Raw genomic sequence first — 72,089 nt, 5'->3', positions numbered from 1 at the left:
CTAGTTAAGCATAGGCCCTGAATTACTAATCCGGCCTCAGCAGCCGAGTATATATGTGATCAGCCAAGCTCAAGCATTATCAGCTGTGTGCTCCTCTAGAGACTGTCTGCAGAACCTTTGTGACACTCTGTATAAACGCTCTGAAGATTTTGACACCTGCCTTCATGCCAGTAAAGCCTTCGTTGTTTTACCCCTGTTGTGGACTGTGTTATTACCATCCTAACTAGCGGGGATACGGAGGCCCCCGGAGCTGTAGTTTCCCGGGGTATTCCAAGACTACAGTGGCGTCACGTGACAGAGAGGGTTAATACCATCTGGCCCTCACTAAGGGTTAATACCACCTGACCCTGGGCTCCTAGCCCCAAGAACCAAGTAGCTAACCATCAAGCGCATGTGTGTGGCCGTGGGGCTCACCCTCCTCGGTCACCACATCGTTTTCTGGCGTCACAAACAGGATACGGGTGTACGCCTTAACCATTCAGCCACTAAAGCAAGTCCCCCCCCCCCCCAGAATCTGAACTGTGTCATTGAAAGTAATTTACTCAGCGAGGCGCATATACAAGTGGTGGGGGAGGTGAAGGAAAGACTGTTAGCTGCCATTGTTAAGTGGAGAAAGTCTGTACCTGAAGGGGTTAAATTGTTTCCAGCATTTCCCGCGCGCGGGAGCGGTCGCAGCTCCGCCTAGTCAAGCCCCGGCGGTGACGCCTCTTCAGTGTACAAGCCGGAACTAGAGAATCCACTCTGTGTTGCACGGAGGAAACAATTGCTGACCTGAAAGAAAAAAAAAGGAAGTTGCTGGGCGCAGCCATAGCAACGTGTCCGGCAATAAAAGACAGCGCACTCAAAGACGTCGCACTCAAAGACAGCGCACTCAACGACATCGCACTCAAAGACAGCGCTCTCAAAGTTTCTTAAAGTGACAGCGCACTCAAAGTTTCTTAAAGTGACAGCGCACTCAAACAAGGCTACAACATGTCAGCCCCAAGATCACCAGATGCAGGTGATATACCAGATCCTCTTGCGGCTCCTGCACAAGATACCCCTCCGGGATCACCTCCAGTACGACGTCATGACAGTGGGGCCCCCCCATTCTACCTGGGGAAGCCTGTGTTGCCTAACTACAGAGGGGATCCCTTTTCCCTCAAGGATTTCCAGGAGAGCTTCCAAAGCATTTTCTCTCTCTACTCTCTCCCCCCCTAACCAACAGGTGCTGTTGCTCATGGGACAGTTGCAGGGACCTGCACGTGAGGAAGTCCGTACCTGGCCCACTTCTGAGAAGACTACAGTAGATCAGATCTTCGAGGGATTACATCAGGTATTTGAGTCCCACTCACCCTCAGAGGTCCGCCTCAGGCTGTACGAGAGGCGACAAAAGCCGGGGGAAACACTAAGGGCATATGCAGTAGCCTTGCAGAATGCCCTGGAGGCAGTCCAGAAACTGGACAATATCACCCCTGACCAGGGTAACAAACTATTGATGGATAGATTCATAGAAGGGGTCCAAAATAAATGGGACAAGGCGCAATTAAAGATGTTAGCTGTACAGAACCCCAATATGTCTTTTTCTGCCTTTAAGCGCCTAGCCCTTCAAGTTATAGAGCAGGGGGCAAGCCCCGAGGAGCATCCTGACCCTAAAACGGAACCCATGGGTGCGGCGGCGTGCCCTGCACCACTGTTGCCACCAGCCCCCGCACCCGTGGCTGTCCCCCCGGCCTCCACTACAATTACTGAGATTCGAGGTTAGACAAGATATTGCCCAGCTTACCCAAGTGGTAAAGGAGTTGGCTAATCACACCACTCGGGTACTTAGAGAGCCTCCAGAGACTAGGAGACCTACTCCTGCCCCTCCTCCCCGTTCTAGCGGGCCTCGCTCGGGACCCTCTAGTAGGCCTTACTGTGATTTCTGTGACAAACCCGGTCATTGGAAGATGCAATGCTCGGCTTTAAACGGGCGTCCCCTGAGGTCGAGGACCGGCCCTCAGGAAAACGAATCACAGGTCCAGCAGAAGAGCCAATATACTCAGGACAGTCCTTATACATTGCATCCTGCCCCTATGTAAATGTTACCATAGACGGTGTCCAACTGCAGGCCCCGATTTATACAGGCTCGCAGGTGTCTACCATCTCTAAGGGCCTGTGACGATATCGGTGAAAATCACCCCAATATTCCACGAGGAGGGATATCCCTGGAATCGCCCAGAAAGCCACACATGCCAAGCTTACTGCTAGAACAAGACACTTTATTGACACAAAAACTCAGCTTATATGTGGTTACAACCTGTTAGGAACGCCCCCCCTCACACAGTGGGGTTTCCCATACAGATTATAGGAGACAAGTCGGAGCCGACCATGCAGACACATTTCTTTAGATAAAGACATCAGGGGAGTTAATTAATACACTGAAGCAATCAGAATAATTAACATCCCACTTCTCTAATCATTTAGCCTGAGGATACAATACACATCTTTTAAGGGTAAACACAGATCTTCTTCACACAACACAATAGATCAATTAACGTTTAGAATAGTGAGGGGACATTAGCACGTCAATAACCTGTCAGAGGAATGAATCACACATGAAATTCCTTTCTACCTCTACCCATGGCTAGCAGGGAGCAGTAAACTGAGACATATAGGCAAATGTATCACAATGGCCCCCCTTTTGCTCCCTGCTCTGGCAAACCCGGTTGGACCTTCCCTGGTCCAGTAGGGTTGACGGGTTCAGAGCTTTTAGTCCGAGGTTAACTCCATTGGCATGACTGACCTCCCTTGACAACTGCTTCAGACTCAGGTATGTCACCGGGTCGTCAGATCACACGCCGTTCAGTCCCCAAGTCTTTGTGCGATCTGCAAAGTCACCAGAAGTCAGTGTGAAGACAGCGAATGGGTCTGTGCGCCACCATCTAGGTGTCCCGCTATGGGAGGGGGCAGGTTATGGCTCTGAAGTGACAATCACAGGAGATTCATAAAAAGAAAAAGTTATATTTGTTGAAATGCTGTAGCACTGGTGCTCAGAGTCCGGGGGGGGGGGAGGGGAATCAGAGCCCCATAAGATCAGCCACCCCCTGCTCCCTCCGCAGCCGCCGGTTCTCCTCTTGGAGCTTCTCCAGCTCCATCTCCAGTTCATTGAGCCTGGGGGGGTCAGCCTGCTGTGACCTCAGGTGGTTGTTCTCCTCCTCCATGCGGCTTATGCATTCCTCCAGCTCTATGTACTCACGGATCAGCTCCTGCTTGCTCATGTCCTGCAGGCTCTCCACGTGGTCCTTCATCATCAGGAACTGGGTGGTGGTGTAAGGGGCCACCGGTGGGCCCTTGGTGAACATCTCGGCCCGCATCTGGGATGCCCGCTGCGACTCCCTCTCCTCCAGTCGCTTCTTCTCCTCCCAGGTCAGCTTGTTATACGGCTTCCAGGACCTCTTCTTCTTGAAGGGTGGCTGGCGGTGCCTCTTTCTGCCCAGCTCCCTCCAGGGCCCCTCCGTCTCATGGCTGTCGCCCATGACCAGCTGACAATGGTGTTCCCTGTTGTCCGTAATACCAGATTGTACCGTGAGGACTTCGTAAACGGTGTCCGATGGTTCTTCCGGACCCAGCTCCTGGAGATCCCAAGCCGAGTCTACACAATGGGCTGCTGCTGGTGGGCGGTACCCAGGTTGAGACCAATTTGACCTGGTGTTGTCAATCATGGGGCAATTCTGCTTGAAGTGACCCAGCTGTTTGCACCGGAATCAGCGTTGTTCGTTGTCCTCCTGGCGTGGATAGCGAGGGCTAGATGTCATCGGTCTGTTAGGAGGTTGGTATCTAGCGGCTGGTGGGTGTGAGGGCACCGTTTGTGGTGGAGGTTGTACCCGTGGTGTGACCTGGTTTGTCTTGCGAGTATCCGCATATTCATCCGCCAACTTCGCGGCCTCTGGTAGAGTCATGGGCCTGCGATCTCTCACCCAGTCTTTGACGTCCGTCTGGATGTGATTGTAAAATTGCTCCAGGAGCATTAGTTGCAAAATGTCCTCTGCGGTGGTGGCCTGGCTGCTGTTAGCCCAGTTAGAGGCCGACCGGGACAACTGGCATGCCCATTCCGCATAAGAGTCTTTCGTGGTTTTGCGTGAGTCCCTGAACTTCTGTCGGTGGGACACTGGGGTTACTGCATAACGAGCCAGGAGCGCTTCTTTAACCCGGGCGTAGCTATGCATATCTTGATCTGGCACGGTCCGGAAAGCATCAGAAGCTTTGCCTGACAGTTTGCCTGACAATATTGCGACCCACTCTCCTCTAGCTATTCGGTGCAGGTTACATTGTCGCTCAAAATCCGCCAGGAAGTTATCAATCTCACAGTCCTTTTCATCAAAAGCTTTAAAAGCGCTAAACGGAATCTTCCTTGCGTCTGCTGTGCTGTACTCACTGTTTGGAGAATGTGCGGCTGCTGGTTGGACTGCTGCCAGTTTTAACTGTAGCTCTGCGTCTCTTATTTGTTTAGCCTCCTCCGCTAACAGGTCCATCACTTTCAGCACCACATCCGGCGTTGGGTTCGGGCCGAACCAAGCTAGCTTCTCTCTCATTAGCTTGTTGGCTGGTGATTCCTCTTCCTGAATCACTGGTGTCTCCATCTCTTGTACTGCTGGCGTTGCTGCAATCACGTTCTCCTGGTCTAGCTCCATTAATTCTGCTATGATGACCCGCTTGGTTTTGTTGCTAGCAATCCTTCCACGAACTTCCAGTAGTTCTTCCAGTAGTTCTTCCAGTGTCTGCTTGGAATCCGGGTGTAAAGGGGAATAGAAGGGAAGATCCCGCTGCTACCAACCAATTGTGACGATATCGGTATGATATCCCCGTCAACGTTCCCTTCTTCCCATAACGAAAATCACCCCAATATTCCACGAGGAGGGATATCCCTGGAATCGCCCAGAAAGCCACACATGCCAAGCTTACTGCTAGAACAAGACACTTTATTGACACAAAAACTCAGCTTATATGTGGTTACAACCTGTTAGGAACGCCCCCCCTCACACAGTGGGGTTTCCCATACAGATTATAGGAGACAAGTCGGAGCCGACCATGCAGACACATTTCTTTAGATAAAGACATCAGGGGAGTTAATTAATACACTGAAGCAATCAGAATAATTAACATCCCACTTCTCTAATCATTTAGCCTGAGGATACAATACACATCTTTTAAGGGTAAACACAGATCTTCTTCACACAACACAATAGATCAATTAACGTTTAGAATAGTGAGGGGACATTAGCACGTCAATAACCTGTCAGAGGAATGAATCACACATGAAATTCCTTTCTACCTCTACCCATGGCTAGCAGGGAGCAGTAAACTGAGACATATAGGCAAATGTATCACAGGGCCTATTCTATAGGCACTGGAATGTCGATTCATTGTGTGAACCAGATGATATGGATTTTAGTGTCCTGGCAGGGGACGGGAAACCAATTCCCAGACATGGGTACTGGGAGCCCACTATTCAGCTGAGAGGTCACACACTTAGAGGTCAAGGTATAATTGTCACTAATGTCACGGTACCAGGGGCCACAGAGTTTATATTGGGGATGAATATAATAAGACATTGCTTCAGTGATATTTTGGATGCCTTGCATGCCTCTCTCCCCCACATGTCTTCCTCAGGTCAGAGGACTGCGCAACACCATCTCAAAATTCTGAAAGCAGAACAGAAGTTCGCAAACCGGAGAGGAGAAATAGGTAAAGTTCGGATCCAAGTGATGAGGCCCGTGACCCTGCAGCCGAATACAGAGACAATTTTGTGGTGTCGGGTGCGCCCTGGTGTAAGGAATCAGGACTATCAGGCCTTACTGGAGCCCATACAATCTGAAGATTTTCCTTTGGTCCGAGCTGCAAGGAGCCTAGTGACGGTGGTGAATGGACGGGTCCCAGTCCGCCTAGTTAATTTGTCCGGCGTAGCCACCACCCTACCAAAGTACACTCCAGTGGCCCAACTTGTTTTCTTGGACTCCAGTGACATACTCTCTTCACGGAAGGCGGCCCAACAGCTGAGTGCCCAAACCGTGTCAGGGGCTACCGAAAATTCTCCAGAACCTTGGTGGCGCCAACTGCAAATAGGAGGATCTCTCACCCCACCAGAACAAGTCGAAGGGGTCATCGAGGTGGTGAAGGAGTGCCAGAGTGCCTTCAGCAAACACCCAACCGATTTTGGAAAAACCTCCATGATTAAGCATCGAATCCTGACCAGCGATAAACCCCCCATCAAGGAAAGGCATCGGCCTGTGGCACCAGGCATGTACCAAACCGTCAAGAAACTGTTAACCGACATGAAGGAGGCAGATGTAATACAAGAGAGCCAGAGTCCCTGGGCAGCACCCATGGTGTTAGTTAAGAAGAAGGATGGGGAACAGGGATAGACGTGCTCCAGAGGAGCTCTGCCAAGCCTGGCACTAATCTGATGCCATCCCGGGTCAATTCGGCTCTTTTGGCCCAAAAAACACCCCATCCTGACTCCTGGACTTACCGTGCTCTTCCCGGCTGCTGAATTGGGCCTCACGCCCTGCGATACGGGCCGATACAGGCTGCGCTCCACTCCCGGGGTCCGCCGCCATCTTGAGGCCTGTGCTGCCTGAAAAGCCTCGGAGCGCACCGGACTCGAGTGAGGCGGCCGCGGAACGGGCATCCACCCCTACCCGACCTGGTTTCCACTACTCACCGGCAGTCGAGGCCCCGGATCAGCCGACCACCCAGGGATTTGGGCCCCTCCCGGAGGTTCCGCCGCCATCTTGAGGCCTGTGAGGCCTCCGGAGTCGCCGCGCTGGAGTGCCGCGATTGCGGGAGGAACAGTGCCCCGCTCTGTGCATAAACGCCGCTGCCCCCCGGACCGAGGGATCACCGAGGAGGTCCCACGGCCAGGACACCCAGAGGAGAGCTTCACTGTACAGAGGTGAGCGGCGGCCATCTTTGGACACCCACTGCCCTTCCAGCGGCCCTGATCCCCCCCTCCTCCCCAGACTCAGGCCCTGCACCCTACAGACAATCCCCCACCCGCTAGTGGGGAGACCTGGGTACCAGACCAGGGGGTCTCCCTGTCCACAACGCTACCAGCGGCCATCTTGCTACTCCCATACTGGAGGGGGCTGCCATCTTCCCTCCCTGTCCCCCTGGGGCCCTCCTAGATGCTCGGCCCAGCCACAACATAGTGACACCCTCTGCCCCCTAGGCCGCCTGACGGTCAGGCCGTGGCCACGGCTCCAACGCAAGGCACGGTGGCCATCTTGCTACTCCCGAACTTGGCTGACACTCGCCCCCTGACCTGGCCTTGACGCACCTCATCTTTGGCCGCAGGCCCTACCTGGTCTACCACGTCACTGCCTAGACTGTTTACACAGGCAGTCTCCTACCCGTCAAATGTCTGGGTGGTGCAACTGCGTCACCGTTTCACCTATGGGGGCGTGCGGCTGAGGATGGTCGGCTGACAACATGCACCGCTGAGCTCTGTGCTCTCCCGACAACTGCAGGCTGTGCTCATATCAACTCGCACCCGATCCTCTGATGGCGGCTTCCAGTTTTGCATCCAAAGACCATACTGAACTGCAACAGGGCACTATCCAACGGTACATGCTGCGCACAACATCACAAGACCCTCGTACGGGAAAAGACAAACTCTCGGCAAGCCGAACGCCGGGTAAAACTAAGCCACCTACCCCGCCTGCAGCGACTTCATCGGCCAGTGGGGACGGCTTGGGCCCACAACCGTCTCATCTGATGGACCCTTTGGATCCACTCTCTGGACCCGCGCTGCCCCCTTCCACTAACGTTGGCCCTGCCCCAGAGGAGATGCCTTTCCCGGCCTCGGGGGGCCCTCCGGTCTCCACAACCACTGCCCTGCTCTCTGCCTTCCGGTCTGATTTTGACGCCTGGGCCTCTAAATTGGAGGCTTCTCTACACGTTGAAATGACTGCCCTTAAACGACGGGTCTCGGCATCGGAGGTCACAGTCTCTGCAATGGCTACCACCCAGGACGATCACTCGGCCCGTATAACGGCGCTTGAACATGCTTCTACAGTCCACCTTTCCCGTTTACGACAGCACCAGCTCCGAATTGAAGACGGTGAAAACCGGAGCCGCAGGAACAACATCCGGTTGCAGGGGGTCCCGGAGGCCACCTCGGGTACTGATCTCAAACCCACTGTCATCGCTATCCTCAATCAAGTCCTGGGCAGGGAGGTTATATCCCCTATCGAATTGGACAGAGTGCATAGGGTGGGGGGCATGGGGGGCGACCGCAGGGACCGTCCTCGGGACGTCCTCTGCCGGGTGCACTACTATACCCTGAAAGAGGAGATCCTACGCAAGGCCTGGCGCTTGGGCTCGTTAGACTTTCACGGATCCTCCATTCACCTATACCCAGATCTCTCCCGTAACACGCTATACATGCGACGAGTGGTCCGCCCACTACTAGAAGTGATTCGCCAAGTTGGTGCTTCATACTCCTGGGGCCACCCCTTCAGCATCAAAGTGACCCGAGATGATAATCACAAATTTGTCCTGTCAGATCCGGAACAACTTCCTGCCTTCTTCCTCTTTCTGGACCAGGACCCTATCACCGTCCCGAACTGGTTGGACCCTCCAGATGACCGCCAGCGGCTACCGGGCCCTCCTCTTCAGCGTCGAAGGTACCCACAATCTAAATCGGCGCCTTCCAGCACTCGAGAGCGGCGAGCCACGTCACCTGAGGACTGATCCGAACTCTTCCAGTCGAACCCTGCACTGACTTCTCCTCCTTATCCCCCCCCCTTTTTTTTTTTTTTTTTTATATGACTTTTATCCACTAGGAGGGTACAGCTCCTATCCAGGACTTCGACCAGGTTTGCCTTGAATATGTCTCCATTGCTATGTTTTACGAACTTATTATTATTATTATTTTATTATTATTTTTTTTTTTCCTTTCCTCTTCCTCCCCCCCCCCCTTTTTTTTTTTTTTTTTATATATATATATATACTTTTTTATATATGACTTTTATCCACTAGGAAGGTACAGCTCCTATCCAGGACTTCGATCAGGTTCGCCTTGAATATGTCTCCATTGCTATGTTTTACGAACTTATTATTATTATTATTTTTTTTTTTTTTTTTTTTTACCTTTACCCTTTTTTTTTTTTTTTATTTACCTCTGGTCCCCTCCCGTGATATATTGATCGTTGCCCACTGTGAATGCTATCACTGGTTTGACTGTATTGCTTGTCTTGAAGATCCTCCTGCGGCCCCAGACTGGTGCAGTTGTGCTGGCTGGGGCCCCGGTGGGACAGATAGTAACGCTAATGTTGCCTTTTGGTCAGTGATGGGCCTGCTCCCCTGATCTAATTATACACTCCCGGGGCCGTGGGCCTGCAGGTGGGCTCGGGGTTCCTGGACGCAGTCCGCTGGATCGCCAGGGGGCTCCCGGGGGTCCCCTTTTTACCGGTCTCATGGGCTCCGGTGGCTCGGGACTCATGGACCATGTCAGGTGCGGCTAGCGTGCGTCCGCATCGCTGTCTGGGCTCAGCCGGGACGGTGATCGGGGGCTACGCTGTCGTAGATATTGCGGTTGGCCTGTTGGTCCTTGAGGGACCCCCTGGGACCACCTGTGCCTCTATTTTGTTAACTAGTTTTCACCTTGTTGTTCCTCTACATATACTTCTTTATTGCTTAGGATGGCCAAAAATGCCAATGATATTAGCTATATAATCTGTTCTTTAATAACTGGAAGTTGTGCATTAATTGTCATGGTTATTGGGTGTGTTACATTTATGTTTTGTATGCCTGCTAAGTTGCCGGGATCACAACTCGGCTGTTCTAACCCTGTTCTCTCTCCCTAAATAGGATTGGCACAGTTCGTGCCTAACACGTGATTTTTCACGAGGTGTCCCGCTCTCTCGGGCACTAGTAGTTTTTTTTGAGACACTATTCCAAGGTGCTCTCTTTGATCACTCTCTCCCTCATCTCTTTTCTTTTCGTCTCTCCCTTCCTTACTGTATTCCTTTTCCCTCCTTTCTCTCCCGCTCCCTATTCCTCCACTCTAACCCTCCTCTCTCTCCACCCCCTCCCTCCCTCTTTGTCACTCCATCATGGCCCACACAATGGTTGCTCACCCCAGGCTGCAATTCTGCTCCTACAACGTTAACGGCCTCAATGTTGCCTCTAAAAGAGGCCAAATCCTTTATCAAATGCACAAACGCCAGGTCAATGTGCTTCTTCTCCAAGAGACGCATTTTCACTCTGCCTCCACCCCTTCCTGCTCCAACAGATATTTCAATAGGTGGTTCCACAGCACTAACCCAACACAGAAGGCTAAGGGAGTGTCTGTTGCCTTTCATAAAACGCTCCCCATAGAGGTGCTTGACCAGCTTTCTGACCCTCATGGACGGTATGTTTTCGTGAAATTCCTGCTGTGGGGCACCAAATTTACGGTAGCTAACATCTATCTTCCCAATGTCAATCAAGTATCGGCCGCGCTGAAATACTTGAAGATTCTGTCCGGATTCATGGAGGGTAAGCTCGTATTGGGAGGTGATTTTAACACCCCTCTAGAGCCACTTTTAGATTCCTCCACCTCGCGATCGAGTGTCTCTTACTCTAAGCTGAGGGCTCTGAAGCGGGCATTTTTCGATATGCGTCTTGTTGACGTTTGGAGAGTGCTACACCCTACCTCCCGTGATTATACCCACTTCTCTCATGTACACCACACTTATAGTCGCATAGACTTTCTGATGAGTGACCACAGCTGTCTAGATTGGTCTCCTGAATGTAGCATAGACCCGATGGTCTGGTCTGATCACTCTCCTATCCACATGACGTTCTCAATCCCCTCCACTCCGGTTAGGGAGTGGACGTGGCGCTTGAATGATTCGTTACTCATAACTCCGGAGTGTATGCAGAGGGTCTCTGATACAGTTTCTAACTTTCTTGCTGATCACGCCTCAGATACGACTGCTGTGCCCTTCCAATGGGAGGCACTAAAGGCCGTACTTCGCGGAACCTTTATCCAAATAGGTGCGCGTCTGAAAAGGGAACGCTCGGCCGCCATAGAGGCAGCAGTCCGAACACTTAGAGACCTAGAAATTGAACACAAACAATCCCCGACGGTGTCGACCCTATCGGATGTGTCTAGGGCGCGATCACAACTCAGGGAACTGTATGAGACCTCCGCACGCACGTATGCGGATAAGCTAGCTTTCCATCAATACAAGTTCCAAGATAAATGCGGTCGTTCGCTGGCACGCTCCCTACACCCAAAGGGATCTTCCGCCTTTGTGCCCCACATTCGGGGGGCGCGGGGAGAGTTGATCTCCTCACCGACCAAGATGGCTGAGGAATTCAGGTACTTTTATCAATCCCTGTACAATATTCCTGTGACCCGGCCGACAGATTCCCCTTGTGCTGGGGAGACTGAGCAATTGTCCTACATCTCGGATACGGCACTTCCTACATTAAATGCTGACACCATTGCTGATCTAGAAACCCCTATTACGGAAGATGAAGTCGCCAACGCCATAGCAGGTACGCCAAGTGGAAAAAGCCCGGGCCCAGATGGCTTCACTCCCAAGTTCTATAAACTATTTTCGGCCCTCCTCGCGCCCTTTCTTACTAAGGTCTTCAACTCTCTGACAGGGGGCTCAGTGTTTCCTCCCCAAACACTTGAGGCCCACATCTCCCTCATTCCAAAACCGGACAAAGATCCAACTCTTTGCGCTAACTATAGGCCGATCTCCTTGATTGGAGTCGACCTGAAAGTCTTTGCTAAAATACTGGCCAATAGGCTACAGCCACTGTTGCCAGGGATAATACACCTAGATCAGGTTGGCTTTGTGAGTGGCCGTGAAGCTAGGGACAATACCCTAAAGACCCTTCTCTTAACCGACTATGCCCGGTCTCATGATGTCCCATTATGCCTCTTAACGGTCGATGCTGAAAAGGCATTCGACCGAGTAGACTGGCAGTTCCTTCGACTATCCCTGCAACAAATAGGCTTGGGACCTAATATGATAGCGAGGATAATGTCCCTTTACTCTTCCCCATCTGCTAGGGTTAGGCTGAATGGCTCGCTATCTCCGACCTTCTCTATATCTAACGGGACTAGACAGGGGTGCCCACTGTCCCCCCTCCTCTACGTTCTCACAATGGAACATCTAGCCATTGCTATACGCAATAATCCCTCGATACAGGGCATTACAATCGGGCCCACCCATACTAAACTCGCCCTTTTCGCGGATGATCTGCTCCTGTTTGTGACGCACCCACATACATCCTTGCCCTCAGTGCTTCAGGAGTTTCGGAAATTCGGAGCAGTTAGCAATTTTAAGGTAAACTACACTAAATCGGAACTCCTTAACATATCTTTGTCCAAGTCAGACCTATGGAGACTGTCAAATGCCTTTTCATTCAAAACTGGCTCTACCTCCATCAGATATCTCGGAATTCAAATTCCGACAGACCCATCCCAACTCTTTTCTCTGAATTTTACCCCCCTGCTTCTTAGGACCCAAGTAGATTTAACCACCTATGCATCCAAACGGCTCTCATGGTTGGGTAGAGTGAATGCCCTGAAAATGGATGTTCTCCCCAGGTTCCTATATCTGTTCCAAACCATCCCTATCCATATCCCTAATTCGTACTTCAAAAAGTTGCGCCGGATGTTCTCCAAATTCATTTGGAATGCTGCCCGTCCCAGGATACGATATGAAACATTATCTCTTCCGAAGGTTAGGGGGGGAGCTGGAGCCCCAGACGCCTCCTTGTACCATAAGGCTGCGGTGCTCACTCGTATATTAGACTGGTTCCATCACTCTTCAACCAAACTCTGGGTTCAGTTGGAAAGCCACATGAACACTGTTGATCTCTCCGCTCTCCCGTGGACCTCACCCATGGTTCGGGGGAGTTCGGGCCCTTTCGGCGACCTTACCCTTCAAACGCTCCGGATTTGGGATCGCCTACGATCTAGGAGGGGCCTATCGGACCACATGGGGCCCATGACTCCCTTCTTCGGGACCCCTGCCTTTCCGCCGGCCATGTCCGTAACGAGACTCGGACCGTGGCGAAAGGAGGACCATGGGAGACTTGCCCAGGTCCTCCGTGCAGACCCCACCTTGAGGACTGATACCCCGACCGATCTGACCTCCCGACACCCCATGCAATGGCTTCTGAGGCAACAGATTACTTCTTACATTCGGACTTTCCCATCCATTCCGGGCATCCTTGCTGAACCAACGGAGTTTGAGGCGCTGCTTCTGCAGGCGGATCCTCCAACACATGTGGTATCTCAGCTCTACTCCCTGTTGCTTAATACCTTCTCCCCTGACCCCCCGCCGTTTACAGCGGCCTGGGAAACGGACCTTCGCCACTCTATCTCCCTTATTGACTGGAAGAAGTGTTTTGTCCTGACACACAAACTATCCTTGGCCACTAAGACCCAAGAGAAGGGGTTCAAGTTGCTAACGAGATGGTACAGATGCCCGACAATTATCCATCATTTCAATCCGGCAGTGCCGGATACCTGCTGGCGGTGTCTTGAATCCCAGGGAACCATGCTCCACATCTGGTGGGACTGCCCTCCTGTGAGGGGATTCTGGCAGCGGATTTTCGAACTATACTGCAAATTGATGGCGACCTCTATCCACCCTTCCCCTGAGATGGCCCTCTTATCTATACTTCCTGGCACGCTCAAATCCATCAAAAATGATGTACTACGTCACTTCCTGGCGGCGGCCAGAGTGGTGATCCCCCGTCATTGGAGATCGGCAATCATGCCTTCCCTGGGGGACTGGGCTGTGGAAGTGGACCGCATAAGGGACCTTGAGCGTCTGTTGGCAGAGGAGGGTGGTAAGAGTGAGCAGTTTTCTCTCACCTGGACCTCGTGGTCCATGTTCCGATACTCTTCTGAGTTTGCATCTTGGGCCGAGTGTGGCATGAAAGATGTGACCCTGAAGCCATGATGGAGTGACCCTTGCCTCTTGATTCCTGTCCCCGATCTCTTTGCCCCCCTTTTTACCTGCCCCTGCTTCTTGTCCTTTTCTTGATCTCTAAATGCTTCCCTAAGACCTCATGGAGCTAACGTATCGTGGCCCCGACCTGCCTATGGCTAGCTACCCATTGTGAGACCCCACGGGTCTTATTTTACTTCCAGATCCGTGTATAATCTCTCCTAATATACCGCGTGTGATTCAAAGTTGAACCCCTCACTAAAGTGAGGTTGATAGACACAACTACTTACTACTCCATATAACGGGAGAATGCACATTCACACGGACATATAATAGTTCACACAAACATGCTCCTATTCCCCCTTTTTTTTTTTTTTTTCTCCCCTCTTTTCCCTTTTATCACATAACTTAGACATGGTTTCTCTACGGCAAACAAGATGCTTACTGTTGTTATATTTGCTTTTACTGTATGTAATGTTTGAGACGATATTTGTCCCTCTATCTTTTTCTCTTTTACCTCTGAATAAAATAAGATTGAATTAAGAAGAAGGATGGGACCATCCGTTTCTGTGTTGATTACAGGAAATTAAACGACATCACCCATAAAGACGCATACCCTCTCCCCCGGATTGAGGAGTCACTCACCGCGCTGGGTTCTGCGGCCTACTTCTCTACATTGGATCTGACCAGCGGATACTGGCAGGTGCCCATGGCCGTCAAAGACAGGGAGAAAACAGCCTTTGTCACTCCCATGGGTCTTTTCGAATTTAAAAGTATGCCCTTTGGGCTGTGCAATGCCCCAGCTACCTTTCAACGGCTGATGGAGAGATGTCTGGGACACCTTAACTTCCAGAGTGTCCTACTCTACCTGGATGACGTGATTGTGTATTCCAAATCCTATCAGGAACATTTGACTCACCTGTCCGACGTCTTCCAAGTACTGATCCAGCATGGTCTGAAAGTCAAACCCTCCAAGTGCCACCTACTCAAGCCAGTACATTACCTGGGCCACGTCGTCAGTGCCGAAGGGGTCCAACCTGATCCAGCTAAAGTCGAAGTTGTCAAGAATTGGCCTATCCCACACACCGTTAAGGATATTCGGAGCTTCTTAGGATTTTCAGGATATTACCGCCGCTTTATTCCTCATTTTGCACAAATTGCCGAGCCATTGACCTCTCTCCTGCGAGGCACGGCGAAGGGGAACTATAATGGCAAGCTGCCTGTGGAATGGGCCAAAGAGCAAGAGGTGGCCTTCCAGGCTCTAAAACATCTATTGACAGAGCCTCCCATCCTGGCCTATCCGGATTATACTCAGCCTTTCCGACTGTATACAGATGCCAGCTTTGAAGGACTCGGGGCAGTGTTGTCCCAGATGCAGGGAAAACAAGAGAGGGTGATAGCTTATGCCAGCCGGAATCTGCGAGGGGCTGAGAAGAATGATTCTAACTACAGTTCCTTCAAGTTAGAGCTCCTGGCCCTCGTGTGGGCAGTCACCAAAAAATTTAAGGACTATTTGTCAGCCACCTCATTCACGGTCTACACCGATAACAACCCCCTGGCTCACCTGAACATCGCTAAACTAGGTGCCCTTGAGCAAAGATGGGCCTCCAGACTGGCCAACTATGACTTCTCTATCAAGTACCGAAGTGGCAAGTCTAATATTAATGCGGATGTGCTATCACGCATGGCTCCTGGCGAAGATCCCCCAGTGGAGGACAAGTGGGAAGATGTGGAGATGCCTCCCTTCTATCAAAGATTTGTGAATCAGGATGTGGTCGTCACCCGCGAGGGGAGTGAATCTGGGTCTAAAGCAATCCAGGAAGACCTGTATACCTGGAGGACCCTACAGGAAGAAAGTCAGACTATGGGAGATCTGCAGGAGTATTTATTGACCAGGAGGGTACCTCCCCGGTTGCGACGGGGCCAGAATGACTACGAATTGAAGCGATTGTGGCGTCAGAGCAAAAGACTAATGGTGTACAGGAACTTCTTGGACCCAGTGTCGGGTGAAAGGCTACACCAAATTCTGATCCCTCGGAGAGATGCCGCCATGGTATTGAATGCCTACCATGACCAGTCAGGACACTTTGGGGTCCATAAAACAGAAGCCACCATCCGACGCCGGTTCTACTGGATTGGAATGAGGAGCGACGTTGAAAAGTGGTGCAGTGAGTGTGCAGTCTGCAATATCACCAAGAATGGTCGCAAGAATGCGCAAGCGCCTCTCCATTCCATTCAGAGCGAGAGGCCCAACCAATTGGTCGCCTTGGATCATGTCAAGCTGTCACCTACCCGGTCCGGGTATTCATATGCTCTCACCATGGTGGATCACTATTCCAAGTGGGTAGTGTTTGTGCCAGTCAAAGACTTAACAGCCAAGACAACAGCCCAGATGTTCTATACCCATTGGGTACAGATACTTGGATGTCCTGAAACTGTCTTGTCCGACCGAGGTCCGGCCTTTGAGGCCCAACTGTTTCAAGAATTGTGCCAGTTCCATGCTTGTAAGAAACTCAGGACCACTGCCTATCATCCGCAAGGGAATGGACTCTGTGAGAGGATCAACCAGGTGTTTATCCACATGCTGAGAGCGGCTTCTGTATCCCGACCTGAAGAGTGGCCTCAACTAATGCCCGAACTGTTGGAAATCTACAACAATACCATCCACTGTTCCACTGGTTATACTCCATTTTACCTCATGATGGGCCGACACGGTCAACTGCCTAAAGACAGGGTCTTTGGACTTCAAGCACCTTTCAATCACTTCCCGCAAGCCTCTTCGGAGTGGGTCTCGGAACATCAGAAAAGGATTCAGGAAGCGAGAGAGATAGTCAACAAAAAGATGGGCGAGGCACACTATAGGCAGCAACAGGACTACAACCGCCATGCCTCTGCCCAGCCGTTGCAAGTTGGTGATAAAGTCTGGCTGAAGAAGCATCCTAGAACCCATAAGTTGGACTCCCTTTGGGAAACTGAACCATACACAGTGATTTCCATCCCTTATCCGGACTCTGATGTCTACTCAGTTCAAAAAGCCGGATATGCACCACAAGTTGTCCACCGAAACCGGATCAAGCTGTGTCACAAAGGGAACCTGCCTGTGTTGGTGCCTCCTTCTGCACCACCAAGTCTTCCACCTCCAGTTCAGCCAGCACAAGTCCAGCCCACCAAGCCAGTTGAGCCTGAGAGGCCACTCCTGATGTTCGAAGATGATCCTCTCTTCCCTTCTGATCAAAACGTCTTCTTTGGTTATGTGCCAATCAGTTCCATTCCATCCACCTCAGTCTTGGCACCAGAAGCTCCAGAGTTTACTCCAGCCATCCGCTCACCTGCTGCAGTCCCATCAGAACCTTCTAATGTGGGAGAAAGCTCCATAAGTCAAGAGCCATCACTGGCCCCCATTGTCCAAGATGAAGGTGCAGCTGTCAGTCCAGAAGAAGCAAGTGTTCAAAGAGAAAACAGTGCTCCAGAAAACTCAGAAATGGTGTTGTGTAGATCCACCAGATCTAATTTCGGATATCCCCCAGCAAGATATAGGGATTAATCCATTAATTATACCTACAATATATGTAGATAGACTACATACACCTCAGTTAGTATACCTATCAAGTCTACGTCATTACTAACTAATATGTCACTAGTTACCTACTTACCTTATTTAGTGTATAGGAACATACCTGGCCAGTAAGTCTCCTATCCACTGGCAAGGACGACAAAACCTGCATATATGTGGAGATCACCACACAGGTGAATGCCCTTGGCGTGGCGGCTAGGGAGCCAAAACATATCCGAAAAAAGATTAACGATCTGCGGAGACTGGTCAAGGAGAAGCTTGTGGCGATCAGGAGGCATGCCACTGGCACAGGAGGAGGACCAGCCGCAAACATCTCCCTGACGGCAGAGGAGATGGTCGTTGCCAGGTGCCTGGATAGGCAGCTGGTGGAGGGCCTGGAGGGCTTTGATTCTGGGGAACAGCCCTTGAGGACAGGTAAGTGTGTTTTATCTTCTTTCTGGTGTGTAGCATGTGTGGGGGGGGGGGGGCAAGGGAACATGTGACAAGTGTGTGGGTCCACCAACATGTGAATGTTTTGTGTCATCCACAGATGTGCAGGAGGTAGCTGGGCCCTCATCGGCTGATGGGCGACCCACGCCATCCGCGGTGGAGAGTGACCCCTCCTCACCTGTTGAGGAAGTGGAGGAGGAGCACGTCGGGATAGAGGAGGATACATTCTATCTTGTGGAGGAGACCGCCATACCTGGTCCCTCCCAAACACCCTCCCCCATCAGAGATAGCCCCTCAAGGGACACCATACCTATCAGGGATACCCCCTCAAGGGACACCATCCCTATCAGGGATACCCCCTCAAGGGCCCTCCCCTACAGCCGGCCCCAAGCCTCTCCTGCCCCTAGGAAGGCTACCCGAAAAACCAGGGGAGTTCCTGAGGAATTTGAGGATCATCTGGCGAGGGACCAGACGAGGCAGACCCGCCATATGGGTTCCCTAGTGGGTGATCTGCACCGAGTTGCAGATAGCCTGGCCTCCTCGGCCGAGAGCCAGGCTGCCTGCACTGTGGCTGTCCAGAACGCAACCATCAATGAAAGCCTGCAGGATGTGGTTGGCAACGGGTCAGCCCTTGTGACCTGTATGGTGGACCTGCAGGCCACCACATCTGGCCTTGTTACTGAGGTCCGGAGCCTGGCAGCTGCTGTCCATGAGGAGGGGAGGCAGACAAGGCGCCAACAGTGCAGCAACACCACCCGCCGGCTGCGGATGCAGGCTGCCCCCAATAGCTACCTCCACCGGATAGCCGTGGCATTGGAGGGCAGCCAGGCAGCCAGGGAGAGACCGGGGGATGTTCCACAACCAGACGCCCCACCACCCCCCCCCTCGACCTGAGGCTCACCCCAGGCAACTGCGCCCCAGGAGCCTAGGGACCAGACGGAGCCCACGACAGGGCAGATTAATTTTTTTATTATGTTAATTTATACTCAAGTGCTGAGTTATTTTTTTATTTTATACTCAGGTGATGAGTGTTTTTATTATTTTCACTCAGATTATGAGTTTTTTTTTAATCCCTGCACACGGGGAGTAGTGCAGGCTACAGTGTGACTGGTGTGTGAATGTGGGGGGGGTGACACTCCTGCCGGCAAAGGGGTGTCACCCTCGGTCGTTGGGGAGAAGTTATCCCCACGACCCGTGTGAATGGTGTATGAATGTACAGCAACATAATTGGAGCCTTGGCGTGGCGTTGCTGCTCCCAAGTCCTGAAGGGTGGACTTGGGCTAATCCAACATGATGTGGATGTGGGGTGTGTGTGCTAGGGACCACAGTGGTGTGCTTGCGTGCATTCTCCTTGTGCCATGATGAATGTGTGTGTTTAACTTGTAAAGAAGCCTACCACGAGGCATCTCCTGACTGCTCTTCCCTTAGCAGACGGGGTACCCTCGGGCAGGGGGGGACTGTGTGGTTGGGGGGTCAGGTCATCACGTAGGTCAATCTCCAGGCCCTTTCTCATGGCGTAGTTGTGCAGAATGCAACATGCCCCGATGATCTGGCACACAAAGTTTGGGGAATACAACAGGGTCCCCCTGGACTTATCTAGGCATCGGAAACGGGACTTCAGGAGGCCAAATGTGCGTTCCACCACTCCACGGGTACGTGCGTGTGCATCATTGTATCTTCTCTCTCCTCTGGTTTGGGGATTCCGGAATGGAGTCATTAGATGGGGTCCAAGTGCATATGCCACGTCACCTGGAAGGGAAAAGACAGGAGGATGTTAGTCGTGCATGTGCCCCTCGTGATGTCTGCATCATGGGGGGCGGACAGTCATGCCTCACTCCCATGTCACTCACCAACCAGCCAGCCGTTCCCATACACATTCTGTTCAAATTCTGTTGGGATGTTGCTTTGACGGTATATGAAGCTGTCGTGGCTGGCCCCGGGTTGTTTGGCACGGACGTGCCATATGAGGCATTGGGCATCGGCTATCACCTGTACATTGATGGAATGCCAATGCTTCCGATTGCAGTATATGTGCTCTGTGTCATGGGGGGGGGGCGTAGTGCCACATGGGTGCAATCAAGGGCCCCCGCGGTGCGTGGGAATCCTGCAATTCTGTAGAAATCTGCCATTGCCTTCTGCCGCAGATGCTCCTAGGTGGGTTTGATGAAGTGGTGTGACATGCATCTGAGGATTGCGGGGACAACCTGGTGCTCGCATCTGCTCATGGTGGATTGTGACAAACCAGCCACTACTCCACTTGTTCTTTGAAAAGATCCACTGGCGAGGAAATGCAGTGTTGTCAGTACCTTGACCAGTGGCTGCACTGCATGTACGCGGTGTGTCTTGCTGGTGATGTCATCATGCAGGGTTCTGGCTAATTCCATGATGGCATCAGGGCTAAATCTGAAGATGCGATACACCTCTGATTCACCCATGCCAAAGACGTCAATGCGCGTTCGGTATATCCTCTCCCGTGCCTACCTACGTGCCCGTCGACGCAGTAGTGCTATGACCACGGCTGCCTCTGGCATGTTGGCAAACAGATGTGTTGTCCTGCAAGTGTTGGTGCTCAGGTCGTCTGTAACGGTGCTGCTGTAGCTGCTCTCCAGCTGACCTGTGCAACTCTGGTGCAAAGTTACCCCAGCTTTATGAGGGGTAACTTTCCGCCGGACTTTCCACTTACGCGCACCGCGCGTAGCCTGCGCCGGCCAAACGTACGTTTCTGAATCGGCGTATCTCACTCATTTGCACATTTGAATACAAAATCCATGGGAGCGGAAGATCCGTCCAGCGTAAATATGTGCCTACGCGCGCCGGCGTAGAAAAGTTACGCCAGTAGGAAGAAGCCTATTGTGAGGCGTATCTGGTTCTGTGGGTACGGCGCATAGATACGACGGCGCAAATTTACACTTACGCCGCGCATCTCGAGATACGCCGGCATAAGTGCTATCTGAATCCGGGCCCATGTCTGCATTTAAGGTGCTTGCTTGTATTTATTTGTTATTATTTTGACAAGTAAGAAATTATTTTGTTTAATATTGTAGCAGGCTGTATTTTAGCAGTTCTGCCATTAGATGGAGTGCTGTGAAACTGAGCAAGTTGCATTGGTTAAAGTGGCTGTATAGTGATTTTTTTACTTTTACCTACAGGTAAGCCTATAATAAGGCTTACCTGTAGGTAAAAAAAATATTTCCTAAACCTTTACGGTTTAGGAGATATTCCCCTCGCAATGAGCCGCTGAATGCGTAAGTGTTACTAAACCCAGTAATATGAAAATAGTTCATCCGCTTTCCACTTCAGCCTGTATAGTAACAGTTTAAATGTATTTCCTTTCTTGTATTGCTACATTTTATTTCTGCATTTATTAGATTTTTGTTTGATGTAGTAAAATACAGTAAAACCTTGGATTGCAAGCATAATTAGTTCCAGAAACATGCTTGTAATCCAAATCACTTGGATATCAAAGCAAATTTCCCTATAAGAAATAATGAAAACTCAGATGATTCATTCTACAACCATTTACTCATAAATCCTCCCACAGTGCTGCTGTGCTAATGTGTTCATTACTCCAGAGAGGGGGCACTCTAATACAGGAGGTGTGTTACTGGCCAGATCACTGGTGAAAGCATAGGGAAAAGTGATGTAGCCACCACATGTGATTGATAAGCGGAAATATATTATATTTTTTGTTTTGGGTTTAGTACCGCTTTAATATACTAGGACAAACCCTGTCAGAAGGTGGCCATAAGGGCCTTGTTACACCGCAAACTGAAACTGAAGTGAAACATGGAAGAGAAGGGCACTTACCACAGCGAAGGCTTCCTTAAAGATTCTCTATAAGAGAGACAGACATAGGCGTGCGCACAGGGTGTGCCAGGTGTGCCCAGGCACACCCTATACACCCTGTGTAGAACAGATTCCCCCTACTGACCTGGCTCCCCCTCCTCCCCACCTCAGCACTGCCTGCTTCCCCCTCTCCCACCGGTTGTTGTGGATGTTTTTGGATGAGTGGGGGAAGGGGCCACTAAATATGCCATTTACCGAACCCTTACCTTTCTGAATAAACATTGTGAGTGATCAGTAGAGTGTGTTTGAGCTTTGGGGTGCACACCCTAATGCCAAAGGCTGCGCACACCTATGGAGACAGAAAACCAATGTTTTGGTCACAGGATCATCTTTTTGCCAGAGCGGGAATACCAAGGCCAAAGCTTCCCCAGAGTACAGGGAAATTACATACACCACTTTAATGCAGTCCGTGTCTCAAAATCTCTGAGCTAGAAGCTCTAATGAGTGGGCAGCTGTGGTACATCAGACAAGTTTGTGGTTTGAGAAAACTGTTGAATAGGGGGTAAAGCCTGGTACAAATGATCAGATTGTTGGCCAACCGAGCATCTGATTTTTGTCCAAAGGGCGTGTGCCAGGAACTTGTCTTGCATACTAACGGCACACAATTATCGGCCAGCAAACACGAACGTAGTGACGAACTACGTGGAATTTCAGCTCTTGAGCGCCACCCTTTGGGCACCTTCTGCTAATGTCGTGTTTGATGAGCATTGATTCCGAGCATGCGTGTTTGTACTTTTGTGTGACAGACTTTTGTACAGACATTACGAAAATCTGACAACAGACCGTTGTCAGCCGAAAATTTACTAGCCTGCCATCCAACTTTTTTTTGGCCGAAAGTTGGACAAAAATTGTCTGTATGAGCGTACTAACGGTCAGATTTTAGGCCAACAGTCTGTCATCAGACAGTCCCCTGACAATAATCGGATTGCGTGTACAAGGCTTTAGTATCCACAGGGAAAGAGCCTGTCCAGAGGATTACAAGAGTCTGAGGTGTGTGCACCCTGTGTGGTGCAGATTCCACCTCTTTAGACCACTTATATTTCACCATAGCCCCCTAATGGGACTCCTAAAAAAATAATAATAATAACAAAAAAATTGTAAACATTTAAAAAATAAAAAACTACTGACACCATCAATATATATACACAAGCACTCGCATGCATGTATGTTTGAGCTTTGGGGGGCACACCTATGCCCAAAGTATACATGAACAAAAAGACAAATGGCATAAAATGAGGGTGGATATGCTTGGAGGTAGCCCATTTCTCCTTAAACCCAGGTTCACACTGACTGCTGGTTAGAAACCGTGCGAGTTCAGCTGAACTCGCACAATTTCAAACCGGCATTGCAGTCTGACTTCAGACTCGAACAGGAGCTAGGAGAGACAGTTGATCTGCACATCCAGAGTAGGTCCTTTCAGGAAGGAGTCAGGGCAGGTGTCAGTGAGTAGAAGCACAGTGAGAGATCTGGAAGAGGCATGCCGCCATGAGGGCAGGCAGGATTTGCAAGTCGGACCAGTAGTCCATCACCATTAAATCTACTAAAATAACAGGATTTTTAAAAACCGCTTACCTTTAAAATCCTTTTCTTGGAGTACACCACGAGACACAGAGCCTTAGTCATTACATAATGGGTTAAGAGTCACCAGCGGTGATTGGACACTGGCACAACCAATTAAAGACAGTTCCCCTCCATATAACCCCTCCCATCAGGGAAGCACTTCAGTTTTGTAGCAAGCAATAATGTTCCTATAAGGGGGGGACCTCTGTGTCCCGTGGTGTACTCAAAGAAAAGGATTTTACAAGTAAGCTGTTTTAAAAATCCTGTTTTCTTTCTTGTACACCACGGGACACAGAGCCTTAGTCATTACATAAAGGGACGTCCCAGAGCAATGCTCCATATGAAGGGTGGGAGACACAGATCAAGCAGGCCGCCACGGACAAGACGCTTTATACCGCTGCCTGCAGCACACTTCGCCCAAAGGCGGCATTCTCTTGTCCTTTCACGTCCACTTGATAGAATTTGGAAAATAGGTGGACTGAGGACCAAGTTGCAGCTTTGCAGGTCTGAGCCAACGAAGCCTGGTGGTGCACTGCCCATGAAGCACTTATCGCCCTGGTAGAGTGTGCCCTAACAGAAAAAAGAGGAGTCCTGTTCTTTAAATCATAGGCTTGAATAAAGATCTGTCGAATCCACCTGGAGATAGTGGATTTCAATGCTGCTTGTACCTTCTTGGGACTATCTGGCAAAAGAAACAAAACATCTGTTTTATGTATCTGAGTGGTTGCCTGCAGATACACCTTTACTGCTCTCACTAGATCTAGAGAGTGTAATCATTTTTCCTCCGCTGTCTGTGGATCCGTAAAAAAAAGAAGGCAGAACAATGTCCTGATTTAAATGAAAAGCCGACACCACCTTAGGTAAAAACAAAGACAATTTTGTCTTTATGACAAACTAAATGAGGCTCTTTGTAAGAAAGAGCTGCCAATTCAATTACTCTTCTAGCAGAAGAGATAGCAATCAAAAAGGCCAATTTCCTGCTTAAAAGAATCAGCGGTATCTGGCGAATAGGTTCAAAAGGTTGCTTCTGCAACACTGACAATACTAGATTCAGATCCCATGGGCACAAGGGAGACTTGACTGGTGGATTGATCCGCAGTACCCCCTGAATGAAATGCCAAAGGTCTTTGAAAGAAGACTGATAGAGCTGATATTTGACCCTTAAATGGTACTAAGGGCTAATTTCATATCCACTCCTAGCTGGTAAAAGGCGAGAATCCTACTTATGTCATATCTTTGAGGATTCCATTTGTTAATTTCACACCATGAAACATATGCTTTTCAGACTCTATAGTAGATAATCCTGGAAGCAGGCTTTCTGGCATTAAGTGTAGAAAGCACTGGTCCCGAGATCCCTCGCTTCCTCAGAATGTGGGTCTCAGCACCCAACCAGTCAAATTTAGCTTTTGTAAGGAAGGATGGAACACTGGACCTTGCAACAGCAGGTCGTGACGGGGTGGACGTTTCCAAGGTTTTCCTACCACCATCTTTATGATTTCAGCCTACCAGGGTCTTCTGGGCCAATTTGGGGCCACTAAGATTACAGGAATTATTTTCTTCTTGATCCTGCAAAGTAGCCCTTGTAAGAGAGTGATCGGAGGAAACACATAGATCAGTGAGAACTGATTCCACTGAATTATTAAAGCATCCGATCCATAGCCCAGAGGATCTCTTTTCCTGGACACAAAGTTGTCCAACTTCCTGTTGAACCTGGAAGCTAGCAGGTCTACATCCGGGGTCCCCCATCTCTGGCGTATGGCCTGAAAGATCTCACAGTGGAGAGACCACTCTCCTGGTGACAGCTGCTGGCTACTACTCCTACTCAGATAGTCCGCTTGCCGTTTTTTTACCCCTGGAATGAAGATTGCAGAGAGACAGGGAACATGTTCTTCTGCCCATGTCAAAATCCGATTCACCTCCTTCTGAGCGCCCTGACTGCGGGTGCCTTGTCTGGATGTAGCCAGTCTGCATAGATTAACTTCTTTAATAACGGATGAACCGGAAAAGAGCAAGCACCCTGCAGGGATTTTAATGAGCCCAGGGAGGAGACAGGTGATTAAGTTAACTCCGAAGAGGGCAACCTGAATGCAGTATGAACTGTTTCTGTACCTGTGACCTTAGCATCTGGGAAGCAGAGAAGGGTTCCTCTGATATCCCTGATCCATCCGGCTCCTAAATCCTGTCCTCTGTAGGTGTTACCTCATCCTTCTCTTCAGATTTTTCTGAAAGAAGATCTAAAACCACCGAAGGAGATTTGCTTCGCTTTTTGTCCTTTTGCGAGGACTTTGCGATTATCGTAGCGATCTTACCTTCTAATTTTTCCAGGGCTGCGGTAAAAGTGTCCTCAGTGACATATGCAGGCCCAGGTGCCACTGGAGAAACTGTTACTCCTGATAGTGGCAATGGCTCCTCCTGTATAGGTATGTCAAAATTCACAGGGGAGGAAGGTCCCAAGCAGGCTCGGCTAGAGCCCCCTGTCTCAGGCGGCGGTGCTTGCTTGTCTTTCTTAGTCCCTGAATTTCTTCTAAGGGAAGACATATTACCAAGCAACAAGCCGAGGTACCAAAATGCATATACTACTGTGCTCAGTTTAGCAATCTACATTAAGTATGCAGCTTACACCTACTCTCTAGCATGAAACTGTGTGTTTATCTTTTGGTAGTGCCCCACCAACCACATAGAGCTTACGTGCCCCCTGAATGCTGCTGTGTGCCAAAGGAAGAGCTGACGGCCTCCGAGATCCTTTTATGGCTCCTGTTTGAGCGCCATCTTTAAAATCGGTGTGCCTGTGCCCGCGCGCACACTTGTAATCCGCCCTCCTCCTCCGCCCCCACCGCCGATAAAGCGCACGCGCGACCTAGGGCAATATGGCGGCTGTCCTGGGACAAGGGGGAGCCTCCCCCTGCTTATACGGGCTATGCTGGACTCCTTTCCCAGCGTTTGGAGGAGAGAAGTGGTGGCCGTCCTTATGCAGAGCTCTGCAGCGGAGGAAGTGTGCTTGTCCTGTGGATCTGACACTGTATAGAGTGTGGTAAGTAAAAACTCAGCTCTTTACTCCCTCTAGTGGCCAAAAAAGATAAGGCACCCTACTCACAATTGAAAAGGTCCTTAAGATTGTTCTTAGGATTCCTTTTCCTCTTACCTTTATCCCCGCCGCAGGTTTTTCTGCTAAAAAAATTCAGACAGTACCAATCTTCACCCATCTCGGCGGGCTTTGTGTGCCAACCTTCAGGGATATGGGTTCCTATTTAAAGGAGACCTATCCCCTGGGGCATGTAAAAGACTCTTACAAGAATTTTTTGCGTATATAGCGAAAGTGCTGGACCCTAGAGCCCAGTCCTCTGAACAGAGACATTACAGGAGACGCCTTGTGCATGAGGCCCGGATCCCATCCAATTTCAGCGTAATTATTTGGCGTCTTGGATGGATCCAAAATAGCTCCCTTTACCCCCAGAGGGTCTCTTTGGCAGAGCTTTCCTTTACATCCTACACGCGTCCAACACTTTTAGACACTGGTGAGGTGCTTCCCTGATAGGAGGGGTTATATGGAGGGGAACTGTCTTCAATTGGTTGTGCTGGTGACCCTTAACCCATTATATTATGACTAGGGCTCTGTGTCCTGTGGTGTACGAGAAAGAAAACCAGTTACTGCCATGAGGGTTACTGCAGGCCCCAGCCTTCAACGCTTTCATATTCTACTTAAACTGGGACTTATTCAGAGTGAGGCCTAGTCATATTTGATGGCGTGACAGAAATACTAAGACTGCGACAGGAGGAGATGTTTTGAGGTAAAAGTTTGTCAGGCTGTGTACAGGAGGAAGAGGAGTTCCGAGGTAAAAGTCTGTCAAGTTTAGTGTCAATCATCTTGTCCTACCTCAAGAGTGTGATGCATTCATTTCTATATCCTATCTGAAAAAGTGTAACGCGTCTATTGCTATAACATTTCAGCTATTCATCTCTTTCTGTGGGCATCCCATATCCCTTCCCCAACCAAGTTCAATCCCCTAATAAAATAACAAATAAAACAAGCAAGAGACTGTTCATTGACTAAAGGAGTGTGTCTGGGCAGGAGGGTGAAATGTGTGGATGTAGTAACTCGTAGCAACCACCCACTACATCAGGAATATGAAATGTTGGGTTTACATATTCTTTAATAAATTTTTGTCTCTGAACTCTAATTCCAAAACCACTTTCTTGAGGACTTTCCTGAGGACTGGTGACCAAAACTGAACCTCATATTCAAGATGAGGCTTAAACCAGTGTTTTTTGAAGGGGTAGAATTATTGATTTATCTCTGTGACGTTTTCTCTTTGCTAGCTTTGTTAGCTGTGGCTTGACATTAAGTTATTGCCAAGTCTTGTGATCTACATGCAATCCCAGATCCTTTTCCATCATGGATTCTTCCAGGGGACTCCACCGAATGTCTATTTTGTATTTATTTATTTTTGGCACTCATGTGCTTAACTTTAAATTTTCTCAATTTTGAACCTCATCAGCCATGTAGCTGTACAACCCCCTATTTTGTCAAGGGGGACTGTAATAATGCTACATCCTGTGCCGACCTGATTTCCCTACCTCATCAACAAACACGGAACTTAAGCTTTTAATTCCAACCTCTATATCATTCATAAACACATTGAACAGCTTCGGGCCCAAGGTAGAACACTGGGGCACACCATTCACAACTTTTAATCATTCAGAGAATGGGTAATTTCTCACTACACTCTGGACCCACTCTTGTAACCAGTTTTCTATCCGCGTAGATACAATTCCATCAACACCATCCAACCTTATTTATAGCTCATTTATGAGGTACAGTAACAAATGTATTAGCAAAAGCTAGGTAAACTACGCCCACTGGACATTCATCATCTGATTTCTCACTTACTTCATCATAGAAAGAGAACAGGTTGTTTTGACAAGAAATCCATGCTGTTTGTCGCTAATGATATCTTTATTGCAGACAGATTTTCCTTACCATTCCCTCAAATACCTTACATACTGTTAATGTTAAGCTGATCTGCAGTTTTCTGACATACATTCTGATCCTTTTTTGTAAATTGGTACCACATTTGCTCCATGCCAATAGGTTGGCACCATTTCAATCATTAAGGGGTCTTTAAAAATTAGCGGCTAAACAACATTAAAGGAAAGTAGTAATATTCCCATGGCACCTTTGTATAAAAACAGGATGGGTCTCCAAGTTGCACAGGAGGACCCCAATATCTGGAAAACTGTGCACAATCTTCTCTAAAACCCTGTATTTTCTGGTCCTGCAGCATGCCAGTGAATTTTAAACATTTTAGTTACAGATCCTCAAATAATTTGCATACGGAGGGCAAAACCCTACCATCATATTAACATATATTTGGACATTAGATTTATGGAAGTGTTAACTCTTATTGTATATACCCTTTTAAAAGGTTATGTCCCAGTTGCATACCAAAAATTACCCATGACTGATAGCTTGGGCATGGGAAAAATGGAATCTCTAAAGTGCAGGGGAAAGAGTAGTATGTATTCTGCAATCATGCACAACTGCAGTGCTACTTAATTGTACAATTAATGAAGGGGATACGTACAGTGGAACCTCGGATTGCGAGTAACGCAGTTAACAAGCGTTTCGCAATACGAACACTGTATTTCCTATAATCCTAACTCTGTTTGAGATTGTTGTCTCGCAATATGAGCAGGATTTAGGCCAAAGCGGTGTGCAGTACCGCGTTTGGCCCAGGTGGGAGGGCGCCGGAGCTGATCGGAAACGTTCCGGAAAGGCCCGAGGACAGTTCGGCTGACCTTGGCAAACCTCGAAAAGGCTTTTGACTTCAATGGGGAAACTTGCTTTGATATGCGAGTACTTTGGATTACGAGCATTCTCCTGGAACCGATTATGCTCGTTAACCAAGGTTCCACTGTAATTGTGTAGCTTTCACCTTAGAGTTCTCATTGTACCATAGCAAACAATCATGTCTAACAACTCCTTTAAATAAATTTTAGTAAGCACACGAGGGACTAAAAGTCAACATAGTACTTAGGCTGTAAACAAGCCCTTGTAAAGTAATTTAAGGCAAAAACAAATAAAAAATCAGTTATAACCATGCATACTAGTATAATAATAATGATGATGTACATCTTTGTGGTCAACTCTGCGTAGCTGTGAGGTTACATTGTTGGACAAGTTGAAGTAACTTTCCCTCTTGATTTAGTTTCCTGGTTTCAGTCCCACCTCCTATACAGGTTCCATTGACAAAAACCCTTGGTACCTGCAGACAAAAAGAGAGCTTGTTATTTAAGTATATCTATCTTTAACAACTGAGACCAAGCCTAAGCATGTTTTGGATCTAATTTTGCATTAAAATAAAGCAAAACGTCTCTATATGGCTGAAAAGCATAGAAGGCCTTTCAGGTTGAGTTATGAAAACTGGAGCAAAAGAAAAAATAGGCTTGACAGAACTGGACCTAGCAACAACTGAAGGGGATTGAACAATGGCAGCACCAATATTTCTCAGATTTCTCCCATTTCATTAGAACAGTAAACCCCTATGTATTAACAGAAATGAGAGTATTCAAAAGCAACTACACTTCAGGCAGGCAGGCTTCATTCCTGGCAGGGAAGTAAGGGATAATATATTAAGGACAACCCTTTTAATGCATAAAGCAAAAAAAAAAAAGGAAAGAAATCTGCTCTTTTCCTATCAGCAATGCCGAAAAGGCCTTTGATAGGGTAGATTGGGAATATATGTTGCAGACACTATATGAATTTGGCCTTGGTCCACGAATGCTTAGGTGGATAGAGACTTTATATTCCAACCCCACGACCCAAATTCAGGTGAATGAAACTCTGTCAGAGACATTTAGGCTCTATAATGGGACGTGTCAGGGATGCCCACTCTCTCCCCTACTTTTTGTATTTTACTTAGAACCCTTCCTAGCTTCCATAAGAGCGAATTATGAAATCGAAGATATAGAGGTCTCTGGGCAAGAGCACACAATATCTGCGCTTGCAGACGATATTATGCTATATATAACGAACCCCAGTCAATCACTTCCAAAGATCCTGGAAGAATTGGGTGAATACGGGGGGTTTCGAACCTTAAGTTTAATATGGAGAAAATGGATATACTAAATGTTTGTGTCCCCCCAAATGAGAGAAGAGAACTTAGAGCTCCTTTCCCCTTTGTGTGGAAGGAAAAAGGACTAAAGTATTTAGGAGTATTTCTATCAGCACTAACAGCAGATCTATACCAGGATAACTATCTACCTCTTTTGAACAAAATTAGACAAGACCTGAAAGGATATCCAGCACATAGATTGTCATGGCTGGGTAGGATACGTTTAATTAAAAAGAATGATACTCCTGAAAGCCCTATATATCTTTCAAAGCCTTCTGATTAATATCCCAGGGGCTTATTTTAAAATTATAAGATCCCTACTGCAGAAATGTGTATGGCATAGAAGAGGAAGCTGCATTTCCTATAAGATAATGAGTAGATCTAAAGATAATAGGGGGAGGTGCTCCTCCCAGATATTCAGAAATACCATGTAGCAGCAGTATTGAAGAGAATTATAGATTGGGTTCATAATGTTGCACATAAGAAATGGGTATCACTGGAAGACAATATGAGTAAAGTTTCCCTAGGCCAGATTATCTGGATTCCAAGAGAATATAGAGGTCTCCCTAGAGAAATGGCCCCAATTACAATTAAAACATTAAGAGCATGGGATATGGTACTCAAGGGTAAGACAGGGCAATATAATAGCCCCCTGATCCCTTGATGGGAATTAATTATTTTCACCTTATAACACCCTGGGATGGGTGGAGATATAGACAGCTCCAACACTTCATAGAGTCCCTTCCAAAACCCCTTCGCTGGGCTAGCAAGTTAAATCCTTGGGAAAGATTAGTTGACCAAGGGGGGACAAACAAACAGGGGATCTCCAGAATATATAGGATGTTAATAACCTCTATGGACGATGGGTTGATGTGCCCCTTGGAGAGGTGGGAAACAGAACTGAACCAATTAGTACTGGAGACGTTGAAGGGAAAGGTTATGGACTATGTCCACTCCACCTCAATGGACACAAGGATTAAATAAATAAATGATAAATTATTGACGAAGTGGTACTATGTTCCATCTAAAATGCATTAAATGAACCATGAGCTATCACCTTTATGTCAGAGGGAATGTGGGAAGGAAGGAACCCATGCCCATTTATGGTGGCAGTGTAGTATGATCCAGCCATATTGGGTGGAAGTATTGGACATAAATAGAATTAGATTCCTGGAAATGTTTGTTCCATGTGATTGGGGGCTCTAGTAAGAAGTATCGACCAGCACTCACTCCATTTCTGCTGAATACAGTGAAAGCACTAATCCTGAAACATTGGAATACAAACAAAACACCAATGATAAAGGATTGGCTTAGAGAAATAGATAGAATGAGGATAATGGAAGAACTAATATGTTGCCAAAGGGATATAGAAATACTTGGAAAAAATGGTTAGAATTTAAAACAGTGCCCGATTAATCTGGGAATTATGGGGGATGGAGGGAGTACTTAGGGGCCTGCCCCCGGACGTTCTCCACCCATACCTCCCTTCCCATGAAGGAGGAAGGAATATGATTCCCCTACCCCTCTCCTCTTTGCGAAAAAAAAAAATTGAAAGACGATAGTAATGGAGATAGAGAGATGAGAATCTCCTCCCCTCGAAATTAAAGATAAAAAGGCACATGTAAGGCCCCGTACACACGACCGGATCGATCCGCTGGGATTGATCCATGGATCAGTTCCAGCAGATAGATCCGGTCGTGTGTACGGCCTAGCGGACATTTTCAGACGGATAAAAATCCAGCCGACGGATTTTCAGCGGATAAACATTTCTTAGCATGCTAAGAAATCTATCCGCTGGAATCCTGTCCGCCGGACTTATCCGGTCGTCTGTACAGACTCACCGGATAAGTCCGTCCGATCCCATCCCTCGCATGCGTCGTAATGATTCGACGCATGCGTGGAAGTATTTACGTTCCAGGGTCGCGCACGTCATCGGCGCGGCGACGGCGCGGCCACGTCACCGCGGATGTATTCCGCTGGGATTTTGATCTGATGGTGTGTACAGCCATCAGATCAAAATCCGCCAGGCGGACCGTTTCCAGCGGAAATCCTCTCGTGTGTACAAGGCCTCAGAGGAGACACAGATTTGTCTATATTGGAGTAACTTTGTCCAATATATTTATATAAAAAAAAAATGTTTTCCCCATCTGGGGAGGGAAAGGGGAACGGGCCTGCTACTATGCCTCTCTTATTCCCTCCCCCCCTTTTGTTATTTGAATGACCCAGGAGAATTAAGAGTATATGCTGCGGTATAGATTCATAATTATTTTTGTACTTAACTGCATGTTAGAGGATAGATCCATTCGTGTACCCATTATGTATTTTTTTTATGTACTTTGAGATTGTTTTGTAGTTTTATGAACTATTTGCAAAGTGTTTTGCAAAGTATGTAAGCTTTTTTTTTTCTTATCTGTAATTTCTTTTTATAAAAATCATTTAAAAACACAAAAGCAACTACACTTAAGCCGCGTACACACGATCAGTGCATCCGATGAGAATGGACCAATTTCATCGGTTAACCGATGAAGCTGACTGATGGTCCGTCGCGTCTACACACCATTGGTTAAAAAAACAATCGTGTCAGAACGCGGTGACGTAAAACACAACGACGTGCTGAAAAAAATGAAGTTCAATGCTTACAAGCATGCGTCGACTTGATTCTGAGCATGCGTGGATTTTTAACCGATGGTTGTGCCTACTAACGATCGTTTTTTTCCCCATCGGTTAAGAATCCATTGGTTAAATTTCAAGCAAGTTAGGTTATTTAACCATCGGTTAAAAAAAAGCCATGGGGCCCACACACAATCGGTTTTGACCGATGAAAACGGTCCATCAGACCGTTGTCCTCTGTTTAACCTATCGTGTGTACGAGGCCTTAATCAACAAAACCCATGTCCTAGTAGTGCTTTGGGCGATTAAAGAGGAGCTCCAGTCATTTTTGTGTTATGTAAAATTCAGCAGCTACAAAAACTATAGCTGTTGACTTAACAGACGATCTCCTGACCCAGGATCCAGCAATGTGCTCACTCGAGCTGTTCCTTCCTCTGTATTCTGTCCCTGGGAATCTTAACTGTGGGCACCTGACTGATAGCCTGCAGCTTCACAGCTGGGTGTCTACTGTGAATGTGAGCTGTCCATTGTGAATGATCCTCCAGTCCTCTGGGACCTGTGACGTGTCCCAGAAGACTGAGGGAAGGGGAGAGAACTACTACCACTCAGATCACCTAGGGTCCACCCCCCCCCTAAAAAGTGCCATTTGGTGAAGAGGAGGGGGGCTTGGCGTTAAAGCGGAACTTCCCTTTTTGGGTGCAGCTTCGCTTTAAGCATGTTTATCTAGACGCATCAATTACAGAGCCCCATTATATCCTAATCAATTCATTTGTATATCAGTTTCAAGTCTGACTTGTCCTAAAGAAAAAAAAAAAAAGAAAGGGTACTTGTACTCTGTGTTGCCACACACTTGTTTCACACAAATAGACACTTTTCGACTGGGTTCTCATACCCTGAATTTACCTAGAACCAAGCACCATGTGTTTGATGATGTGAGTGATGGTGCTTAGTGTGCATTCCGTGTTCATGCTTACTTTGGCACTCATGTACTATGCCAAATAGAAAATAGGATTTGTTATCATTTATGGGTCAATAACCACACACAATGCTTGAAATACTCCCTGGGGGAAACATTTGAAAATTTAAGGCTAGGCTAGCAGACTTGGTAAACTGAACTTAAGTTAAGGGAGGGACTATAGCGATAAACAGACTGGTGTAGGAACATGAGCCTTGCTAGATGATATATCAACACTAACACAGGTTTTGAACAGTTCTAAAATAGTGTAAATCTGCATTTCACAATAGGAACATAAAATATATGATATGAAAGAGGAAACGAATAGTTTCTCTAAAGTGAATGAAACGAGTAGTTGTATCTGTACATAAACATACTATGGCAATGATGTTCCCAATTTATGAATCAATCAGCCTCTGAAAGAGCTAAGAACTTTGAGAAAAAAAAGTTCCCATTTGATATTCAGTACTAGAGGTAAACTTTTTGTGTTTGACCCTGACTGGTCACTTGGATACACTGCTGTGTATAATATGTATTCCCTCATTTGGGGGGAGGGTGTCCAGATTACCATCGTACACGTTCCTGGAATAAGCTCTTTAGGCTGCTGGGTGCTTTAGATATTCGCCAGCACATCAAGGATCATCAATTTCGTCCAAAGTTTTTTTTTATTCAAGAAAGATCATATCACAAAGTGTAGTGCAACATTTCGGAGCCACGCAGGACCCCCTTGTCAGGTTACAGCACCAAAAACATTAAGTATGTGTAAAGGCTCGACACAAGATCCGAAAATCGTACGAAAAATACTGCTTCGAACCGATTGTACGATTATCGAATTGTTAGCACACCTCTTTGAGAGCTGATCACGACAGTTCATCTGATCTTATCCGATTTGACAAGCATGAAAATGTTTCTCGTACGATAATAGATTGCATGATTTTCATTTATTTAGTACAGTTGTCGTTCTAAAAAATACACATTTGAAAACCTCCGTTAGACTTACCGGTAACGGTATTTCCAGGAACCTTCCAGGACAGCTACTTGAGATGATTGGCTTTGCCCTCTACAGCAAACACAAATCAGATACACTTTAAAAGGCCCCTCCCTTTCCTCTGACCCTCAGTTGTTAGAAGATCAAGTAAACCTCCACCAAAAGTGCACCTGGCAGAGAAAAAAAAAAAACACACACACAGCAACTCATAAAAACACCACCACCAGGTAAACAAGGTCGATCAGTGAAAAAACAGAATAGGGTGGGAATATAGACGCTGTCCTGGAAGGTTCCTGGAAATACCGTTGCTGGCAAGTCTAACGGGGGTTTTCCCCTCTCACCTTTCAGGACAGCTACTTGAGAGGATAAGCAAGATTCTATACCTTAGGGAGGGACAACAGCCTGAAGCACTTTGCTACCAAAAGAGAGGTCCTGGCTGGAAAGCATCTGAATGCTATAATGTTTGACAAATACATGAGAGGAGGACCAGACGGCAGCTTTTGAAATTTCTTCCCATGATGTCCCCGCTCTTTCTGCCCATGACGTGGTCATGGATCTCGTTGAATTAGCCCTAATTCTAGAAGGAGGGGTATGACCTGATGCTTTGTACGCTTCACAACTGGCTTCCCTAATCCACCTAGCAATAGAACTTTTAGACGCTTTGGAACCCTTCTTGGGACCACTGAACAAAACCAACAGTTGGGAGTAACTCCTAAAACCACTGAATTTTTCTAGTTAAAAGCAGAAGACATCTCTTCACGTCTAAAAGACTAAAACTTTCCTCCTCTGCATTCTTGGGAGAGGTACAGAATCTAGGAAGGACTAAGTTCGAAGATACTTTGGGCAAATAGAAAGGATCAGGCCTAATCACTACCCTGTCCTCTAGAATCCTCAGGAAGGGGTCTTTACAGGAAAGAGGCTAAATCAGAAAAAATTCTCCCTGACGCAATAGCTAAAAAAGGAAAGAAATCTTCAAAGAAATTCATTTCAGGGAAGCCTCATGCAAAGGCTCAAAAGGAGCCCTTGTTAGAGCATTTAATACCAATGACAGATCCCAGGGAGGAACATGTTTGACGACCTTGGATGCATGTCTAGATCTAGCTGAAGGGGACCTTCTGACTAAAGGATCTTCCGCTAGTCTCCTTTCTGCAAAGATAGGGCAAGAACCTGAACCCTAAGGGTGCTGACAGAGTCCTTTTTCTATTTCCCTCTGCAAAAAGTCCAATATACAGAGAGTGGAGAAAGAATCTAAACCAGATTTCCTTTGCCAGGAAATAAAAGTTTTTCAAACTTTCACATAGATCCTTCGAGACTTACGGTTGTCCAGGATAGTTTTAATAACCCTCTCTAAACACCACCTCAACTGCAGGATGCGCCGCCCAGCCTCCAGGCCGTCAAATGGAAGGTCCAAAGGTTTGGATGCAACACTGGTCCCTGATAGAGTAGATCTTTTCCGATCTGGTAGGGGCCAGGGAGGATCTACAGAGAGGGCCTTCAGAGAGGAAAACCAACTCCTCCTGGGCCACCATGAGGCAATCAGAACCACTTCTGCCCAGTCCTGAATAATTTTCCGAACTACTAGAGGCAAAAGGGGAAAAGGGAAGTCGTAGGCCAGAGTGAAATCCCATGGGAAGGAGAGAGCATCCCTCCTCGAGAACTCCATCTGTCATGATCAGGCGTCGGGCTTGAAGACCAGTAGCTATAGCAGTTGCAGGACTACCACCGACCAGCAGCATATAAATATATATATATACACACAGGCAGTCACTCTGGTGGAGATGGATTTAGTTGCGTGCTAGTACCAGGTTGCAGTCCTCAGGTTTGCCCCACCAGTGTGAGAGCAAGCCGGGGTACAGTAGCAGATGAGAAGATGAGGGTTAAACAGCACTGTGGTCAGTAAACAAGCCAAAAGGTCGGTAATGAGTAGTTGCAGGTTGGGATCAGGCAGTAGAGTAGTCAAGGAACAAGCCATGGGTAAATCACGAGTGGTAGCAAAATACAGATGGCAGCAGAGAAGTCAAGAGCAAGGCACTGGCTGAGAAGGCACAATAACCTGGCAAAGAGGAAGTGTTGAGACAAGGCTTTTATAGGAAGTTCATGGGAGGAGCAAGGAGTTCAAGGTTTAACAGCAATCAAGACACAAGGCAGGGTTGTCCACTGGATCAGATAGGATTGTCCAATAGATCAGGCAGGGAGCTGTCCAGCATCCCAGATAGCTCAGTGGGAAGAGACACAGAAGAGGTCCCAGGTTCAAGCCCAGGTCCTGACACTGTCTCTCTCTCCAGTGAGAAGAATGCCGGCAGTTTTCTGTTGAGACTGGAGGCAAAAATATCCACTGTGGGAAGCCCCCTTCTTAGCATAACCTCCCGTTACGTGCCCTGATGAAGTTCCCAACCACTGGAACTGATGCTCACCCTGCTCAGATCGCCCGCCAGCGCATTCTCTGGCCCCTTGATGTGGACTGCCCTGACTGAAGTGACATTGATCTCTGCCCAGGACAGAATCTGCTGTGTTAACGTTAGAAGCAACTTTGAACGAGTGCCCCCTTGCTTGTTCAGGTATGTCACAGTTGTGGCATTGTCTGAGAAAATAAATAGGCCCTCCCTTTCAGAGACATAAGAGCTTTCCCCACAGCTAGTAGTTCCCTGAAATTTGAGGAGTGGCCTGCCTCCTCTGGCAACCAGGCTCCCTGGGCCTGCCAGTTCTGAGAGTGCGCATCCCAGCCCCACAGACTGGCATCTGTGGTAATTTTTACCAGAGCATGTTGTGCCCAGTTCTTCCCTCCATGCAGGTGTTCCCGCTGCTCCCACCAGGAGAGATTGAGAAAATCCTCTCTTGGCAGCTGCACCAGCTGATCTAGAGAATTTTTTCCTGCAATCCCAATGGAGTAAAAGAAATGCCTGAAGGGGTCTGGATTGTAATTGGGCCCAAGGCACCCCTGGGATGGCCGCAGTCATCAACACTAATAACTGCATAGCAAAAAAACAAAAGAACAAAAGCTGGACAGCCGCACTCCAAAATTTTCTTTAAAAGAGATGTCTTTATTTTCAACTGTGCATACAGTCACTGCAAACCCACAAAAATCAGTATGGCCAACGTTTCGCACTGGCGTCAGTGCTTAGTCATGGCTAGCAAGGTTCACACTACAAATGAAATATATACACAAAACATACAATCATGTGATGAAAAGCCCTGCCTACAGCAGGGAGGAATCAATTAAGTTAATCAAGCAGTAAATCAAACGGCACTTTAAACAGCTGAAATATGGGTTAAACCTCCCTCAAGTGTGTCCCTTTGTAAAAAAGGGAGAAAGCGTGAAAAACACATATTGATTTGTGAAAAACCTGTGTATAAATGAAAATCAAAATGAAATGACAATGAAGATAAACAAATATATAAAAATAGAAATACCCATAAAATTACTTATAAAGTTTCTCAAAATCAGACCACAACATATATGTATAGGTATAGTCTCACTTAAAAAATAAGAAATAATTATAATAATAAAAAAATTCTCTATTATGTGTATACATGTACATATATATATATATATGTACATGTATACACATAATAGAGAATTTTTTTATTATTATAATTATTTCTTATTTTTTAAGTGAGACTATACCTATACATATATGTTGTGGTCTGATTTTGAGAAACTTTATAAGTAATTTTATGGGTATTTCTATTTTTATATATTTGTTTATCTTCATTGTCATTTCATTTTGATTTTCATTTATACACAGGTTTTTCACAAATCAATATGTGTTTTTCACGCTTTCTCCCTTTTTTACAAAGGGACACACTTGAGGGAGGTTTAACCCATATTTCAGCTGTTTAAAGTGCCGTTTGATTTACTGCTTGATTAACTTAATTGATTCCTCCCTGCTGTAGGCAGGGCTTTTCATCACATGATTGTATGTTTTGTGTATATATTTCATTTGTAGTGTGAACCTTGCTAGCCATGACTAAGCACTGACGCCAGTGCGAAACGTTGGCCATACTGATTTTTGTGGGTTTGCAGTGACTGTATGCACAGTTGAAAATAAAGACATCTCTTTTAAAGAAAATTTTGGAGTGCGGCTGTCCAGCTTTTGTTCTTTTGTTTTTTTGCTATTACCGCATTGCCAGCACCCTGGTGGTTCAACAACCCCTGATCATCACGAGGCTCACCTGGAGCGGTGAGAATTCTGTCTGTGTGTCTACTAATAACTGCATGATCCGCCGAAGGGAGGTCTGCAGGAGCAGCTTGAAGGCCTGCGCGGAGAGAAGAATTTTCAAAATCTTCTCTTCGGGAAGAAAAATCTTTTGGACAACAGAGTCTATAAGATAACCTAGGAAAAGTATGCTCTGGGAGGGCACAATGCAAGACTTCCACTGGTTGTTTTTCCACCCCAATTTCTGAAAGGTACATAAAACCAACTGCAGATCCTGAACAAGGGACTCTTTGTCTCGAGCAAAGATCAAAAAATCACCTAGATATGGGATGATCGATACACTCTGTATCCGAAAAAAGGCCATGACTTCGGCCATGATCTTCATAAAAATTCTGGGTGCTGCCGAGAGACCAAAAGTAAGGGCATTGAACTGCCAATGACATGGCCTGTTTTCCATTAGAACAGCAAATCTGAGGAACCTTTGGTGACTGGAGATCCAGAGTCGTCATGAAGACCCCTGGAAACAACAGATTTCTTACAGAATAAATATTTTCCATCTGGAAATGTCTGTAGACTATGAAATTTTTCAGGACGTTTAAATTGATGACCATACGAAAGCCGCTGGTAGCTTTCTTGACCTGAAAGACGTGGGTATAAAATCCCCGGAATTTTTGAATCTCCAGAACAAGAGAAATAAATCCCTCTGTTTCCCACACAGAAATTTGATTGATCATGGCTTGCCATCTCCCTTAGTCTCTTGGCATATGGGTAAGAAAAAATCTCTGGGGGGGGGGGGGGGGGGGGGAATTCAAAAGACTTTTGAATTCCAACCTGTAACCCCTTTCCAATGTTTGAAGAATAAAGGAATTGTCGAAAATCTCTGCCCATTCTTTGACGAAATGGGACAAACTTCCCCCTACCCCTATTCTGGCGTCACTGGGGATTTTTGGAAGGGGCTGAAGGAGCAAAGAGAATCCCCCCTTTGTGCTTGTCTTTGTTAAAAGACCACTTTTTCTTTGCCTGTTGGTTTTAAAATGAACCTTGTTTTGAAAACAGCAAAAAGGCCTCTTATTCTGGGGCGTATTTCTTTGGGAAGAAGGGAACCGTTTACTCTTCTCAGAGGAATGAGCTAGGACCTCCACTAAGGAGGAACCGAATAAGAGCTTGCCTTCTAAGGGTATGCCGCAGAGTTTATTCTTGGAGGTAAGGTCACCCTCCTAAGACTTAAGCCAGATAGCCCACCCAGCTGAATTAATGAGAGCTGAAGACCTGGCTGCAGCTTTTACGGAATCTGCTGCTGCATCAGCTAAAAAGGCCACTGACTTAGCAACGAGTGGGAGAGACTCCCTAATCTCTTTGGGGGTGTCAGATGAAAGAAGATCATCCAGACGCTGAACCCAGAGGTGATTCAGTTCGCATGTGTTGCGCTATATAAGTTTCTCACTCACTCATCCCAGGCCTTACGTAGCAACGAGTTGGTCTTTGTCTATTTGATCCCTAAGGCCCCCAGAGTCCTCAAAATAAACATCTGACCTCTTGGACACCTGCGACATAGGGGCATCTAATCTAGGAGACCTGAAGAAAACCTCCTCGAACTCAGACTGAAAAGGAAACCTTTTTTGCCCTCTAGACTGGAACAACCTTTTTTCAGGTTCTTTTCACTCAGAATCATGTCCTTAAATGACTGGTGTACCGGAAAAGATCTCGACTTCCGCCCCTGTAGACCCCTATACATCCTATCCTGTACAGATTGGGCTTGCTGTGGCATTTCAATCTGCTCGGAGGTATATGTTGACTTTAATAGTTCGTCAATATCTTTGATCGGGAAAAGATACTTAGAGCTACCCATATCTTCCTCTGATGCAGACTCCTCATCAGATGAAGAACCCGGATTCTCACCTTCTTCTAGATCAGAAGCATTGCATGAACGAATGGTCTCAGACACTAATGGAGGAAGGGATCTAGCCGAGGCCGAAGGCTCTTGAGCTACGGATCTAGACAAGGAAGGTCCTAGTCCAGCTACCCTGTCATTAAACGACCGAAAGAAGGCCACTACCTCCTTCATAAAAGACATTAACTCTTTAAAAGAGGAAGTCTCTGAACTAGCTCTGGATGGAATACAATCCTTACAAAATAGTTTCTAATAACTATCAGAAAGCCTGACCCTACAGTTCCCACATTTATTTTTCACTGGTTTGGCCTAGAAAAAAAGCATAAAGAACCATAAACAAAAAAAAGGTCCATACAAAAAAGTCCCCTGCTGTAGAAGCTATCCACAGACAAGGGCTTACCTTGGGGGCAGTATGGGACCCGGATGCTGCCGCTGGTTCAATCCGAGCGGGTGCTCCATCCTCAGTACTGTCCTCAAGCGCCATCAGGCAAGCAGGGATCGGCCAGAGAGATAGGCTGCTATTGTCCTAAATGCGCCTGTCCGGTGTTCAACAGACTGTTCCCCCAGATAGCATATCCTCAGTGTATCACGCGGTGCTTCCTTTAAGCAAACGAACGGCGCCCGGAAATGCGTCACGTGACTTCTAAATCTGGCTTCGTCTTGTCGCGTCAATTGAAGGCCTCCGACGTCATCTGGGTACACCTCGGCAAAGCACGAGGACACAGTTCCACACAGCCAGAGCTGGGGGGAAAAAACAAAAAGGGAGTTGCCACCACTCACACCACCAGGTAGGCAAGTAACCTCAGATATAGGGAACCCTTCTGGATAAAAAGTACAGGACTATCACCCAGGACTTGGCCACAACTAGTCCTGGATGATACCAGAGAAGGGGCGTCCACCAACTACAGTTACCAGACCTAAGAAAACAAAAAAACATGTCGGTGCTCCTGGAGGGTCTGGAAACACAAAACAACTGAGGGTCAGAGGAAAGGGAGGAGCCTTTTAAATTGTATCTGATTTGGGTTTTCTGTAGAGGGCGGAGTCAATCATCTCTCAAGTAGCTGTCCTGGAATGTGAGAAAGGAAATACACTAAAACACATGCCATCACTTCCGATTTTTTCATTCTGTCATATGAGAATTTTCTTAACTGTAGTAAACTCTTCATATGCGACTAGCATGCAAAAAAAAACTGACAATCTGTCGTCCGATTTTCGGATAGTGGATACGAGGCTTTAGGATGTGTATCCAATTACGTGCAGGTGTCTGCTTCTGCTAAACATCATCTCTGCAATGTCTCCTTCACAGTCACAGGATACTGCTCTGAGCGTCTGTCTTCCGGCACTGCGGAGGGTAACAGCAGCTGCTGCTTCAGAGAATAGTTGCACTGCTCACCCATCTGTTTCTGCCCCTTCTGCCATTCCTGTTACATTCCCACAATGCATTGCTTTCTGTGAATGGGCAGGGGAGATACTGTCATTCAACTGCTCCTCCTCCATTTATAGGATGTGATGCAAAGTGCAACAACAATAGGTAAGGGCAATAAATAATGGCTAGGGAAAAGGGGGCAGGCGAGTGGTGCAACCTTTCTCAGTAGCAGCTGCCGCTAATAATATCCACAGACACTCAGGGCAATATCTGGAAGCTGTGAAGGAGATACTGCTGGGATGATTTTTTTTTTCTCCAAAAAGCAGCCACCTGCAGGTAGTGGGATACACACTATTACACATAAGTAATAGGTTTGGTGCTGTATACCAAACAAAATACAAAACTTCAGCTTTTAATGATGTATATGTAGAGGCATTGATTTTCCTTTACTAATCTTGTCTTATGAGCTTTTTATGCAGTAATAATTACATTGCGGCAACCTTTATGTTTCCACTATATAAAAACACAACACTGTTTGTAACCTAGAGAACATGTTGAGGGGTTGGTGTGAATGCAGTACTTACTGTTCTGGCTCCAGTCATCCCATGAAGTGCTGATTGTAGATGGCTTCCATTCTCTATTTGATCCAATTCAATTGCCTTATAACTAACACTTATGTCATCAAATGCCTCTTTTGCCATTGTGCAATATGGACAGGAAGTCTTAGAGAAAATTACGACGCAGTTATTGGAGATGGTCTCCTGAAATAAAAAAAAACAATTTTTTTTTCCATATCATTATGTTACTAAGCAGGCTAATGAATAGAACTAGGCTGCCTTCTAGTTGGGGTGTGTGTACTGTATATGCACACGCACATATAAATAAAAACAATTAAAAAAAGGGGATCTCTACAATCCTTACCTCTATTAACTTCACAGCATTTCCATTTTGCTGATCTGTGGCATTTGAGATATAGTTCCCCATTCTGGAAAATAATTGTTTAGCATTGTTAACTGTTTAGTTTGAAAATGAAATATTTCTGCTATACATTTGCCTGTTTTCTATTTGAATTCATTATTTGAACTATAAATTCTCCTTTCCCATGCTACTCAGTCCCAACAGCGTAGTATTGTAAAGTGACTGGACAATTTTAAAGAGGAACTGCAGTCTGTTCACATAAATGTTTTAATAAAAACATCTTTGTCATTCTGAAGCTTCCCTCCAACCACTTTTCATATTATTTTATATATATTGTGATTCTGTACTTGCCAAATATGCTGCAGAAATCTCCCTCCACTGAGTCTGGCTGCAGCCATTTTAACTGTGGGCAGCTGAAGCTGCTGCCTGTTCACTTCCTGGATTTACACAGAGGCACACCTCCAGCTCTGAAACATTTGCCCTCTCATGGGTCTGTAGGGTTCAATATTGAGTTGGCCGACCCTTTGCAGCTATAACAGCAGCTATAACAGCTTCAACCCTTCTGGAAAGGCTGTCCACAAGGTTAAGAAGTGTGTCTTCTGGAATGTTTAACCATTCTTCCATAAACGCATTTGTGAGGTCAGCACTGATGTGGATGAGAAGTTTGGGGTGGAGGAACTTGACTGGCCTGCACAGAGTCCTGACCTTAACCCAATGGAACACCTTTGGGATGAATTAGAGTGGAGACTGTGAGCCAGTACTTCTCTTCCAACATCAGTGACTGACCTCACAAATGCGCTTCCGGAAGAATGGTCAAACATTCCCATAGACACAATTCTAAACCTTGAGGACAGCCTTCCCAGAAGAGTTGAAGCTGTTATAGCTGCAAAGGGTGGGCCAACTCAATATTGAACCCTACAGACTAAGACTGGGATGCCACTAACCTTGCTGCCGGTATTCCAGAGTGTGGCTCGGGGTAGAATTTCAGTGCCATTAGCGGTAACCACGAGCTGCATTGCTGGATCCTGGAAGAGGTTACTTACTTTGTCCCCGGGATCCCGCGATGTATTCCCGTTGTGTACAGCGGCTGAATCTTCGGACGATGCACTGTGCCCTGGGTTCCGTTCCCTGTGAGCGTTGCGTCGCAGGGGGGGGCGACAAATTCAGAAAGTATAAAACAAATACACCGATACATTACTAAATAAAATAAATTGACCTTAGTTTGCCCCCCAGTGCCCTTGCCTGAAGTTTTACTGTACTTTGTGTCTGGAAACTGCAGAATGACCATGGCATCAAAAAAGCATGCCTCCACCTGAAAACCGGTATATGACCTGCTGGAAAACAGCGACAGCGATACAGAATCGCTTGCAGAAGTGATAGCGACTCGTGGGGAAGTTCGTCATCAGACACAGAAAGCGATTTCAGCGATGATCCTGCGACTGTGCCCAGTGATGTGCAGACTTGGTGCTCGATTGACTGTGGTACAGAGCACGTAGCACCCCCATTTACAGGAGCACCTGGTATCAAAGTGGATGTTGAGGATGACAACCCCTTGGCATACCTCCATCTCTTTTTGACCGATGAGGTTATTGAAAAAATTGTTACGGAGACAAATCGGTACCAGGAGCAACAAGCTGCTACGCATCAGAGGTTTTTAAGGAGCAGAAAGTGGGAACCAGTAATCAAAGAGGACATCTGGAAGTTTCTGGGCCTAATAATTCTTCAGGGAGGGGTGGGGAAACCCCTGCAGAAGTGGTATTTGTCAACCAACAAATTACTAGCCACTCCTTTTTTTGGCACGGTCATGTCAGAATACAAATTTTCTCTGATAATGAAATATTTGCACTTTGCAAATAATGAAGAATTTGATGAGACTTCTCATCCAGCTCCAAAACTCAAAAAGTTTTGGGAGGTATATCAAATTATTCTGAAAAAATTTCCAGCAGACCTATGTACCAGATAGAGACATCAGTATTGCCAAAAATCCAATGGCCTACAAAGGAAGACTCAGCATATGGCGTCAAAGAGAGCACGATTTGGCATAAAATCATTTATGCTATTTGAATTGAGCATCGGTTACATATGAAATTCGGTCCTATACACCGGGAAAGTAAGCAAATTCAACAATTGATTCACTAATTATGGAATGGCAACCGCTTTAGTTCTTACTTTGATTGAGCCATTGCTGAATCAGGGCTATTGTGTAACAGACAAGTCTGTGGTTCATGCGGACTTTGTTTGGAAAGTTGCCGAACTTATATTTCTCAAGCACCAACGACTGTAAACAGATCTGGACGTCGTGCTGCTGGCGTTGTGAACCCGGAACGCCTGACTGGTCGGCACTTTATGGACCACATCCCACCAATGGAAAATAAGTCAGCACCCACAAGGATGTGTGTGGTTTGTTGTTCTAAGCGTGATGACACTGGAAGAAAAATGTAGAAAATAAACCAGGTTCTATTGTCCTGATTGTGACGTAGGACTTTGTGCTGTACCACGTTTTACAATTTTACAAACCCGAGACGTTTGCTGAAGCAATATGACTACTAATATTGCACCCATGTTTGGCCAAAAAAAAAAAAAGTGTTTTTGATTACTGGTAATTTTTATTCAATACATTTTAGTAAAAAATATATTATTTGATATTTATTATATTATAATTTATGATTTTGTATTTCAAACTTTATCATACCCGAGATGTCTACTAGACTCTGGTTTGGACAGATTTAAAAGCGGTGGTTCACCCTGCTGAACAACATTTCAGCATACAATTCGGCATCGTAGCGCGAGCTACAGTATGCCGGTCTTACATTTTTTATCCCCGTACTCACAGTTTAATCGTACCTAGACGATTCCGTCTGCCGCGGGGAATGGGCGTTCCTAGCAAGAGGGAGGGTGATTGACGGCCGACTCTGGCACGTCACGCTCCCCGAAGACAGCCGGAGTAGGTCTCGGCTCTTCACGGCGCCTGCGCACAGGCTATGCGCAGGCGCCGTGAAGAGCCAAGCCTATTTCGGCTATTTCCGGAGAAGCGTGGCGCGCCAGAGCCGGCCGTCAATCACTTTCCGTCTGGATTGGAACGCCCATTCCCCGTGGGCAGTCGGAATCGTCAGTGAGTACGGGGATAAAAAATGTAAGACCGGCATACTGTAGCTCGCGCTACGATGCTGAATTTTATGCTAGAATAAAAAAAATTTTTTTTTTTTTTTAATAGGGTGAACCCCCGCTTTAAGTAAGTTATTCCTAAGAATTACAGACCTACAATATAAAACACCAAATTTCCATGCAAAAATTCAAGTTGGACTTACCGGTAATTTGTTTTCCAGAAGTCTTTCAGGACAGCACATTGAGAGATAGTGACTCCTCCCTCATCCTTAGGAAACACCTTTTTCCAATCTTTAAATGGAGGCCACTCCCCAGCACATTCAGTTGTCACAGAGAAACCTCCGGCCCCGGCTGGAACACATAAACACATACGTTAGTCACAGCATGGCACATCAAAAACCAATAGGGCGGGTCGTTGCTGTCCTAAAAGACTTCTGGAAAACAAGTTACCGGTAAGTCTAACTTGAATTTTCCCAAAGCGTCTTTCAGGACAGCACCTTGAGAGGATAACAGAGACTTACCACCTTAGGGCGGGATGACAGCTTGTAGGACCTTCCTGCCGAATGCCTGATCACTGGCAGAAGTGAGGTCCAACCTGTAATGGCGCACAAACGTGCGAAAGCTTGACCACGTCGCCGCTTTGCAGATTTGCTCCGGAGTGGCACCAGCTCTTTCTGCCCATGAGACTGCCAGCGCTCTCGTTGAGTGAGCCCGGATCCCTTCTGGTGGGATCTCGTCTGCGTGTAAGTAAGCCTCCCGAATAGCTAACTTCAGCCATCTAGCCAAAGTATCCTTTGATGCTTGGTACCCTTTTTTGTTACCCCCAAATAAAACAAATAAAGAATCTGCACGTCTGAAGCACTTTGTTATTTCAAGGTAACATAACAAAGTCCTTCTTACGTCTAGCATGTGAAAAAAAGTATTTTTCCCCTGAAGGGTTTGCACAAAAAGTAAGTAGCACAATATCCTGTGAACGATTAACCACTGAAGCTACCTTTGGTAAGAACTTAGGATCTGTTCTAAGCACAACCCTATCTTCAAGCAAAACTAAATAAGGTTCCCTTACTGACAGGGCATGCAATTCGCTAATCCTGCGTGCTGAGGTTATAGCGACTAAGAATAACGTCTTAAAGGTAAGATCTCAGAAAGATATCCTTTAAAAGGTTCAAATGGCTTGCCAGCCAGGGTTTGACAAATTTGCTTGGAATCTAGGAGCCAGCTAAAAAAGTTAGGAGCCAGAAAACGCACCCCGTCCCAACGAGTTTGCGCGCAGAAGCGAACACATATGTGAGCAGCGCCCGCATATGTAAACGGTGTTCAAACCACACATGTGCGGTATCGCTGCGATTGGTAGAGCGAGAGCAATAATTCTAGCCCTAGACCTCCTCTGTAACTCAAAACATGCAACCTGTAGATTTTTTTAAACGTCGCCTATGAAGATTTTAAAGGGTAAAAGTCTGACTGCATTCCACGAGCGGACGCAATTTTGAAGCGCGACATGTTGGATATGAATTTACTCGGCGTAACATTATCTTTCATAATATAAAAAAAAAATGGGGATAACTTTACTGTTGTCTTATTTTAAATTAAAAAAAAGTTTTTTTTCCCCAAAAAAGTGCGCTTGTAAGAGTGCAAATACGGCGTGACAAAAAGTATTGCAACGATCGCCATTTTATTCTCTAGGGTGTTAGGATAAAAAATATATATAATGTTTGTTCTAATTAGAGGGAAGAAGATGGCAGTGAAAATAGTGAAAAATGACATTAGAATTGCTGTTTAACTTGTAATGCTTAACTTGTAATACCAACGGCCACCACCAGATGGCGCCAGCTCACAAAAAAAAAAAAGCCACTATTTCTAGTCACCATGGCGACCTGGCGACCGGGATTTGTCGAGCCCTGTTGCCAGCCATAGATTTTAGCACCACCGAGAGATTCCATTTCGGGAAACCCCTAACTTTGGTCGGTCTAGATCTTGTGAGGGCTCTAAAAAATCTGGCTACCAAGGGTTCTGAGGCTACCGGCCTTTCTAGGAACACTGCCAAAGCGGAGACCTGAACCTTTAGGGTGTTGATTGCCAGTCCCTTATCCGCCCCCTCCTGAAGAAACTCCAGAATGGATTTGAGGTCATTCGGAGGTGCACCAGGTTGAAAAAACTTCCCACACCTTTGTGTAGATAGCCCTTTTCACTTCCTTCCTACTATTTTGCAGGGTAGCAACTAACCGATCCGGGAAAAAAAATTTCTTCAGCAGTTGCCTTTCAGAAACCATGCCGTAAGGAAGAGACTGGCAACATTTGGATGAACACACAGGACCCTGCACTAACAGATCCTGCCTGAGGGGTAGATGCCAACATTGCCCGGCTGCCATACCTAGGACCGTTGAGAACCACGCTCTCTTGGGCCAGTATGGAGCGATCAGAATCACTGGTGCTTTTTCCCTCTGAATTTTTCTCAACACTAAAGGGAATCAACTGGAACGGGGGAAAAGCAAAGCACAGGCGAAATCCCCAAGGATGTGCCAAAACATCTATGCCTAGGGACCCGTCCAGTCTGCTTAGGGAAAAGAAATGAGGCACCTGGGAGTTCTCCCTCCAGGCAAAGATGTCTACCTCTGGGAGACCCCACCTGTTGCAGATTTCCCCAAAGACCTCCGGATTCAGAGACCACTCTGACTCCTGAACCTGATGTCTGCTTAGATAATCTGCCATCCTGTTCAGAGACCCCTTTAGATGTAAGGCCGACAGGGACCGAAAATTATTTTCTGCCCCCAGCATAATGTCTGTAACAAGAGCCTGCAGGGCCCTGCTCCTCGTGCCCCCTGCTTGTTCAGGTATGCTACTGCTGTAGCATTGTCTGTTATCACCTGGACATGGTGACCCTGGAGAACTGGTGAAAACTTCCTTAAGGCCAGGGCAACCGCCTTTAGCTCTCTCCAGTTTGAGGACTGTACAGACTCCTCCTTCCTCCAGGAACCCTGGATGAAGTCTCTCTCCAAGTGGGCTCCCCAACCCCAAGCACTGGCGTCCGTGGTCAGTCTTTTTTCCACTGGGAAAGACCACACTAAGCCCCTTGAAAGGACCTCCTGATCCTTCCACCAGTAGAGAGATCTCTTCACTCAGGCCGGGACCTTTATCTGAGTGTCTAGGGAGTTGAGACTGTGATCCCAAGACCTCAGAAGAAAGGTCTGCAGGCACCTGAAGTGCAACCTTGCCCACTGAATGGCCGGCATGGTTGAGGTCAAAACCCCTAGTGCTGACATCACCTGCCTTATAATTAACGGCTGGTTGGACTGCAGTTGTCTTACCATGTCCTGCACCCTGACCTTTTTCTCTAGGGGAAGAGAAATCTTTTGATTTAGCGAATCTACCTGGTAGCCCAAGAAACTGACTTCTTGAGAAGACACTAGGGACGACTTCTGAAGATTCAGGATCCAGCCTAGTGTCTCCAGGTGACCTCGCGCCCTGGCTAGGTCCTCTAACAGTCTTTCCTGTGAGGGGGCGAAGAACAAAAGGTCGTCCAGATAAGGTACGACAGCTATACCCTGTAGACCAGGGATATGCAATTAGCAGACCTCCAGATGTTGAAAAACTACAAATGCCTCTGGGTGTCATGCTTGTGGCTGTCAGAGCCTTGCTATGCCTCACGGGATTTGTAGTTCTGCAACAGCTGGAGGTCCGCTAATTGCATATCCCCGCTGTAGACGAAGGGGGGCTAATGCTTCCGCCATCACCTTGGTGAAAATTCGAGGTGAAGACAAAAGGCCGAATGGAAGGGCTCTGAATTGGAGGTGATGTACCACTCCCTCCATTCTCACTAGCCTGAGGTACTGCGGAGAGATCAGGATATGGAGATGCGCATCCCTCAAATCTATTGATGCCATGTAACAACCTGGCGTCAACAGATTCCTGACTGAAAAAATAGAGTCCATCTTGAACTTCTTGTAACTGACGGACTTGTTCAGAGGTTTTAGATTCAGGATCATCCTGAACTTCCCTGTGTTTTTTTTTTACCAGGAAGATGTGGGAATAAAATCCTAGCCCTTGCTCTTCTGGTGGAACCCGAATCACCACTCCCTGTTGCATGAGTTCTTTTAAGGAGGACCTCATGGCCAGGGATTTTACTGGATCTCTTGGTGCATTTGTAATTAAAAATCTCTCCGGAGGAACCTCCGAGAATTCTATGGCATAACCCCGGGCCAGGGTGGTCAGAATATAAATGGTTGGTTGTTATTGCTGACCACTGCGGAAGTAAGCTTTGCAGCCTTCCGCCTACACGTACGGCTGAGTCATTGGGACTTTTCGATTTGCGCAGGAGGATGGAAAAGGATTCCCCTTTTCCTTTACCCTTCTGTGCCGCCCAATTTTTCCTGCCTCCCTGGGGTCTGATACCTTTTCCCTGACCTTTTGGGGGTGGAAAATAGCGCCTGGGGGGTTGCTGCTTCTTTTTAATTGGAAAGGACTTCTTCCCATCAGCAGTCCTGTCCAGGATGCTCTCTAGCTCCGGTCCAAAAAGAAGGTCTCCCGAAAAAGGAATCCTGCATAACTTGTTCTTAGAAGCTGTATATCCAGGCCATGTCTTTTACCATAATGCCCTTCTAGTGGAATTAGTTAGAACTGCGGACCTAGCCAACATCTTAATAGCTTCCACCGAAGCATCCGCTATATAAGCCATTGCCGAGGACAATGTGGAGAAAGAGTCTAGAATCTCTTGTTTAGGAGAATCTGCTACAATATGGGATTTTAACTGGTTAAACCAAAACTCCAAATTCCTGGCAACAGACGTAGTGGCCATAGTAGGTTTTAAATTAGTCATGATCGACTGCCATGACCTTTTGAGAAGGAGATCCATGCGCTTGTCCATCGGGTCTTTAAGAACCCCCATGTCCTCAAAAGGACAGATCCGTAGATCTGGACACTTGGGAAAAAGACGCATGCAAATTGGGGACTTTATTCCACACCGCTGCAGGGTCCTCCTCAAAAGGATAGCGGAGTGTACCGGAAAGGTACGTCCTTTAGGTTCACTCAGGCCGGCATACATACGATCATGCAGACTTAGATCCCTACTCTCCTCATTAAGCCCAAGTGTAGCATAAATGGCTTTGAGTAAACCATCCACTTCCTCCAGGGACAATTTGAATTTTGAAGGAGAAATAACTGCCTCTTCCCCTGACTCCTCTGACTCCTCACTAGAAGGTACATGAGAGAGACTTTCCCTGATCCTCAGCTCTTCAGCTAAGTGGTCCAAAACTGGTAAAGCTACCCAATCCTGAGAAGACTGCGAAGTGGAGGACGGTGGAAGTGGTGGAAGAGGCATCTAATGAGTCACGAAAAGTTTGAATCGTGGCAAATAGCTAATCTTTTACAGAAGCAACCAATTCTTCACGTACTGAGGCTGATTCCTCTCTCACTAAAGCAGCAATACATGCACTGCACAGAGCTTTCTTCCAGCTCTCCCTCATCTTAGTCCTACATGAGGGACGCTTTCTTTTTGTGTCCGTCTTGACCTGGGGAGAAGGAAGAGAAAAAAAACAAAAGACAGGGGAATCCCTAATGAGACCTCGTCCCAACAGATGGACCCCTTCACCGAGGTGCACTAGGAAAAAAAAGTGTGCCATTCCAGTGCCCAGACAGGCCCCATGCCAATAGGGGGGAAAAGAAAGGAGACCATTGTAAAAAAAATTACCCTTTAGGGAAAAACGCAGACTTACATTGCTGCCTCCCGCCGGGGTCTTGCTGGTGCCATGTGCCTGTCCTCACCGCTGAAACTTCTGCTCCTTCCATAGCAGATGACAGCATCCACCTGTGGCTTGCAGCATGCTTCCGGACTCCTATAGCGCCGCTGCGCCGGACCGGAAGCGGAAATAGGCCCCAGCCTCCATCCTGCCCCTTCCACCTGCGGACGCGCCGGAAATGACGCCCCATCTCGGCGACCGCTTCATCCTGGCTACACCAAAATGGTGGCGGAACAGGCGGGCGCGCGCCCACCAAGCGAATCGCCGAGCGCATACTGGCTCTCACCGAGCACTATAGAGGACAAAGGGGAACCCGAATACTACCACTCCCGGTTGAGGTCAAAACCCCTAGTGCTGACATCACGGACGGTCTCCATGGCAGATAACGCCATAAAAAGAAAGGTAAGAGGGAAGCCGTCTTCCAGGCGCATCCAAGATATAGACTCCCCCCCCTAAGAAGATGTTCCCTCCGGGCCGGAGGAAACAAAAAAAACTGGATGTGCTGGGGAGTGGCCTCCATTTAAAGATTGGAAGAAGGTGTTTCCTAAGGATGATGGAGGAGTCACTATCTCTCAAGGTGCTGTCCTGAAAGACGCTTTGGGAAATAATGGTACCACTTTCAGCACCAAAAATCTGAAATAATCATTCCGCCAGGAAGGTTAAAGTTCATGTGCATGTAAAGGCAGGTGCCCCAAAACTTTCTGTAATATTGTGTATCTTAGATGCTACGTGTAACGCACCCAGTGATGACACAGAAATGTCAAGTATTGCAAACTTTCTGCTGGATGGGAGCACCTTCTACATGAGGAAATATGCACATCGTGCTCAGGCAGTTCCAGGTGCATCAACAGTGCATTAAAACTTAGGTAAAGATACCTTGTGCTTCTGATAATGACTAAGGCCCCTTTCACATGTACGGATCCCATGAGGATCCGTACATGTGTATCCGCTTGCTCAGAGGGGATCGCTCCGTTGATTCCCGCTAAGCCGGCAGATGACAGGGCGGTCCCCGCACACCGATGAGATCAGATGTCAGCAGATGTTCATCCGCTGACACCCACTATCTCATAGGGATTAATGTATGTCCCTTTTTCATCCATAAACGGATGGATGAAAAAGCGGACATACGATCCGCATGTGTGAAAGGGCCCTTATTGGTGTAAAGCCCATCTGCAGGGAAAACAAAACAAACACATTTAGTTAGTTAATCTCCTGCTCCCCTAGCAGCTAGCCCTCCTACACTCTGCCAATTGACTATCCCTCAAGATCCCCACATCCAATGAAGGCCTTTGGCCACTGCACTGTTCTTGATGACATTACAAGACCTGTGACCACAGGAGCATAGGGGAGAAGAGCCACTACACTACTGACCACTACACTAACCTACCTGATTTCTACACTGTCCACTACACTGACCCACCTGATTTCTATACTAACCACTAAACTACCTAATTCCTACATTGTCCACTACACACATTATTATTGCTCACTGATTGATTGCTAGATGTTACTGTACATCATTACTACTAGCTGATTGATTGCTAGATGTTACTGCACATCATTACCACTCACTGGTTGATAGAGGTTACTGCACATTAATAATGCTCCTTAATTGGTTGCTGGAGGATACAGCACATCATTACAACCAACCGATTGGTTGCTTAAGGTTACAACACATAATCTAACTGCCTGCACACCACAGACTGCGGAGGTGACGGAACCCACCAATAGACAAAAGATTTGAGAACTAGTCATTAGCAATGAGGGTTGAGGGGAGCGCTGTGTACGGCGTGCAGGGTTGAGGGGTGTGCTGTGACGTTACTGCACACAATTACCGCTTACACATTGATTGCTAGAGGTTACTATACATTATTACTACTAACCAATTGGTTGCTAGAGGTTACTGCAAATTATTATTGCTCACTGGTTGCTTGAGATTACAGCAGATCATTATTGTTCACCGATTGGTTGTTAATGGTTACTGCACATCATTTCTCCTCACTGGTTGCTACACATTATTAATGCTTCCTAATTGGTTGCTAGAGGTCACAGCACATAATTACAACCAACTGATTGGTTGCTTAAGGTTACAGCACATCTCACTGCCTGCACACCACAGACTGCAGAGGTGATGGGACCCACCAATTCTAGAACTAGTTATTAGCAATGAGGGTTGAGGGGTGTGCTCTGTGCAGAGTTGAGAGGGTGCGCTGTGTGCAGGGTTGAGAGGGTGCGCTGTGTGCAGGGTTGAGAGGGTGCGCTGTGTGCAGAGTGCAGGGTTGAGAGGGTGTGCAGAGTGCAGGGTTGAGAGGGTGCGCTGTGTGCAGAGTGCTGGGTTGAGAGGGTGCGCTATGTACAGAGTGCTGGGTTGAGAGGGTGCGCTATGTACAGAGTGCTGGGTTGAGAGGGTGCGCTATGTACAGAGTGCTGGGTTGAGAGGGTGCGCTATGTACAGAGTGCTGGGTTGAGAGGGTGCGCTATGTACAGAGTGCTGGGTTGAGAGGGTGCGCTATGTACAGAGTGCTGGGTTGAGAGGGTGCGCTATGTACAGAGTGCTGGGTTGAGAGGGTGGGCTATGTACAGAGTGCTGGGTTGAGAGGGTGCACTATGTACGGAGTGCAGGGTTGGAGGGGAAAAGAATACTGTTATTAAAGGTAAGTTTATTACTTAAATCACAGTGTATATATAGGCATATCTGTTCTGCAGTGGTTACTGGGCTGCTTTGAAACTGATCCACAGGTGCAGAGCAGTGCACCTGAGGGTTACCTGTACTGAGCCATAGGCCCCTTTCACATGGTCAGTCTGACCCAATTGGACCCTCCATTCACCTCTAGGAGTAGCGGATGCAAATGGACTTGTGTTCGTTTCCAAACGTCTACCTCCAAATCCGCAAAAAAAGTTCTGCTTATTGTGGTTGGCGACCGGTTACCAAGTCGCTTAGGTGGCCCTCGCTTTTCAAAAGGCTGGGCACCCCTGCCCTAAGACGAATTGTTACCAGCCGGATCACAAGGGGAAAAAAGCCACAACATCTAAGAACTGGTACATAGATGCAAACTGTCCATAAGAGCAATGTTTACGTCACCTTGTTAAAAAATAAGCTGTTCTCTTTTGTGGATAATGAAATGAGGCCTCCCTTGATTTCAGCAAGCAGATTTTCCTGAAAACAATAAAGATTGAATTAGATACTAGAAAATGTGTGAATGTGCTCAGTATAAATACAGAGTGATTTCTATTAAAATGAAACAATAGCAAGGGTAATTTGCAAAAAAAATAAAAAAAAAAATCACAGCAATATAGTATATTTCACTCTACAGTCTCTCGAGTTGAAATTGAACCTGACTTGCCCCAAAAATTGTCTAAGATAACATTACTTCTGAAGTAGCCAGCAAGTATACTGTGTGGGAACGAAATTTTTCTGCATCCCCAAACTATTCCCACAAAGTTGGGAGCATGAAATTGTCCAAAATGTCTTGGTATGCTGACGCCTTAAGGCGTTCCCTTTACTGGAACTAATGGGCAAAGCCCAACCCCTGAAAAACGACCCCAAGCCATAATCTCCCTCCACCAATGATTTGGACCAGTGCACAAAGCAAGGTCCATAAAAACATGGATCAACGAGTTTGGGGTGGAGGAACTTGACTGGCCTGCACAGTCCTGACTTCAACCCGATAAAATACCTTTGGGATTAATTAGAGTGGAGACTGCGAGCCAGGCCTTCTTGTCCAACATCAGTGCCTGACCTCACAAATGTGCTTCTGGAAGAATGGTCAAACATTCCCATAGACACACTCCTAAACCTTGTGGACAGCCTTCCCAGAAGCGTTGAAGCTCTTATAGCTGCAAAGGGTGGGCCAACTCAAAATTGAACCCTATGGGCGAAGGCTGGGATGGCATTAAAGTTCATGTGCGAGTATAGGCAGGTGTCCCAATACTTTTGGTAATATAGTGTGTGTATATAATGTAACCTGGGGGTAGCTCTGGCATAACAGCCAGCCAGTTTGGTGAAAGCAAACAGTTCATTTATTTTAATCACGGCTAAACAAAAAAGACAGCTTACTTCAGCCAAAGTAAATAAACAGTCCAAATCCTGGTATTTTCAACAAAACAGCAGGCCCACCGCTAGTCTTGTGTCCCATACAAGGGTTTAGGCTCCACCAAAGTAAGGCCGAGGCAGGCCTCACAGGGGGTTAGCATAGCTCCCAACTGTCCCTGATTTTGAGGGACTGTCCCTGATTTGGAGAATTGTCCCTCATTCCTCTTCATTTGTCCCTCATTTTGGTCTGATCTATATAGATGTATATAAAATGCACTTTTTATCTATTAAAAGGTGTTTTCCAGCACTAAACCTTTCATCCGAGTTCTAAATTGCTGCATTTGTAAATTTCAACAGCCAATATAAAGGAATAGTAGTGGTAAAAAAAGCACTTGTGGGTTTAACCAACCTATTTTTTTTTTTTTGTGCAATTCTCCTTTAAGGGGGCACGGCAAAAGGGTGTGTCTTAAGCCTGCATACTTTTGCTGATAGGTGTCCCTCATTCCCATCTCAAAAAGTTGAGAGGTATGGGTTAGCAGCCCGTGTCTCATTTTGTCTGAGAGCTCACCCTTGCTGCACAGCTTGTGAGACTCTTTCATTCACTTCATTGACACAGGTGTGGATTTCCCTCTGCTGCCTTTCAAGCCTCCCTCACCTGGAACTTAATCCCTTTGGGACCAAAGTACTGGTAGTCGGGGTTTGAAGGCTCTTCCCTTCCAAGTCTCTGAACCTTCGAAATCCGGGCATTTTGTGCGTTTATTCTGTCTCATCAAGGTCAATGGGGCATGGTCTGACACCAGGCAAAACTTCTTAGCTTTACTCCCCTGTTTTAAACTATGTAACTGAACAGTAAAAATCACAGTAATGCAGAAAATCCCCAGAAAGGGGCTTTTCTACGTCGATCTGGCAAGTGGACCATTGCTAGAAAAGACCGCCTCTGAGTGCTCTGGGAACAAAAATGGTGGTCCTGGATACAGTGGCTTATTAGGGATATAATGATATACTGTAACAATACTTTATTTTTGCTGGAGATAATGTAATTTGCTTTAAAAAAAAAACTGCAATAGGAAGCTATATGAACTTTTTATATCCAAGAAATCGGAAGCATTTTAAACCCTACCATAAATCCGTAAACTGCACCCTAGTAATTTTATCCATTTAATTATGGTTTAATATATTTCAACACTGCTAATTAGCTTTGAATGATGACAATAAAACAGACTGAACCAGTATTCCTACTACTTGGGAATGAATCCACATTGAATTGTTAACTCAAATTAAATTCAGAAACATGCATGGTATACTTCAACTGTTTGTTTGGACTTAAAAGTGGTTTTAAAGGCTTAATGTTTTTTACCTTAACGCATTCTCTGCATTAAGATAAAAAAAAACTTCTGTGTGACAGGACCACCCCCTGCCCCCCCTGCCATTATACTTATCGTACCTGAGCAAGATATCGATCCACTGCTGTGCACAAAAAGCAGCATCTCTCTCAGGTCTCTCCCTGCTCACAGGGCAGATTAATAGAAGTGGATGCCATTGGCTCCTGCTGCTTTCATTCAAACCCTGTTAGGAGGAAGAGTGGGACTGAGCCCTGCTGTCTGTGACTATAGACACGGGCAGTGCAGCTCGGGATTAGGCTGTATAAGTGCCCTCATGGGAAGAGGGTTTCTATGGGGGAACACCAAAGAGGTAGAGCCAGGAGCGCCGGCTGGAGACCCCAGAAAAGAAGGCAAGTATGACGCGTTCATTTTAAAAATTAGGTTTAGAATCTAATATTCATCATGAGCAACATTTTGACAAAAACCATGAATGTGAAACTGACCTATTACCCACTGCTACCAGTTGGGTGAAAAACTATGACATACAAAACAGACAGTTGGAACATTTATTTTATTGTGAGCAACACAGACAGTTCTTATTCAATCACTTAAAAGGAAAGGAGGGCTAAGGACTAGTCACCAATAGTGCCTGCAGAGTCCCTATCCCCAAAGGTGTACCTAGTGTAGTTGACACCTGTGGTAGATTCTTTTAAACAACCTCTCGCCCTCTTTTGTTTGTCAACTTATTTTCAGCAGTAATAATGAAATAAAATAAATACTAATAAAATGAACTGGCAACTGTCCTAGTCCACACCCCTTCATTTGTCACACTAAGCTGTATGTTCCCAGCCCGGGACGCAGAATAAGATGATGAGGAATAGGAAACTGACAGGGAGACATGCAGAATGACATGTTGTAGAATAGTGAACGTACAGTGTAACATGTAAAATGATGCGGTGTGGAATAGAAATTATACAGTGCGACATGCAGAATGATGCAGAGTGGTACATCATAGTACAGTGTTGCGCTCAGAATGTCATTGTGTTTTAATTTGGTTTATGATCCATATTTTTACGCAGTTTTAGATTATGTTAGCACTGGTTAATTATAGAAAGTTGTGCAATATTTGCTTTTGTAGTTTGATTCTAGATTCTCACTGGTGTGGTGCGGGGAACTGCATGTGATTCAGAAAGGAATCGCACCGCATTCCTGTTCAAATCACTTACGATAATTGTTGTGCAGTTTCAGCCTATTCATTTTGTATGGCTCAAATCGCATCCCGCCCACACGAAAAAGGTGCATGCACCTTTTTTTGTTGCCACTCCGGAATCGGATCGCATGGGTGTTTGGTTTAACCACTTGCCGACTAGCTGCCTTTATTATAACGGCAGCAGGTCGGCACGTTCCCGCGAACAGTTGTAGCTGTACGTTGGCTCCTTTAAGCAGGATAGCAGGCGCACACTGCACTGTGGGGGTGATAATGCGCGTGGCCGGCAGTCACGATGACTGCCTGCCACGTGTGATCACGGGCACGAGAGCCAGAACGGGGATGTGTGTGTAAACAAAAATATGTAGAAGACTACATATCGGCCAAAACGGAGGAAAAAAAATCGCTTTTTAAAAAAAAATTATAAAAAATTGGAGAGGTTTATTATAGCAAAAGTTTTTTTTTTTTTTCAAAATTGTTGCTCTTTTTTTTGTTTATAGCACAAAAAATAAAAACTGCAGTGATGATAAAATACCACCAAAAGAAAGCTCCATTTGTGGGAAAAAAAGGACGTTGACTTTGTTTGGGTACAACATCACACGATCGCTCAAAATGGCCTGGTCATTGAGCAGCCAAATCTTCCGGGGCATAACAGCGGGTAGACAAGAAATTGGCACTGTAATACCTAAACTTCAGCATAACAGCAGTAGAGCCAGTGTATATCAAATAACAGTAAACCAGAAAACAGACAGTAGAGGGTCTTTGCTGGTTCCATATGAAAACGTATAAGAAAGAAAAAAAAGAGAAAGAGAAAGAGAAAAAAAAAAAAGAAAGAGAAAAAGAGAAAAAAAAGAGAAAGAGAGAAAGAGAGAAAGAGAGAAAGAGAGAAAGAGAGAAAGAGAACACGTCTAAGCAATTTTTTGGATTGTTTGGGAATCTGCAGAGGTGAAACTCCTAAGAGGAATGATTTTGGGGTCCTGGGAACCTGTACTCCCAAAAGGCGGGACAATAAAAGCTGTGTTTTTGTCCAAAAAGGCACTATCTTGGGGCAGGTCCAGTAGATGTGATACAGGGTCACCTTAGCGCCAACACCTATCCAAGCCGGAGGGATAGATAGCGTGGAGAACATCTGGTGTCAGGTACCAAAAAAAAGAGATTTTTAATACAGCTTACCTGTAAAATCTGTTTCTTGGAGTACATCACTGGACACAGAGCGGCATATTCATTACTATGTGGGTTATATGGAGTACCTTCAGGTGATGGACACTGGCAATCTCAAACAGGAAATGCCCCTCCCTATATAACCCCCTCCCATAGGAGGAGTACCTCAGTTTTGTAGCAAGCAGTATGCCTCCCAAAATGGTCCCCATAAGAGGGGTGGGAGCTCTGTGTCCCGTGATGTACTCCAAGAAAAAGATTTTACAGGTAAGCTGTATTAAAAATCTCTTTTTCTTTATCGTACATCACGGGACACAGAGCGGCATATTCATTACTATGTGGGATGTCCCAAAGCAATGCTTACAATGAGGGGAGGGAGAACATCTTCCAAAGACAAAAGGATTTAATTTAGAGATATACTCAAATCATAATAAATCCAACTTAGTTGAGAAAAAATTATTTTAAATTTAACTCAAAGGGGAGCCCCCCGGAATCCGAGGGTCTCAAACTGCAGCCTGCAGCACTGCCTGCCCAAACGCTGTATCAGTATTCCTTCTTACGTCCAACTGGTAGAATTTTGTAAACGTGTGGACAGAAGACCAGGTTGCCACCTTGCAAACTTGAGCCATAGAGATCTGGTGGTGTGCTGCCCAGGAGCGCGCCCATGGCCCTAGTAGAATGAGCCTTTAATGATAACGGAGGAGGCAACCCCTTCAAGCCGTAGGCCTGAGTGATTAACTGTTTAATCCACCTCGAGATGGTGGATTTTGCAGCTGCCTGCCCCTTCTTGGGCCCATCCGGTAAAATGAACAACACATCTGTTTTCCGGATCTTCTCTGTAGCTTTAAGATAGGCCTTCATGGCCCTGACAATATCCAAGGTATGCAGCAACCCTTCCTTTCTGGAAGTAGGTTTAGGAAAGAAGGATGGTAATACCAAATCCTGGTTTAGATGAAAACTGGATATAACCTTCGGTAGGAAGGAAGGATGAGGGCGGAGAACGACCTTGTCCTTATGTAAAATAAGATATGGTTCCTTACAGGATAAGGCTGCCAGTTCCGATACTCTTCTGGCGGAAACTATGGCGACCAAAAATACTAACTTCCTTGTCAGTAAAACCAAAGGAATTTCAGCCAACGGCTCAAAAGGTTGTTTCTGTAAACTTGACAGAACAAGATTTAAATCCCACGGACAAAGCGGGGATTTAACTGGAGGATTAATACGTAAGACCCCTTGAAGGAAGGTCTTAACTAGCGAGTGGGTGGCCAGCGGCCGCTGAAACCACACTGACAAAGCTGAAATCTGTCCTTTGATTGTGCTTAATGCCAGTCCTTTGTCCACTCCTAGCTGGAGAAAACTTAATACTCTATCGATGGTAAACTTGCGAGAAAGCCATCGCTTGGACTCACACCAGCCTACATAGGCCTTCCAGACCCTGTAATAAATCACCCTAGAGACCGGTTTCCTGGCTCTGATTAGGGTAGAGATTACTTTTTGAGACAGACCTCTACCCCTGAGAATCAGGGATTCAGCCTCCAGGCCGTCAAATTTAGATGCCGTAAGGCAGGGTGGAGGATCGGACCCTGCGATAGCAGGTCTGGCCGTAGAGGAAGAGTCCAAGGGTCTCCCACTACCATCTTCAGGATTAGTGAATACCATGCCCTTCTGGGCCATGCTGGAGCTACCAGGATGACTGGTATGTGCTCCACCCTGATCCTGCGCAGCAGGCGGGGTAGTAACTGGAGCGGGGGAAATACATAAAGAAGTTTGAACTGATGCCAAGGGCAAACCAGCGCATCGGTTCCGCAGGCCATCGGATCCCTTGAGCGGGATATGAACCTGTCTAGCTTCTTGTTGAGTCTCGATGCCATGACATCCACGTCCGGCACTCCCCATCTTTGGCAGAGTGCTTGAAAGATTTGTGGATGTAGAGACCATTCCCCCGGCAACAGAGTCTGGCGACTTAAGAAGTCCGCCTGAAGGTTGTCCACTCCTGGAATAAATATTGCTGATATGCAGGGCACATGAGCCTCTGCCCACAGGAGAATCAAGCTCACCTCTCTCTGAGTGGCTTGACTCTTGGTTCCCCCTTGGTGATTTATGTATGCCACGGCCGTGGCATTGTCTGATTGAATTCTCACCGGGAACCCCTGCAATTTGGACGTCCAAGCCCTGAGGGCTAGTCGAGCAGCTCTGAGCTCCAAGATGTTGATGGGCAACTGCCTCTCTGGCTTTGCCCAAGTACCCTGGCGAGTGCAACCATCCAAAATTGCTCCCCAGCCCGTCAGGCTGGCGTCCGTGGTTACCATCTTCCAAGCCACTGGGCTGAAAGACTTCCCCTTCACTAGATTCTGAGGGTCTAACCACCAACATAGACTCTGTCGGACTCTTGATGAGAGCGGCAAAGGGATATCTAAGGCCTGTGGCCTCCTGCTCCATGCTGACAGGATGGCTGCCTGCAGGATGCGAGTGTGGCTCTGGGCGTACGGTACCACCTCGAATGTGGCCACCATCTTGCCTAGTAACCGCATACATAGGCGAATAGTCAGTTCTTTCTTGCTTAGAACCAGTAGGATTAAAACCTTGATGGCTTTGACCTTTATCAGAGGTAGAAACACCCTTTGTTGTTCTGTGTCTAACCTCATGCCGAGATATTCCAACTGCCTTGTGGGCTGGAATGCTGACTTTTCTCGATTTAGGACCCAGCCGAACCTCTCGAGGTACTGGACCGTGAGGGCCACTGCTCGTTCCAAGCCAGGAGACGAGTGATCTATGACTAGGAGGTCGACCAGGTACGCTAGGATCGTGACCCCTTGGATCCTTAGCCTGGCTAGGATTGGAGCTAGGACCTTCGTGAACACCCGGGGGGCCGTAGCCAACCCAAAGGGAAGCGCCACGAATTGGAAATGACGCAAAGCCACCATAAAGCGTAGAAATCTTTGATGTGGCTGATAAATTGGAACATGAAGGTAGGCATCCTTTATGTCTATGGATGCCATGAAGTCGTCCTTCTGGAGTGTGGCAGCTGCTGACCGCACGGATTCCATCCGAAATGAGCGGACCTTTAGGTATGCATTTACCATCTTTAGGTCCAAAATTGGCCTGACATCTCCGTTGGACTTTGGGGTGATGAATAGGTTGGAGTAGAAACCCAGCCCTTGTTCTAGGACTGGTACCTCTACTATTACTTCCTGGGAGAGTAGATGATTCAATGCCGTCATTAATGCGGCTCCCTTCTCCGGATCGTTTGGAACCCTTGACTCCTGGAAATGAGGAGGAGGAAACTTTAGGAAGTCTAGTTTGTAGCCCGTAGCCACGGAAGACCGTACCCATCTGTCGGGAATGCTGGCTTCCCAAACCTCTGAAAAGAGACGCAGCCTTCCCCCCACCCTCGTGGGTGGGGGCGCCCCTTCATAAGGTCGGCTTGGGGGCTGGTTTTGCTGGTTTGCGAAACCACTGCTTCTTGCCTCTAGCGGCCTGTCCCTGCGATTTGTTGTTGAAGTTAAAGTTTGATCTTGCAGGAGGCCGTCGATACTGTTTGGCATTAGAGGGCCCCTGCCCAGGGGAGTGCTGTCGTTTAAACGCAGGCCCCTGCAATTTTTTCTTGGTTGGCAAAAGAGTACTTTTGCCGCTTGAAATGGTCTGAATGTATTTATCTAGGTCTTCTCCGAAGAGTCGTCCTCCATGGAAGGGGAACCCTACCAGGAGCTTCTTGCATGGGGGCTCGGCCTCCCAGCTCTTTAACCATAAGAGTCTTCTCATATGGATAAGGGATAACGATAAACGTGACGCTTGCTGGATAGAATCCTTAATCGCATCTACCGTAAAGCGTATGGCCCTAGGGACATCCGAAAATTCTTCTGCCTGCTGGGCAGGAATAAGTTTAAGCATCTGCTTAGTTTGATCCGATAATGCTTGTGCAACCCCAATCGCAGCCACAGCTGGCTGCACTACTGCCCCTGCAGTAGTGAAGGAGCTTTTAAGTAGTGCTTCCAAGCGTTTATCAACCGGATCCTTGAACACCTGTATGTTTTCTACAGGGCAGGTTAAAGATTTGTTAACACATGAGATGGCTGCGTCCACCGCCGGGGTTGCCCATCTCTTGGAAAATTTATCTTCCATAGGATATAAGGCAGAGAATCTTTTAGGTGGTAAAAAGATTCTATCTGGCTTGGTCCAATCTTGGAACATAACTTCCTCTAGCAGAGGATGGATCGGAAAAACTGCGTTGTTTTGAGGCGCCTTTAGTGAGCCCAAAGCTGAAACAGTCGATACTTGGAGATCTGGTACTGGCAAGTTGAATGCACTATGGACCAAGTCCGTTAAGGCTTGAACCCACCAGCTCTCCCCTTGGGAGGCTGCCCCAGACTCCCCTGTATCCGGATCCTCGATCCCCGAACCTGCTTGGTCCTTGTCCAAGAGGTCGTCCAATTCCCCTGCGGAAAGGACCTCCTCCTCTGAGGGTCCACGCTCGGGCGACGAAGATCTATTCCGTTTTCTGCCCCGCATAGCCTTGGCTATCATCTTTTCCATTCTTTTTTCCATCTCCTTTAAGGAGGTGGACAGTACCTCGTCCGTGACCACCCTAGGGTTGGACTGACCCGTGCCAGCTCCAGCCCCAGATCCCGATGGTCCCATCAAGGCTCCCTCTCGGGAAAGCAGCGGCATAACTTTGTCCGAGACCTCAGACTCTCTGGGGGAATCCCCACCTCTTGTACCCTCTGAACCAGACGCCATGGTACAATACCGAGGTACGCCCGCTAACTTATTGGTGTTTGGAACTATAAATAGTTATTGCCCAAAAACCTGTTTGGGGGATAAAAAATGCCTTCTTTCCCTTTAATGTTTTTTTTTTTTTTTTTTTTCTTTTTTTTTTTTTTTTTCAAACCCAAGAGAGAAAAAACATTCTGTCCCCCTTAGTAGTATTGCCAAAAAACTGCTGAGATAGAAAAGAACAGCCTAACTCTAGGCTCCAGGACAGTCTTATTGAAGACTGTAATATCTGTTTCGGCCACTGTGTGTCCTCGGCGCCCCGTGCTGCCGCTCTGGTCTCTTCCTCTCTCAGTTCCAGCATACACTGAGCTGGGAACAAATGGAAGGGCCGCCCCTTCCTTTAACATGCTGGCCCGCCCTTCCTCCCTCAGCTAACGGCGCGAAATTGCGCCCATATCACGGGGACGCGCCCGCCGGCGGGGGGGGGGGGGGGGGGGGGGGGGAAGGAGACCACACGAGGAGGCAGTTTGTCCTGTCTCCAGGCTAGGAGGAAAAACCATGGCAGCAATCGCCTGGAGGCTTTGCAGGTAAGCACAGCTCTCTTTACACACACACACACACACACACACAGGCTTCTTTCTCAATGTTTACAATACTACCAGGGAGTTCACCTTTTATGGGGAATACACATAGAGCCATCCTATCTTTAAGACATGTGACTTACTTTGCCAGATGCAGCGCATAACTTTAGGCATGTCCCCTGTGAACCCCCCAGAAAAACCTGCTAAGAACCAAGTTCCGCAAGTTTCCCCTCACTTACCTGCTCCATGCCGCAGGACTTTGCAAAGCAAGAGGCCCAATCTTCCCCCATCTCCGTGGGGCATTGACCTTCAGGCCCTGGGTTCCTATGAAGGATCCACTGTCCTGGGCCCATATAGCACTCTGGCAACAGAAACATTAGGCCCCCAAAGGTTTCTAAGTTCTGGGCCCAGGGTCCAGCTCTCTAAAAAGAAAAGCATTATGGGCTATACCCCTTTGGTTTGGGGTCCGGTTACTGACCACTTTAGCGCTGAGGCCTTTGGACAGAACCGGTTAGCCCACCTAATCCCAAGGATGTGGAGGCGAGCTAAACCATGACCAACACCTAAGACACTGGCGTAAAAACTGAGGTACTCCTCCTATGGGAGGGGGTTATATAGGGAGGGGCATTTCCTGTTTGAGATTGCCAGTGTCCATCACCTGAAGGTACTCCATATAACCCACATAGTAATGAATATGCCGCTCTGTGTCCCGTGATGTACGATAAAGAAATTGAGAATTTTATAAGCGTTCTCCTTGTAGAGAGTGCATAGAGCAGTATATGTCTAAAATCGAACCTCGGCGTGCGGATCCCTCCAACACCAGTCTCTTAAAGGGGGTTGGCGCAGAGAATTGGAGATTCAGGGTGAAAGATTGGGCATAGTGTCGTATTTGCAAGTACCCATAAAACACCTGGCAAGGTAGATCAAATTTTTTTTAGAGTAATGAGAGCAAATGGCCAAAGTAGAATAAGTCCTGTGTCGCCCAGGGCAAAGACATCTGATGCGTGAGACCAGCAGGCATCCTGGGGTTATAAAGGAAGGAGGTCAAAAGAGACCTTTTCGAGCCCAGTGCATGAGATAATCTGAGCCAAAGCGACCTTTGATGGAGCATAGGTCCCAAAAGCCGACCCGAGTCCACCTCCACATTCCAGAGCAAGCCGTTTGGGTACGTGGGTGCAAGCCATATCTTTCTATTTCTGTCCACTTGTTGTACGAACGTTGGGGAAACCAGGAGGTCACAGCGCACAGCTGAGCTGCTTGGTAATATTTAATTAAGTCAGGAAACGCCAGTCCCCCGTTGGAGCGAGACAGCGTCAGGACTGTTCAGGGTATTCTATGCCTCCTATAGTTCCAGACAAAGCGCACCAAGTCCACCTGGAGTCTCAAGTCTGCATATGGGATTGGAATGGGCAGTGTCTGGAAGAGATAAAAGGAGTTTGGGGAGGATGGTCATCTTCACAGAGGCGACTCTCCCCAGGAGAGAGATATGTTGGACTTCCATTTCTGTAGAAGGTCTCTTATGGATTGGAACAGGGTGGGAAAGATAGCCTGGTATAAAGTGGTATAATAAATGGTGAAAAAAAAAGAAAATATACGTGCCCTTCTACCTTCTCATACCCCACTGCGCCAAAAAACAAACTAAAAAATACCTAAAGCATCTACCTAAAATAAATAGTGATGTGTAATGATTCTGAGTGAACAAAATAGTAGCGCTATGTTCAGTGAATGAACAATTCTAAATGAGTGTATAAATATATCACCCTGTGAAATGTATATCACACATATACTAAAATATATATTATATATAAATATTAGGTGAAAACTAAAATAATTTAATAAATGTAAAATAAATGTTCAAAACGTTCATCCAGTGGTCAAAAATAGGTAATAACAAGCCAAGTCCATAAGTGATAACATTTCAAGTGATTAAACTTAGGGTGTCCACTTAATCTTCTTAAGCAACGTGGCGAACAGAAAAGGCCAGCTAAGGCGGGTCAAATACCTTTTCCGCGTCCTGACCAAGAGCTAGAGATTCTAGGCCTTCCCCGTTTGCCACGTCTATTAGGTCAATAACCCGTTTCATGTTGTCCCCTGCTTGGAGGGGCACAAAGCCCACCTGATCATTATGTATCAAGGAGGGCAGTATCAGGGTTAGACACATCGAGAGGAGCTTGGTTAAGATTTTCAGGTCAGAGTTTAAGAGTGCAAATCGGCCTGTAACTAGCGCACAGGGAAGGATATTTGTCAGGTTTGGGTGATCATCGTAAGAAACGACCTCTGCATATCTGAGGGAATAGGGGTCAACTGCAGAAAGGGATTAAACAATTTACACATATGTGGTAGGAGAATGGGGAGGAATGACTTATAATATTCATAAGGAAAGTCATCCGGGACAGGGGATTTACGTGTAGGCAGGGTCTTGATGGTAGCCGTCAGTTCGACTGGGCAGGGGGCTAAGGGGATTGCAAATGAGGCTGGTGGATGGATCAGGAGAGTCAGGGTAAACGGGTGTACACGCCATAGCTATGGCTGATAAGGAAGAAGAGACTGACGGTCGTCAGCCATGTTTAGGTTTAGCAGGCCTGCGGGGGGGGGGGGCTGGGGAGTCCTGGCCTCGGGAGCGTTTGGTTGGAGGGACCTTCTGCTAGACCGTGGGTGGTGGCGGTGGTGTGGCCACCAAGTCCCATACGGCGGAGGCGGGGGACAGGGATCTCCATGGTTTTACAGGAAGTGTCCAAGTCCTCAGGGTAGCGTAGCACCTTGCCGGGGGCTGAAAGAGAAACCCCACCGGTAGACTATGTCGTTTTCCTGTAGCAAGAGGAGGATGGGTTGGAGGAGTCTGCAATTATGCAAGGTGATCCATCCCCTCCATATGGGCCAAGGCTAGAGAGCTGGCTGCCTGGGCATAAGAAATTGTGCAGTCCCCCTCTGTTCATTAGACCTGGAGTCTCTGGGGCAAGATTGCTGTAGGGGAGCAAGGGCAAGGTGATATGCCTGCTGAGGTGTATGTCCTCCATGTTGTCCCATCTGTGAGGGTCCCGGGGCCCAGGTGTGCTCAGGATCAGGCAGGAGGGAAACTATTTAGAGTTCACAGATGGGGTTGGGGAAGCAGGGCCCCCAGCAGACAGGTGCCATCTTGTCCGCCCAGCCGAGTGGCATGGGGGGCAGCAAGAAATACCTTCGGAAGTTCGCAGAGGAGCCGGGAGGAGGCTGGGACGATCCTCAGGCTTTAGAGGAGCGGGTTCTCATATACTGGCTAGTTAAATCCCCCGAAAAAGCAGCAGAGCTGTGGGCTGATGGAGAGCAAAGAGCTCAGGCTTCCATCCAGGGCAACTTACGGTCACGCTCCCAAATTTGCTTTTTATTAACCTGCCTAGAAACAAATTGGCAAAAAAAAATAAAAAATCACTGGAAAACGTGTGTGTAGAAACGCATAATGCAACACAAAAAAGCACTGCGGAAACAGATCCAAAGCAAACTGCATAGGTGTGAACCAGGCCTTACCTACCTTTTTTTTTCTGACCCACGTCTGTGTGGAAGCTGCCATTATGGTAAAGACTTTGCTTTGTCATGTCAGCCTCCAGCAAGGAGAACAACGAGCAGCCTAGTAGTATAATCACAAAATCTTACTCCAAATCTCATAAGACTAGCAGTCGTAGACAGCATTGGCTTTGAACTTGCAATGCAGATATAGGACTATGAGGATGTAAGCACACTCGCATACTGAGAAGCAGTGTTTCCAACCTACCAGACTGAAATTTACTGGCACAGCCATGTTTATAATGGTATTTCTAAAAGCTACATAAATTACAGTTTCAAGCGAAATTGTCAGTATTTAGGCTACAAACAAATATAATATGCAATGGGTTTTAGGGCAGATATTTTTATACAATATACTATGGAACCTCGGATTGCGAGTAACGAGCGTTTCGCAATACGAGCAATTTTTTTTTTTACAAAAATCCTGACTCGGTTTGTGAGACGATTCAAGCCTCTGCGGTGTGCAGTACCGTATTTGGCCAGAGGTGCATGGGTACCAAAGCCGTTAGGAAATACTCGTATATTTTAATACTTAATACTGCGAGTATTTCTGAGTTTCTCCGGCCCCCGCCACCTCTAGCCACATGTGGAATTGCATGCCATAGAAGTCAATGAGGAACAAATTATTTTCGTTTCCATTGACTTCTATGGGGAAACTTGCTTTGATATGCAAGTGCTTTGGATTACAAGCATTCTCCTGGAACGGATAATGCTCGTTATCCAAGGTTCTGTAGTAAGTAGCTCAGGGACAGGAGGGAAAGAAATTAGAATAGACGGCACACACACATGAAATTGATTCTCACAGTGACACTGACAGCAGTGTGCAGCAGCACAGATAATGAAGACACCTTACCAACATAACACGTCCCCTCCTGAGTCACAGTGACAGTCTCTCCCAAATTCAAAACGTATATGTCCCCCAAAAATTATGTCTAATACATTAGCATTAACCACAAGGTATGAGGTGCAGTGCATGTCTTAACCACTTGCCGCCCGCCAATGACATATTGACGTCGGCAAAGTGGTTGTAGAATCCTGACTGGACGTCATATGACGTCCTCAGGATTCTGAGCCGCTGCGCGCCCCCGGGGGCGCGCATCGTGGCGATCGTTGTTGCAGGGTGTCAGTCTGACCCCCCGCAACACCAATCAAGGTAAAGAGTCTCTCACAGAGACTCTTTACCACATGATCAGCCGTGTCCAATCACGGCTGATCACGATGTAAACAGGAAAAGCCGGTAATCGGCTTTTCCTCACTCACGTCTGTCAGACACGAGTAGAGGAGAGCCGATCGGCTGCTCCTGTGACAGGGGGGGTTTGTGCTGATCGATTATCAGCACAGCCCCCCCCCGAGAATGCCCACTGGACCACCAGGGATTATAAAAATAAAAGGTATGCCACCCTAGACCACCAGGGATGAGGACACAAAAAATGGATGCCAATCAGTGCCGCAATGGATGCCAATCAGTGCCCACAATGGGCATCACTGATTGGCAGGCATTGTTTGGCACTGATTGGCATCCATTAATAAAACACATACAATAGTGCCCATCTATGCCCATCCGTGCCACCTATCAGTGCCCAGCCGTGCCGCCTATCAGTGCCCAGCCGTGCCGCCTATCCGTGCCCATCAATGCCACCACATCAGTGCCACCTCATCAGTACCCATCAGTGCCGCCTTATCAGTGCCCGTCAGTGCAGTACCATCAGTGTCCATCAGTGAAGGAGAAAACGTACTTATTTACAATGTTTTATAATAGAAAAAAAAAAACTTTTTTTTTTCTAAATTTTCGGTCATTTTTTATTTATTTTTTGCAGAAAATAAATATCCCAGAGGTGATCAAATACCACCAAAAGAAAGCTCTATTTGTGGGTACAAAATGATAAAAATTTGGTTTGAGTACAGTGTAGCATGACCGCGCAATTGTCATCCAAAGTGCAACAGCGCTGAAAGCTAAAAATTGGTCTGGGCGGGAAGGTGTATAAGTGCCCAGTATGGAAGTGGTTAAATCCTTAAAGTAAAGAGAAATTTTAGGACTCCTGGGGGGTACAGGGAGCAAAAAGGCAGCACAAAGGGAGCAGAGAGCACAACGATGCAAATGGTATTCCCGAGCATACTATGTATATAGAAGCATGCAATTATTTCTATGGATTCACCAGTCAAACTACCCTACCAAAAATTTTGAATGTCCATACTCCAGGATCTCTAACCTCTCCTGAGAATTCCAAAGTTACAACTTACCTATACTGCCCTTTGCCAAGCTTTCTTTCCAGTGTACTCACCTGAAGAGATTACAGTACAGTGCTGGCAGAATCCGCATCTCCTGCAATCATATTCTCAGCTGTTCTCTGTTTATCCTGTGATGACACACATTGTTAAGACTGACATTAAAATACACGGGGTGTACAAAAAGATGCAATAAAAATGATAGAATCATTACATAAACATAGTGTCCTTGTGCTTAAACGTATTCTCATTTTGCTTACAGGAAGCTGTCATCTTCTTAAAGGACAACTGTACTTTGATGATTTATACAATAGAGAATACCTATGAAATCCACAGTCAGTGTGTCTCTGACCTAATTCACCACCCAAAGTCTGCCATATACCTTGTATGTCAGCGGAGACATGCTCCAGGAAATGCTCTGTCCTGCAGAAAAGGATTCCCCCCCCTGACCTCATGATTACCAGCTGCAGCTACTTGCTTCCTGTTGTGTGAGACTACATTTCCCATGATACTTGAGACGGCTGTGGCCAGGTGTTACATCAGATTAGGCGACTCGTCAGATTTTGTAATGGAAGTGACGACCAGGCAATGGCATGCATGTGAAAGGACTCAGGAGTGTTCATTCTTGCTGTATTACAGATGCCAATAGCTGCAGTCTGTGGTTGGGAAATTATAGTCATGAAGCTTCTGCCATGAAGCACAATGTATATTGCTTGATAAATGCAGCTGATGTGCTGTATATTATGGAACTCCAAATTTGCCGTTTGTGTTATCATTTCATACAACTTTATAAACGATAACAAATCCATATTGTTTAATTGCGTGTAGCCTTGTATTAACACCACCTGCAGTGTGTCTAGAGTGTGCTGATGTGCGTAAGGTTTTATTCACACCATACGCCCATAAAAACTCAGAAATGTTCTTATATAATCTATGCATTTTTCCATATGTACCCCATTCACACCACAACCTTTTCTCTGAGTTCATGGACAGACACAGCAGCAATCTTGACAAAGTGGGTATTCAGCCTTCAATCAGGAGAGGACTAGGCAGAAACAGATTAAATGTTTAAACACATAAAAAAAATGTACAGTACCGCCCCGGGGGTGGTCCCTCTAGGTACAACCCCTCTCCCTGC

The 72,089-nt window shown here is 46.9% G+C and overlaps 1 protein-coding gene across 5 annotated transcripts; it reads right to left on the bottom strand.

The window, feature by feature from the left end:
- Window positions 1–29,315: 29,315 nt before the first annotated feature.
- Window positions 29,316–71,359, bottom strand: GLRX2 (glutaredoxin 2). Of its 5 annotated transcripts, none has more exons than XM_040359809.1 (6): window positions 71,334–71,359; window positions 71,008–71,082; window positions 55,254–55,328; window positions 43,338–43,401; window positions 43,001–43,177; window positions 29,316–29,600 (listed from the first exon to the last, which is right to left on the bottom strand). In XM_040359809.1, the coding sequence occupies exons 2-6, from the start codon at window positions 71,043–71,045 to the stop codon at window positions 29,478–29,480; spliced, it is 477 nt and encodes a 158-aa protein (XP_040215743.1). In that variant the 5' UTR covers window positions 71,046–71,082; window positions 71,334–71,359; the 3' UTR covers window positions 29,316–29,477. The 5 variants fall into 5 exon arrangements, with proteins under 5 accessions (XP_040215743.1, XP_040215742.1, XP_040215744.1 ...); XM_040359808.1 differs by having other exon boundaries at window positions 71,273–71,353; XM_040359810.1 differs by lacking the exon at window positions 71,334–71,359 and adding an exon at window positions 71,166–71,255.
- Between the last annotated feature and the right edge of the window lie 730 nt (window positions 71,360–72,089).

Source organism: Rana temporaria, chromosome 7 (assembly GCF_905171775.1).
Source record: "Rana temporaria chromosome 7, aRanTem1.1, whole genome shotgun sequence".
NCBI lineage: Eukaryota > Metazoa > Chordata > Amphibia > Anura > Ranidae > Rana > Rana temporaria.
This window is presented reverse-complemented; position numbering and strand designations above follow the sequence as displayed.

Coding starts and splice junctions, on each gene's coding strand:
- GLRX2 (XM_040359807.1), bottom strand. CDS start 44,622: ATGGTCATTCTGCAGTTTCCAGACACAAAGTACAGTAAAACTTCAGGC. Junction 43,178..43,337: donor ATGCTGTGAAGTTAATAGAG/GTAAGGATTGTA, acceptor TTTTTATTTCAG/GAGACCATCTCCAATAACTG. Junction 29,601..43,000: donor GGATGACTGGAGCCAGAACA/GTAAGTACTGCA, acceptor TTTTGTCTGCAG/GTACCAAGGGTTTTTGTCAA.